Source organism: Lathyrus oleraceus, chromosome 5, assembly GCF_024323335.1.
Source record: "Lathyrus oleraceus cultivar Zhongwan6 chromosome 5, CAAS_Psat_ZW6_1.0, whole genome shotgun sequence".
Classification (NCBI taxonomy): Eukaryota; Viridiplantae; Streptophyta; class Magnoliopsida; order Fabales; family Fabaceae; genus Lathyrus; species Lathyrus oleraceus.
In genome coordinates, this window is record NC_066583.1 from 344,036,683 (window position 1) to 344,108,771 (window position 72,089).

Below are 72,089 nucleotides of genomic sequence, written 5' to 3' on the forward strand. Positions count from 1 at the left end.
TCGATGACTTATTGATAACAAGTAGTTGTAAGAAGGAGATCGAAGACTTCAAAGGTGATCTCAACAAGGAATTCAAAATGTCAGATCTGGGTGACATTTCATATTTCCTTGGTATCGAATTCTACAAGAGTGGTAGAGGTTTTATGATGCATCAAAGAAGGTATGCATGTGAAATACTCAAGAGATTTGAGATGCAAGATTGCAACCTAACTTCAACTCCAACTGAGTCCAGATTATAATTATCGAAAGATTCAGATTCAGATGATGTCGATCCAACCCAATATATAAGACTTATTGGGTAACTTCGATGCCTTTGTCACACAAGGCCTGACTAGCATATAATGTAGGTATGGTGAGTAGATTCATACAGAAGCCAAAAGCATCACATCTAGCAGCGGTGAAGAGGATACTAAGGTATCTGAAAGGAACTCTCGACTATGGAATTTTGTTTCCTGCAACTGATGAAGGAAAAAAATGCAAATTAGTGGGATACACCGACTCAAGTTAGTGCAGTGATGCTGAGAATCAAAAATCCACAAATGGCTATGTGTTTATGCTAGGTGGTGCACCAGTTGCTTGGAGTTCGAGAAAGGAGACAATAATGGCATTATCATCGTGTGAAGCAGAATAAATAGCTAATTCTCTTTGTGCATATCAAGAAACATGGATGGAGAATCTGTCGAAGAGATAACAACGAAGAGTAATGAAGCAATTACCATGAAGATCGACAACATATCAGCTATCAATCTGGCGAAGAATCCGATAGCACCTGGTCGAATCATGAGATTCCATTATCTTCGAGAGTAGGTAGCAGATGGGAAGATGAATGTGGAACACTGCAGAATTGAGAATCAAATTGCAGACATCATGATGAAAGGGGTGCAGGTCGAAGTATTCAAAAGACTAAGAGTTATGATGAATGTAGATAGCTTAGACACAATGAATTAGGTGGTGTATTGAATTGTAATTCCTTGTGTCGAAGCAGATTACTCGAAAAACAAAGAAGTGTCGAATCACCTAGTGTGTTGAGTTATATTAGTGTGTCAAAGTGTCGAAACATGTTGTTTCACATAGAATTTCAACTTAGGCCTGTTTTTAGTAGTGTTAACTATTTTGGGCTTTTATAGGTTTGGACTTTGGCTTGAGGTGAAAGTTAACCTAAATCTATAAATAGAGGGAGTAACCCTTATTCTTATAATTTTATATTCATAACATTGTATTCACAGTATTTTGCAGTTGTAAAATGAATAAATTTTTTTCCACCGATTATGGGCAAAGAGAAACTCTGCAGAAAATTCTTCTTCTCCTTCATCGTTATTTATTTTATTTCTCCATTGTTCTTCTCTTTTTATTGTTATTGTGTGGGTGATAACAATCTTGTTCATCAAGATTGATTGAAATTCTCCATAAATTGTGGTGGATTTACAACAGAAATGAGCAGTTGCATTGAAGAATCTTGGACTTGGAGAATTGAGTGCATTAGAGAATTAAACAATCAAGAGGTAGAACTAATGGTATATTTGTTGATTAGAAATAATTTTATTTCTAAATGGTGAATGTTTAATATTGTTGACTCCAGTCTTGTTTGTTTTAGTTTTAAAAAAATAGATTTTTTTTATATTTTTAAAAATGATTTTTATAAAAATGATTTTTTAAAACATTAAAAGTTTTTTCAAATTTGTGTTTTAAATCAATTGTAAAACTAATTTTGATATCTTATAATATAAATATATATTATTGAAGATTAAAACATAGTCAAAATCGTAATTTTTTAAAAATAATTTTTATAAAAAATTATTTAAAACAACTTTAAAATGAAATAATTTTTTAAAATTTTAATATTCATTTTTTTTCATAATATATTTAAAATAATATTCTAAAAACAACTATTTGTTGGAATTAAACCAAAAACTTTAAGTAATTCCGAGTTAATCTTGATGAACAAGATTTAATCAATCAATCAAATTCCCTTTTGTTCTCCACTCTTTACTTGAGTGAATCAACCAATCTTGGTTGTAAGATTGTATCACTGCACAATGATGATGCAAATCAGAAAAGAAAATTGAATAAGAAAGAAGATTAGGGTTTGATGGAAATTGGGGAAGAAGATCATTTCTGCAGAGTCTCTTTCTGTCCACAACCTGTGGAAAATCTCGTTAATTTTGCAACTGCAAGTGATTACTAGATTGTTCTGAAAGTATGGGTACTCCCTCTATTTATAATTGAGCTAGATTTCTCCCTAAGCTAAAGCCAAAAAATTATAAAGGCCCAAAATACCTATTTTGGTCTAAGTCGAAATCCTGTGTCAAGTAACTTGCTTCGACACTTCAACATCTAATACAACTTGACAGACACTACATGTTTCGGCACATCCTTGTTTTTGTCAAGCACTACCTTCTTCAACACAAGGAATTATAATTCAACACACCATATAATTCATTGTGTCTAAGCTATCTACATCCATCATAGATCTTAACTTCTTAAACATTTCGACCTGCACTTCTTTCCTCATGATATCTGCAATTTGATTCTCAGTTCTACAATGTTCCAAGTTCAACTTCGCTTCTGCTACCTGCTCTCGAAGATAGTGGAACCTCATTTAGATATGCTTGCTTCATCCATGTGCTATCATATTCTTTGCTAGATTGATAGCGGATATGCTATTGATCTTCATGGTAATTGCTTCATGATTCTTCCATGTAATCTCTTCGACCAAATTCACGATCCAAATTGCTTGATATGAACAAAAAGAAGAATTTATGTACTTTGCTTCACACGATGACAATTTTACTACTAGTTCCTTTCTCGAACTCCAAGTAGTTAGTGCACCACCTAGCATAAACATATAGCCAACTGTGGATTTTCTATCCTTAACATCACTACACCAATATGAGTCAGTGCATCCGAATAACTTGCATTATTTTCCTTCATTAGCTACAGGAAACAAAATGTCGTAGTCGATAGTTCCTTTCAGATACCTTAGTATCCTCTTCATCGCTACTAGGTGTGATACCTTTGGCTTCTACATAAATCTGCTCACCATATCCATATTGTATGCTAGATCAGGCTATGTATAACAAAGGTATAAAATTGATCCAACGAGTATTATGTATTGTGTTGGATTAACATCATCTTCATCTGTTTCTTTCGAGAGTTGCAGTTTGGGCTCAATTGGATTTGAAGTTGGATTGCATTCTTGCATCTCAAATCTCTTGAATATTTCGCCTGCATATCTTCTTTGGTGTATCATGAAACCTCTACCACTCTTGTATAACTCAATGCTAAAGAAATATGAGAGATTTCTCAAGTCTGACATTTCAAACTCCTCACTTAGGTCATGTTTGAAATCTCCGACCTCCTTCTTGCAACTTCTTGTTCTTAACAGGTCATCGACATAGAGACATAGTATAAGAAATTGACTATTGCTTCTTCTTACATATACTTCATGCCAGTTGTGCACTTCACAAATTCCTTCTCCCTTATAAATCTATCTATCTTCTTATTCCAAGCTCTTGGAGCTTGCTTAAGTCCATACAGGGCTTTATGCAGACTGTATACCTTACTTTCTTCGCCATGTTTCACAAATACAACCAGTTGTGCAACATAAACTTCTTCATCTAAGAGACCATTCAGGAGCACACATTTCACATCCATCTAACATGTGTGCCAGTTGTTCATGTTTGCTAGAACAATAACCAACCTGATTGTTTCGATCCTAGCAATAGGTGCAAAAACTTCATTGAAGTCGATTCCTTCCTTCTGAAGAAATCCTTTCGCTACAAGCCTTGCCTCATGTCAAGTTACTTATCCTTTTTTATTCAACTTCACCTTGTATATCCACTTCACATCGATTGCCTTCTTGCCATGAGGCAATTCGACAAGTGACCAGGTGTTGTTGACTTCTACGAACTTCAGTTCCTCATTCATTGCATTCACCCACTTCGAATCCTTTAATGCCTCAACTTTATTGAATGGTTTGACATCTACATAGAAAGCATATTGTACCATCTCACCTTCACCATCAACCATATAATCTGATGTATTCACACATTCTTGCAACCTTGTAGGCATGTGTCTTGTTCTTTAAGGTCTGCTTATGCTTGCTTGACCTCTGGATTCTTCTTGTTGAACTTCTCTTTTGACTTCACTTGTTGGTTCTTCGCATAAGATTCTCACTGATTCCTTTTTTACATTTTCAGTCCAATCTCATTCCTTAAGCTCATCTACGATCACGTCCTTGCTAATCACTACTTGCTTGTTCACTTGGTCGAACAACTTATAACCTCTAGTCAAATGATATCCTATTAGGATCATCTGACTCGACGTATCATCAAGTTTTCTTTTCAATTGATCTGGCACATGTCTATGTGCTATAAATCCAAATACCTTCAGATGACTTAAGCTAGGCTTGACACCAAACCAAAATTCTTCTAGCATAACTCCTTCTAGCTTATTCGTAAGACATCTGTTCAAACTATATGTTGTTGTCAACACAACTTCTCCCCATAATTCTTTAGGTAGATTCTTGCCTTTCAACATACTTCTCACCATGTTCATGATGGCTCTATTCCTCCTTTTTGTCGTTCCATTTTGCTGTGGAGTGTTGGGTGGCACCACCTCATGCATAACCCTTTCTTTCTCACATAGTTTGTCGAAGTCTTTCGATACATACTCTCCACCACCATTAGTCCTCATAAACTTGAGCTTTCAGCCACTTTATCTTTCGACCATAGATTTAAACTTGACAAATACCTTGATTACTTCACTCTTCTTCTTGATCAGGTAAGTCCATAGTTTTCGACTAAAATCATCTATGAATATGACAAAATATTTGTTACCTCTAATCGAATCCATCTGGATAGGACCACACACATCAGAGTATATGACTTTAAGAATTTCCTTCGACTTTCTTCCTGCATCCTTGTTGAAGTTGTTCTTGTTCTGCTTCACCTACACACATTCTTCACACACTTCATTTGGAATGTCAATTTGTGATAACCCTGAAACTATATTTTTTTGTTTCAGATCTCTTATGTCTTTGAAATTAAGACGACCAAGTCTATAGTGCCATATCCATTCATCTCTGCTAGCTGCAGTTGCAAGGCACTTGTGCTCCATCATATTAAGTTCAATCCTGGAGGTTCTATTATGAGACATAGGTGCCTTCAAGATTACCCTTCCACCTGATTCGAGAACTCTCATTATCTTGTCTTCGATTGACACTTTGTAGTTCTTGTTGACCAACTGTCATATGCTGAGCAAATTAGTTTTCATGCCTGGTATGTACAGTACATTGGAAATTAATGACCTTTTTTCCATCTTTCCTCATAAACAGAACATCACCAATACCTTCAGCTGCTAGAGTATTGTCATTTGCAAATTTTACCATGTTCTTCATTGAGGGTTTCATGTTGACAAACCAATCTTTCCTACCGGTTATGTGTGATGAGCATCATGAGTCCAAGTACCATTGGTCCTGAAATTTTTCTTCATCTCTTGTTCTGACCATCAACAACATCTCTTTTTTTCATGCTTTGCAAACTTTGCATAAGTTTCTTGATTCTTCTGTTTTTCAGGACAATCACTTGAGTAGTGATCATACTTTTGAAAATTGAAACATTGAATGTGACTTTTTGTCAGGTTTTCAACCACCACATCTTCCTTTACCTACATCACCACCTCTTTGGTTACTTTGGTATGAGCATCTTCTCTAATTCGACCAACATCTTTCTTGCTGATTTCGACTAGTCGAATTGTTGTAGCCTCCTCTAACTTTGTTGTCGAGCCACTTCCCTTTGCGTTTCTTTTCTCTTGTTGATTGCGCATGCAAAGCCACATAACTCTTCGACTTTCCTATAACTCTTTCAACCATTATTTGTTCATGAGATTCAAGTGTTCCTTGAAGCTCTTCCTTTGTCAATGCTGACAAATCTTTCCACTCTTCTATGGCTACTACCACGTGGTCGAACTCTGGAGTCAATGACATCAAGATCTTTGAAACTACTGATGTTGATGTCAACACTTCTCCACATACCTTGATTTGATTCACCAGTTTTGTAACTCTAGTGAAAAATCAGTTATGCTTCCATTGTCTTCCATCTGAAGCAATTCATACATTCTTTTGTGAGTTTGTAACCTCACCCCTTTCACATTCTCTCCGCCTCTAAATGATTTTTCTAGAATTTCCCATACTTCTTTCGTTGATTCAGCATCACTAACCTTTTCGAAATTGTCAAAATCGACACATTGATGATTTATAAAGAGAGTTTTATAATTTTTCTTCTTCAATTCTTTGTGTGCAGCTTTTTCTTCATCCGTCGTGTTTGTTGCAAGCGGTGTCACTCTCTCCTTCACAAGATCCGAAAGATCTTGATAGTAAAAGACAACATTTATCTGCTTGCACCAATTCTCATAATTTTGATTCTTCATAATTAGAAGACTCGTCGGAAAATGCTCGTTCGGATGATTTATCACCATCGTGTTTTGCTTCCCACTAATCGCTCAGTCAGTGCTCTAGATAGCAGATGTTGGAATTAAACCCAAAACTTTGAGTAATTTCGAGTCAATCTTGATTAACAAGATTCAATCAACCGATCAAATTCCCATTTGTTCTCCACTCTTCACTCGAGTGGATCAACCAACCTTGGTTGCAAGATTGTATTGTTGCAAAATGATGATGAAAATAAGAAAAGAAAATTGAATAAGAAAGAAGATTAGGGTTTGGTGGAGATTGGGGAAGAAGATGATTTCTGCAGAGTGTCTCTCTGCCTACAGCCTGTGAAAAATCTCGTTAATTTTGCAACTATACTAGATTGTTCTGAAAATAGGGTTACTCCCTCTATTTATAATTGAGCTAGCTTGCTCCCCAAGCTAAAGCCTCAAAATTACAAAGGCCTAAAATACATATTTTGGTCTAAGTCGAAAAATTATGTGTCAAACTATTTGTTTCGACACTTCGATATTTAATATAACTCGATGCATAATACATGTTTCGACACATCCTTATTTTTGTCGAGTACTATCTACTTCGACATAAGGAATTGCAATTCAGCACTTTTCAAATCAAATTTTAAACTAAAGTTTTTATAAATTTTTTTTTTTTAAAAATGTAATACTATAAAAACTATTTAAAATAAAAAAACTAAAACAAATGGTCCTAGAGGGAGGATTTAGTTGATTAGAAATAACATTATTCTTAAAGAAGAGACGATAGACTTCAATCAATTGTTGGAAGATATAAATTTATTTTCTTAGTCTTGCTTCATCGGTATGCATGGAAAGTCTGAGAATTTGGTGTTGTCATATGAAAGTTTATACGAAGAATAAAACAATAATATTTTACTTTGTAAATTCAATTCTACGTCAATAAGAAAAACTAAAAACGTTAAATAATACCTGAAACCACCCCTTAAGAATTTAGAGATGAAAGAATGGAAACCAGAAACCTTATTTTTGAGAATTAACCAAATTGATTTTTTTGGGGTTTTGCATGTTTGTTGTTAGACCAAAAATAGAGTACTGAATGAAAGGATGAGCGTGCAATAAAGTAGTGAACCTTATTCATTTAAAGGAATATAAGCCTTTTAACCTCACTAACCTTAAGTAATTGAGAGGTATTTAAAAATAATTAAATTTAAACTATAACAATATAAGAGTTTGAATGAAGAGTTTGTTCGGCGCATGGTATCATAGAGACAAGATATCACAAGAAATTTAATAATGAAAGGATATAATAATGATATGATAAAATTATTATATTGTATTTTTGATGCACCAACGATAAAAAATATGATATTATTATTTTATGTGTTTGATATAAATTTAATAAAAATATAATAATGATAATTATATATATATATATATATATATATATATATATATATATATATATATATATATATATATATATATATATATATATATATATATATATATATATAGTATTTGAATTACAAAATTACATTAAAAAATTATTTATATTTATACATTAATTTTAATATTTTTAAATTTGATAAATAAAAAAGAAATTTAAAATTATAAAATTAAAACAAATCAATTTAGTTAGCTTTTTAGAAAAATCAACTACAATAGGATATTAGCAAATTAAATTTTGTATATAAAATTAATAAGTAAATAAGTAGTTTTATTATAGATTTTAGACAGTTTAGATAATATATATATATATATATATATATATATATATATATATATATATATATATATATATATATATATATATAATATATATATATATATATATATATATATATATATATATATATATATAACGGAAAAATATCATGGTGATAAAACCATTTTTTAAAATAAAAAGTAAAATTCATTCATAATTTTGAAAGTATTTATTTATTTATATAATCTATTTTTAAATTTTAAAAAGTTAAGTTTTTTTGAGTATATTATTTTATAAGTTTAATGTTAAGTTACTTTATTTTTTAAAATATATCGTATTAAAATTGTTATGTTTCTAAATCAGAAATGGTGTTGATCGTCGATGTATAATTCAAGACGTGATGATGTGATCTCTCATACGGCGGTGCGAGATGGACTTGTAAGGTTGACACTCCAACGCGTAAGTAAGTTCAGATCCAAGATGAGTGTAGTGAAAAAGGGGAGATCATAAAGGTGTATATTAAATCTCACGTGTGTTAGCTATATATGTTGGATAATTTCGATTTGGTCAAACAAGGTTGTGCTTTCGTATTGAGCATTCGGTCGGGCCATAATAGTTTTCCCAAAGGCTTACAAGGCGTTTACTAGCCGAAAAAACTTTTGAAGTTGTGGTCGACATTTGGCTATAGTGTCATATCATAATGACAAGTAGGAAGGTCGTGGACCCGTTACAAAAGTAGTGGAAAACAAGTGCATTAAATGTCTTTCTCATCATTAAAATGTCATATTAGTTTTTCAGGCTCGTAGTTTTAGGCTCGTAGGTTAAGGCATGGCGCTTTCCCCTAGGGAATTGGAACGCACATTAGTACGTTTGTATTTTCAAGGTGAAATATGGTCGTTGATTTGTAACTTTCTATTTCTTATTGATCTGGTTTGTTATTCGCTCTCCTCTATATAAAGGTTCCATGACTTTTAGGAGAAATTTCGCATTCCTGAAAGTTAGTTTCTATTTGCAAGAGCAATTTCCTCTTTTCTCAGGAGCATTTCTTTGAGAATTTCCCCCTCCCATAAAAAAGTTTTCCATTCCGCACTTAAACTCTACCTTCTTCGTCAAATTATACTTCTTCCAGGTACCCTTCTTACCCTAAGCTTATTTCATAACTTATAGTATTTATATTACCTTGGCTAATATAAATAACCATCCTGTAAATTTTTCTAGCGATTATAGGAGTAGTTATTCTTTTCCTTTAGCTAAGGTAGAACATCTTCTAGTTCAGATTCCCATTGCCCCGTTAACAATCGTCTGGTTTCAATCGTTATAACTGTGTCTGATAACTCTGAGTCGGATAGGCTTTATAGTGGTTCTTTGGATAAAAAACTTCTTCTGATGAGTCTTCTTTTGACACTCTTCTTTCTGACGAGGACGTGGGACATTATAAGGGAGTTTCAATTTTGGGCCTAGAATCTCTCTGGGAAACCCTCCTTCCAGTTGTTCTTCCATCTTTTTGCCGTGATACATTTCTCTAGGGAATATGTATGGGATCAAGGACTCATCGTGCTATGTCAAAAAGTTCCCTGGTTCGACCTTTTATTTTAGAGATGGGACGATTTCAAGGATTGCTCTGCGCTGGTGAAACCTTATACCTTGGAAGCCCATTCGTCGTTCTATTACGTTTCTTTTGGGCCTTCTTGCTTGTGCACCACCAAGTTTAAAAAATATTGGACTTTGGTCCATTTTAAATATGAACCTCATACGTATCTCGTTCATTTGGACTCTTTCACCCCTGGAAAGGTTATAATGAAAAAATATCTAGATACCTTTTACTAAAACCTCTGCTATCAGGAGGGGTGTGACCCTACTAAGGAGAAGCCTTCATTGCAAAGGAAGTCGTGGGCACATCAGATAGTCTTGAAAGGAAAGAGTTTTTTTTGTTAGGATATAGTCATCCTTTCACAGTGTTTTTTAAATGGATTTTTTCTATATGCAAATAAAACGGGTTCAAGAAAGAACATTTTAAAGAAGGTCTACATAATTACCAAAGATGTCAACATCGCTCCTTCGGCACGAGTCCCTACTTCTCAGCCCATCAGTTTTAGCATCTTTGCTACCGTTGGGGTTGCTCTGGTCTTTGTTGGTCCTGGCCATCCTTCTTCAAGGGTTGTTTCTTCCATTGTCGAGGATCGGGTTTGGTCACCTCCTCCTATCACAAAAAGGGATCAGGATCAAGATTAAAGTCCTCTCCTAGAGGAAGATTTAGTTGAACGAACCCAATTATATGGGGCTGCTAATTCCGAGTCATCCACTTTTCTTCTCAAGTTACTGGTCATTCTTAATTCCCGGATACACTTAACTCCTTATGAGGCCCCTCATGTGATGTTTTAAAAGGATGTCGTCTACCTTTAGAATCTTCCTGAAGCGGAGAAGATGGAGATTTTCTCCTAAGACATTTTTTATACTTACAGCATTGCTTCTCTAGTCTTCCTAGCTGCTGCAGGTCGAGGATATGTTTTTTCCATGGGTAATACTTCCAAAGAGATGGATACTTGAAAGGTGAAGTGCAAAGACATGGGGGAAAATTATCTAAGCTTCAGCAGAAAGTGGCAGTCCTGCAAGAGAAAGCTAGTTGTGTCGAGTCTCTTTAGGAGTAGACGGAAATTAATGGGTCTCCTTCTTCTTTATCTCTCAGGATCACTGAGCTCAAGTCCTCCCTGTAGATGGAGAAGAAGTCTCAAAATGGAGACTGCCACTGCTGAATGAGAGATGAAGTCTCGTGCTGACGAGGCTTTGAGGGCCCTTGAATCGGAGAAGGGATCTCGAGCTAAAGATCGTAAGACTTATGAGGATCAGGTGGTTAGACTGAGGAAAGAGGTCTATGAATCCCTCCAACAAACTCATAAGAGAGTGTATGGAGCCTTTGAACAAGAAACCTAACAGTTAAAGACTCTTCGCTCGTACCTATATATCCCTTGCTCATACACTTGACTCGTTCAAGGTTTTCAAAATGGGGTTTTGGTGGAGGACGTCGATGCAGCGTCTCAAGGTAGAGAAAATTAATTTATTTTCCTTTCTTTTATTGTACTATAAACAAAGTGTTGTGCCCTTATTTCTTTGATACTTGTATGAATAATGATATTTTTTATGTACTAGAACCATAATTAGGTGCAAGCCGATGATGTGGAATTCTGAATTGATGGTGTTGATTTCCAATACGGTGACTCAGAGCCCCCTGCAAGTTTAGCATCCCAACCCCCAAGTCAGTTTATAATTCAAGATTAGTTTAGTGAAAAGTGGAGATTCGAAAGTGTACCTTGCATTTCACGTGAAATAACTTTTATACCTTATACCTTAGCTCTTTGGGCCTTTGCTCAACCTAGAACAGTTTCCCTTAAGGCCTTTTGAGTTTTATTGAGTCAGGGAATCTTTAGCGATCATGGTCATCCTTAGAAGATGTTGTTCTCTTTAAACCGTAAGTGGAAACACTTGGATTTAGTTGAAAAGTAGTGGGGGGATATGTGCATTAAATTCTTTCTCGTTGTCAAAACATTTCAGTCATTTCTCCATGTGCATGGCCTTAGGGGTACAGGTTAAGGCATGATTTCTCTACCTAGGGTGCTTGAGTATTCTACCCATTTACTACTTCTAATTAAATGGTTGAATTTCTACCTTCATATATTTTTCTGCTTTCAATCTGGACCGTTGATTATCGACAGTTTCCTTATAAATTGAAGGTTTTTCCTCTAAGGTCTCTTTTTTCTTTATTTCTACTCCATGCTCATTTCTTCTTTATGGGTTTGGATATCAGTCCTCTTCAGGTATATCATTGTATTTTTCCACGTGTTTTCATGGCCAACCCAAGGGATACGCACCAAAACGATGCTCTTGAGCTTACTAGCGAAGAGTTATCATCGTCTGTGGGATGGTGAATCTTGAATTTGTGGTACTTCTCTATGGTCGGAACTTCCCTACCCTTATCCCATATATGCATAAAGGTGGATCTAGATCGGGGTTAGATTCTTTTATTGATGATGTTGATTTATAAATGAGTGATATCATCATCCGGGTCGTTTCTTTGGCTCGCACTGAGTATAATTGGGGTCTGGTTTAGTATGGCATATCGACGTGAGAAACAGGTTGCTCCATTTAGTCTCTTAGAACAAACCCTTTACATCGAGGCCCTATTGTTGTCGTTCAACCTAATTTTCTTTGTAATTCATACGTGAGATCTATTTGATTGGTAGATTCGATGACAACAATGAACATGATTGATTATTCCTGGGTGGACCCTAAGTACCTAGAGAAGTTTCCCCTACACTCATGAAACTGTTGTAAGTGCACCTCCTTTGAGGTGGGATCATCTTCAGATTAGATGATCTTTGTAATCCCTGATGGAAAATGGGTGTGCTAGAAGTTTGAAGGATGCTTTATTCCTTTCTATGACTGCATATTCCATAAATTTGGTGTCCGACTTCAATTAACTGCTTTTGAGAAAAAAATTACAGGATCATCTTTGTATTCCTCCTTCATAACTTTATCTGATTGCTTGGGACTTTATGAGGGTGTTTTATTACTAGAATGAATACCAGGGAGACATGGGTCTGTAGTGGTGCATTAGTGACCATCGAGCTATGGATATACCCGACGTCATTGAAAAACCAGAGTCGGCACCGCGCTTTTATTATTTCCAAAGGAAAGGGGGAAAGTACGAACAAAACCCAAAGGTAAGAATTTTTCAAATCAAAACTAATAAAATGTCAGAGATTACGGGTAAGGGGGTTGGTTACACAAAGGGAAGGTATTAGCACCCAAAGTGTCCTAGGTACTCCTAGGGAGCCATTTTTTGTGTGCAAGTGTTTTTGTTGAAAATATGTTTGATAAAAATGGAATAGGGGGATGAGAAAAGAATTCATTTATTATATTTTTTGTGTTTGACAAGACCTTCGGTCTTATGCCTACGTACCAATATAAAAATGAGGGATCAAAATCCCGTAGTTCGTGGTAAAAATTTCAAAGAGATTGGTGGATTGATTTTAGCAAAAATTTAAAGATCTTTTATATCAATGGGAGAATACTCAACCAAACATCCACATATAATGAGTGCTTTACAAAATTTAAGAGGGAGGGCTCCAACTTGGATTCAATCAACAAGTATGCCACTAACCCTTAATATATGAAAGACTTATAATCAAAATATCATAGAATGGGAAAATTATATCTCAACCAAAGATAACTCAAATTTAAACACTCTCTTGTGCAAAGGTTTTAAAAGAAAAGGTAACAAAGGCCAAAAGAGTTAGATGACGTTGTTAATCCTTTTTGTCTTTTGAAATTGAAGTCAATACGATTAAATTTATTCACAAGTTTGATTAAGAAAAAGTTTTAAAAATCAGTGGCATAAGGCTAAAGTTTCTACTTATTAAAACAAGTCAAAGTTGAAAACACAAGCGAAGAAAGTTTTAAAAAGGAGGGAGAGATTTTGAAATTTAATAAGAAGGTAAGAGATGGAGGGACTACCCTAGACAGTATTTAAAAGTTAAGAGTTGAAAAGATCTGACCAATGGGAAGCAGTCCATAAGACAAGAATGTCAGGTAGAAACTCATTTCCTTTGGACTATTGAGCAAGCAACAAGCATAAGCAAACATCCAAGCAAATAATAATGAAGACCAAGGCATCAAATAAAGATAACCATAACATCTAAGCAAGAAATCCAATAGCAAGCCGTCTTCAAATGTCTTCAAATGGTACCAGATGACATATTCCTTGTGGCAAACTCATAGAAATAATCATTAGACATCAGCAATAATAGTAGTATAACAATTAAACACAGAGACAAAATAACATATAAACCAAGTGGAAACCCTAAGGCTTGCATCAGATGAAAGGCATTATCAAGGATAACTCAGTCTCAAAATAATGGCATTGGCCAAGTCCTTCAAAGCATAGGGAATGTTGCCTACTCCTAAGTCCAAGAGTTCAGATCAAGTTAAGGGCAGAGGTCCAACAATCCACCAACATATTTTTTAGGGTTTTTGTTGTTTATTAAGTATTTTAAGGTCCGAAGACCAAAAACAAAACGACATCACAAGCACACAATATATACAAGCACAAAGATATGGCTCAAGTCAATAAAGTAAAAATGACTGAAACATAAACATCTTGCATGAGATGTAAATGGCAATAAATGATAAAGAGACTGGAATTTAAATTGCATTAAGTAAATGACTTGAAAGTAAAGAAATATTAATAAGGAGTTAGGCATATGTTAGTAAAGAGTTTAATTGTTTAAGTCATCCTTTAGAGAACACTGAACCATTCATTCATAAGTATGAAGACGTGAACCAAGACATCATCTATGAGAAGGGCTCCAACTTGGATAAATCAACAAGTATGCCACTAGCTCTCACAAATGGAAAAAAGGTCAAGTCTTCACACAATACCATGAAGAATGGGAGACTTACAATCTCACTTACAAGAATGATATGCCTTGTGAGACTGATTTAGCTCTATGTTAAGCAATTGTAATTGGACTTATGTAGAAGTTACAACTATGTGAGGCCGAGCAATAAAGATATTGGTGTTAATGCATGTTAGAGACATGGTATAAAGAACCAAGCTCCTAAAACATGCCACACACAAAAATAAAATGGGATGTACCTATATTAGTCAGACTCATGTTGATTCATATGACACAAGGTTGTTGATGAATCAACTAGCATTTGATATTTGAGAATTCATTGGTCAATGAATGAATTGGGAAAGAATAGGGATGGAGATGAAGAATGAAAGGGAAATAGAAACCCAAATTAAGCATAGGAGGAATTTCATCTGATAAATACTATCCATTCATTTTGAGGGATAAAATATACATTTCATCAACCCCATAAATCTAATAGTATTAATCAAATGGAAGTTCAAATCAACCATGATCAAGGCCAAATAGAAAGTCAAACATCACAAGGTCAACCAAATGGCTCAACAATATTTTTAAACAATTAAACAAATAAAAATCAAACTTAAAATGAATTAAAATGTATTTTTAAATGGAAAAAACCTCAAATCCCTTCAAATTACCAAATAAATGGCCAATGGATTTAGCCTAGGTCAAACAAGGTCAAAGAACCTTAGACAAAAAATTTGAGAATTTTTGGAAAGTCAAAAGTATTTAAAAATATTTAAAAACAAGTCAAAAATCATTTAATTCACAAAAAATATCAAAATTAATCCAAAAAATGATTTTAATTCAAAATATGGAAGAGGAAAATATTTAAAGACTTTTGGTGAAAGTCCCATATTTTTTGGATTAAAAATAAATTTAATATGAATTAAACAAAATAAAGGTATTTAAAATAAAATCAGAAATAATAAAAATAAATGGAAAAACCTGGGCCATCAGATCTCCCTCATTAATTGAGGTGACATATCTGATGGCCACGCGATAGAGTGCCCCAAACACCTGAGTTAAATGCGTAGCAACATGAATCAAACAAAGCAAGGGTCCTGATTAGAACGTGGAATCATGATCAAAGGGCTAGGAGGGTGCCAACACACCACCGGAGCTAGGGCTCCGGTCATATTCTTCGGTGGACCTCACCGGACTGGTCCACCATCAACCTTCATGAAAATAAAAGATGCATACACTAATTTGAAAAGAAAGATACCAAAAATCCAAATCTGCCCTCAGAATTCTTCAATTCTCACTGTATTGAAAGATACATGGAATTGAAAATTGAGGAGTATGGACTGAGGTTCTTCGATTTGACCTCAAAGCAAAACAATCTTGTTGCCTATATTGGTAGGTATTCAGACAGCCAAATATCAAGCAAAATGGTGGAGAACTGAGGGAGAATCAAAGAAGAGAAAAATCTGAAAATTCACCTTCGATTTGCTTCAATTGAGCTTGATCTTTCTTCCAATTTGGCTTAACTTGCTTCTATCCACTTGCATGAGGTGAAATGAATGATCAAAGGGCTTTGATTCTTGGAGTTTCAATCTCAAAACAGAAGTGAAATTGAAACTCAATTTCAATTGAAATCTTCAAGTTTATCGTTTCAATGGAGGTTAGGGAAGAAGCAGGATCAAAGCTGGGACAGAAGGGTCTTCATTATGAGCTCAAGGTCAATGTATATATAGCCTACACACTTGCTTTTCACACACTTCCAATCAAATGCCAAAAATAGCAATGTCATCATGCATGCTTGCATGGGTGTGTACAAGGCCCATGGAATGATGTCAATAGGTCCAAATTCATGTACAAATCAACCTGAAATAGTAACATGGAACCATGCATTAGTGAAATGAAAATTGGTCATGGAACTTTTCAAATGGGGCCATGCATTACACTCATGTACAAGTCACTCAAAAATGCTCCAAATGCGATGATCTTGGACTCTTTGGAAACCTAACATGAATGGGAACAACTTTTTTGTTGAAACTTTTTCCATTTGGAGCTTGGATCATAATGAATTTTGAGGTGGAAGTTAGAGGAATCAAACATAGTTGAAAATTTGTTAAAAGTCAAATGACCATTTTTTCCATCTTGAATAACTTTTGTTATGAGTTTCAAATGAAATTGGTTCCTTCATCTAAGTTGTATCTCTTTCAATCCTCTTCGATTTGGTCAAAAATGTGACACCATTTGAATCTTTCATGAGGGAGTTATGGATTTTATAAGTTGAGGAAAATTGCTTGTTCAATGATGATGGCCCAAAATGACTTATAATGTCTCCTCTTGGTACATGCCCTTGCAAGTAGCATTTAAAATTTATCAAAGAAGAAAAGTTGGAGAAGATATCTTGAATTTAATCATGAAACTTTGATGGCCTTCATATCATAAAAATTGAGCAAGGTATGGTTCTTGGAAGTTGACCTTCTATCTAGGGCACAAACAAAATGACCTATAATCTTTCACCATAAAAAAATGACTTTACAAGAAAATATAGCTCTTGATGCCAACATGAACGTTGTTTGGAATGTCATAAAGAGTAACTTTTCTCTTGTAATCATTTTCATATGACAAAAAAGGTAGGAGATACGGACCCTAGATTTGACCAGTTGACTTTCTCTGGGTAACCGCTTTGAACCAACTTGCAAACTTGAAGTTATTGTGCTCTTTGGGGCTCATGGAGAATCATATATGCTTGAGATGAAGTATAATGAAGTTTACCTTGAAATATTTGACCAATTTTTGAAGAAACTTGATGAGGAAGTCACACAAGATACCCATATGAATTAGGGATTTCAAGGTAAACAAGCTTCAAACTCTTGATGAATTCTTGATCAAAATAACAAATGAAGAACATGAGGATCCATATATGATGCTTAGAACCATAGTGAACCTTTTCTTGATTTATCTCTTGTATTGAGGGTCTCAAACCATATATATGAACTTGGTGAGGCACATGGACACACACACGACCTACAAAAGAAACAAAGCTACACTAGACATATTTTTGGTATTTGGTTAATAAAAAAAGAAAAACAAAGTATGATACAATCAAATATGCTTGGCGATCTCTCCCAATGCAAACCCTATGAATGAGGGGTAAGGAGGATACCAAGGTGTGACACTAAAGCCAATGCAAATGATGAGATAACATGAGGGGTCTTAGGGTCAAAATTGGGGTCTTACAGTTGCCCCTATTTAAGGACATTCAAGCTGAGGATGTGAAGGTTAAAGTCTTCGTATCATCTCAGTAGAATGGACTTAAATAACAACATCAAGAAACAAATTTTGGTCCCTAATAGACCTCATGATGCTTATGATATGAATACAAAAATAATCTTTGTGGGGAATATATTGCCACAAAGGAAAAGAATTCGAAAAGACTGAAAGTCCACAGGAGCATAATGCATTCCATGAGGAAAACTCACCGGGGAGACATAGACTCTAGGGATAAACAGCTATGCATAGGCCATGCTACGACCTTAAAACTGCTGGAAACACAAGGGAATTTTCATGAAAATAAATCAATGAAAATACTCGGCTGCAGGGGACAAGAGTAGATCAGAACGCAGCTGAAATACTCAAAAGGAAATCCGACTTCACAAAGAAATACGAACCCAAACTCAACTGGGGAAGAAAAACTTTAACACAAGAGTAAAAGAGATATACTATCTACCATCACTTACTGGGTAGGAAGATAACACACTTGTACAGAAGGACATTCGTTACTGGTTAGGGTAAACATATCAAGGATGACTCGCTGAGGAAAAAGAGGAGTATTCATTACCGGTTACTGGGTAAGAATAACCTATTGGGGAAAAGAAACCAAATCGGAATTACAACTACCTTTTTGTTAGGTAGAAGACCAAAGAGAGAGTATTCATCACTGGTTAAAGTGAACATATCAAGGATAAACTCAAAGGGAAGAATATCCGTCATCGGTTAAGATGAACATATCAAGGATAGATTGTCAGAAAAAATAGGAATTACAACTACTGGCTACTGTGTAGAAGACCAGAAAGATAGTATCTGTCACCGGTTAAAGTGAACAGATCAAGGATAAACTCAAAAGGAAGAATATATGTCATCGGTTAGGATGAACATATCAAGGATAGACTACTTGGGGAAAGAGGAAGAGTATTTGTCACTGGTTAAGATGAATATATCAAGGATAGACTACCAAAAGAATAGGATTTATAACTACCGGTTACTGGGTAGAAGACCGTAAATAGGAATTACAACTACCTTTTTACTGGGTAGAATACCAAACATAAGAGAAAATCTATCACCGGTTAAGATGAACATATTAAGGATAGACTCTCTGGGGAAAGAATAGGAATTACAACTACCTTGTTACTGGGTAGAAAACCAAAACAGGAAGAATATCTGTCATCGGTTAAGATGAACATATCAAGGATATACTTGCTGGGGAAACACAAAACGAATCCGCTGGAGAAAATTAAAGAAGTAAATTACCTTTTATCGGTTACTGGGTAAATTAACATAGGTAAAGTACTCAACATTAAGAAGGATATTACCAGTTACTGGGTAATAAAATCTTGGAGACCAAGAGATCTATCTAGGTAAAACTAGAATGAAACGGTAAAACAAGACTCAACCTAATGAGGATATAACTCAAAGGGAGTGGTTTCATCCATATAATGACTTGGGGAGGAAACTGAAATAATCAATCATCCACGAGGAAATAACTCAGTGGGGAAGAAGAAAGGATAAACACTTTCTGCTTAAGGGGCTGGCACTCTACAATTGAAGGAGGACAGACACATCAAATCTGCATGGGGAAAAGATATCACCAAAATAGGAGATCAGAAGAAAGGTAAATGCAACAAAATGAGCACAAAGGATACAAACATGAAGATCTGATCATCACAACTAGATACTCGACTAATCTCAACAAGATAGGAACACCAACTGGAGAACCTGCTAGGGATGAAAATAAATCATCGAGGATAAAAATACTAACTGCAAAATAAATTCAAATCTGGTTGGGGAAAGGCATGGAGAACATGCGTCCAACCAAACACTACTGAAAACTCAATGCTCCGAGGAGATGAAAAATATATATATTTGTAGCAATCAAAAGGATTAAAACAAATCCAACTCAAACTCAACTCTCAAAAGAGGAAGAGATACTGCTAGGGGATAAGCAAAGGTTGATACAGATTTTTCTTAAAACTCAAACTCTCTAGGAGAGGAGTAAATAAAGACTGGAAAACTCCGTGGGGGACGAAAGCACTATTGAAAATATCAACCAAAATCTTGAGGATAAAGGAGATCTGCTGAGGATCCACTGCTGAAAACTCAATGCTCTGAGGAGATGAAATATATATATATATATATATATATATATATATATATATATATATATATATTTGTAGCAATCAAAAGGATTAAAACAAATCCAACTCAAACTCAACTCTCAAAAGAGGAAGAGATACTGCTAGGGGATAAACAAAGATTGCTACAGATTTTTCTTAAAACTCAAACTCTCTAGGAGAGGAGTAAATAAAGGCTGGCAAACTCCGTGGGGGACGAAAGCACTGTTGAAAATATCAACCAAAATCTTGAGGATAAAGGAGATCTGCTGAGGATCCACTTCTCAAACTGAAGGATATATATATATATATATATATATATATATATATATATATATATATATATATATATATATATATATATATATATATATATATATATATATATATATATATATATATATATATATATATATCAAAGAAAAAAGCAAAACTGCGGGGGATTTTAGGTTAACACCATATCAAATTGGAGACAACCCTACATGGTACAACATCTATACTGCTAAGAGTCAAAAATTGCTTGAAGGAATAAATCTTCTACCAGAAGATGGAACTCCGTCGGGGACCCAAGTCACAACAAGAGGCAAAACTCTAAGTGGGGAATCAGGCAAGCTACTAGGGGATTCCATCAACAATCAACTCTGTGGGGATTCACTGGGGATTCAACAATCTGCCAAGATAAATCAAAGACCACACGAGGATACATATCAACACACATTCCTCAAAAGGAAAGTTACAATCATCATACTTTTCTTGGATATTGAGAAATAAACCAATTCCAAGGTACAAAAGATAATCAACCGGATCCATAGTCTCACGCAGGGGAGGAACTGCCACGACTAGGCAACAACCAAATAAAGGTGTTAGGGATTTACAAAGCAAATAAAGGTTCCACAGAGATCCAAAGTTCATGCACAATAAAAAATGCAAATGAAGACCATAAATCCTCAGGTGGGGACATACGATGAACTACAAAGAGATCAACACATCAACTCTACTAGAGATGAAAGATGAACTGCTTAGGGAGCAACCCAATTGATGCTACCGGGGATGATGAATTGCTTGGGGAGGTAAAAATCACCAACCAACTGCTTGGGGAAGATAACAATGCTTCACACATCAAGGCTTTACCGTTCTGAGATTGCTATTGACATTCCTTTTTGAAATGGATTGTTCTTAAAGTAAATGATTTATTATTGCAGAAAAATATTTATTCATTAATTTATTTATTTCAAAATTATCATCATAAAAATTCAATTTCATTAAAGTAGAAACACATAACAATAAAAATAATTGGATAAAAGCTCAACTTTATTTAATAGAATGGTAGTCCGCAAGTGGTGGGACTCCATGGATCTTTACAAAGTTTGAAAATGGAAAAGGGCTACATTGAATACAACGACCACTACTCTCCCTACAAACTTTGAAATCCACTACGCTCTTGTCTTCGGTTGATAATGATGAATCAAAACCAAATGATTGTTCAAACCTTTCAAAGATCAGGACCAATCAGATGCAGTTACTTGCCATAATCCCTAATTTTTGCTTAGATTTCCCCAAGGTGGGGTACTCAATCTACCGGGATAAATATTATATTCTATGTCTCTAACTTTTGCCTGGATCTCCCTTTCTGGGTTTCAATCCACCGAGACACTCATTTTTGCCTAAGTCGCCCTTTCAGGTTTTCAACTTAGCGAGTTGTTCTTTTATTTTTTAGGCAAAGTATTTCTTGACTGCATCGGCGTTCACATGACGAGTGAACTCTTCACCATCCATAGTTGTAAGAATCAAAGCACCACCTAAAAAGACTCTCTTAACAACATATGTGCCTTCATAGTTAGGAATCCATTTGCCCATAGCATCAGGTTTGAAAGATAGAATTTTCTTGAGCACGAGGTCACCTTCTTGGAACACACGAGGCTTGACCTTCTTATCAAACGCTTTCTTTATTCTCTGCTGATATAACTGAGCATGACACATGGTAGTCAATCTTTTCTCTTCAATCAAATTCAACTGATCAAATCTGGTCTGACACCATTCAACTTCAGTCAACTTGGATTCCATCAGCACACACAGTGATGGGATCTCAACCTCTATAGGGAGCACAACTTCCATGCCATAAACAAGAGAGAAAAGGTTTTCCCTTGTTGAAGTGCAAACGGATGTACGGTACCCATACAAAGAAAATAGGAGCATCTCATGCCAATCTTTGCACGTCACAACCATCTTCTGAATAATCTTCTTAATGTTCTGGCTCGCAACTTCAATAACCTTATTCATCTTAGGTCTGTAGGGAGAAGAATTATGATGTGAAATCTTGAAGTCTTTGTAAAGAGCTTCCACCATATTGTAATTCAAGTTCGATGTATTATCAGTAATAATCTTACTTGGCACACAATAACGATATATAATCTGATTCTTGATAAACCTTACAACAAATTGCTTGGTCACATTCGCATACAATGCCGCTTCAACCCATTTTGTGAAGTAGTCAATAGCCACTAAAATGAAATGATGTCCATTAGATGCTTTGGGCTCAATCATGCCAATCATATTAATTCCCCACATGGAGAAGGGCCATGGGGAGGAAATAATATTCAACAGTATTGGAGGAACATGAATCTTATCTGCATAAATTTGAAACTTGTGGCATTTCTTCACAAATTTGCAACAATAAGATTTCATTGTCAGCCAATAGTAACCTGCTCTCAACATCTTCTTTGCCATAACATGTCCATTGGAATGAGTACCAAAGGAACCTTCATGGACTTCAGTCATCAACAAGTCTGCTTTGTGTCTATTCATGCATATGAGCAAAACCCTATTTAATTTTCTCTTGTAAATAACATCACCATTTAGGTAAAAGTTGCCAGCTAATCTTCTCAAAGTCTTCTTATCTTTCAAAGATGCCCCAGACAAGTAAATCTGACTTTGGAGGAAAAATTTAATATCAAAATACCATGGCTTCTCATCTTTGATTTCTTCAACATCAAACACATGAGCTGGCCTATCAAGACACATCACAGTCAGGTTGGGAACTTCATTCCAAAACTTCACCACAATCATGGAAGCCAGTGTTGCAAGAGCATTTTCCATCCGGTTTTCATCTCGAGGAATATGATGAAACTCAACTTTTGTAAAGAAAGTTGAAATCCCCCTCGCATAATCTCTATATGGTATTAAACCGGGTTGATTCATATCCCATTCACCTTTGATCTAACTAACCACCAAAGTTGAATCTCCATACACGTTAAGATATTTGATCATAAGATCAATGGCCTCTTCGAGCCCCATAATGAAATCTTCATACTTAGCCATATTATTCGTACGTTTGAAGGTTAATCTAGTTGTAAATGGAAAATGAGTGCCTTAAGGAGTAATAATCACTACCCAATGCCATTACCATATGAATTAACAGCTCTATCATATACCATGCCCCAACGGGAACTAGGTTTTGGACCTTCTTCAAGCAATGGTTCATCACAATACTTCATCTTCAAATATAAGGTCTCATCTTCGGGAAAATCATACCACACTGACTGATAATCTTCAATAGGTTGTGAGCCAAATGGTTAGCCAAGGCACTACCTTTAATAGCTTTCTGAGCTTGGTATTCAATATCATACTCAGACAACAACATCTACCAACGGGAAATCCTCCCAGTTAAGGTAGGTTTCTAAAAAATGTACTTGATTAGATCCATTTTGGATATCAACCAAGTAGTATGATTCAACATATACTGGCGCAGACGCTTAGCAACCCAAGCCAATACGCATCATGTCTTCTCAAGCATAAAATACCGATACTCACAATCGGTGAACTTTTTACTGAGGTAGTAAATTGCATATTCTTTCTTCCCATATTCATCTTGTTGACCAAGAACATAACCCATAGTCTCTTTAAGCAAAATCAAATACATGATCAACTGTTTTCCTTCAACAGGAGGAGACAGAATCGGAGGCTCAAGAAGATACTCTATGATATTGTCAAAATCTTTTTGGAAATCCTCGGTCCAATCACAAGACTAATCTTTTTGGAGGAGCTTGAATATTGGTGCACATATGGCACTCATATGCGATATAAATCTTGAGATATAGTTCAAGCGGCCGAGAAAACCTCTAACTTGCTTCTCATTTTTTGGCACAAGTATCTCTTGTATTGCTTTGACCTTGGCAGGATCAACTTCAATACCTTTCTCGCTGATAATAAAGCCCAACAACTTACTAGAGCGAACACCAAACATACATTTATTGGGATTCAATCGGAGAGTATATTTCCTCAAACGCTGGAATAGCTTCGAAAAATGCTCAACATGCTCTTCTTCATTCCTTGATTTAACAATCATATCATCAACATAAACCTAAATCTATTTATGCATCATATCATGGAAAAGAGTGGTCATGGCTCTCTGGTACGTTGCACCAGCATTCTTTAGATCGAAAGGCATCACTTGATAATAGAATGTTCCCCAAGGTGTAATGAATGTGGTCTTCTCCAAATCTTTGGGTGCCATCTTGATTTGATTATAACTAGAAAATATGTCCATAAACGAAAAGACTTTGAATTTATCTATATTTTCTACCAACATATCAATGCGTGGCAGAGCAAAATCATCTTTCGGACTAGCTTTGTTCAAATCTCTGTAATCAACACACATACGGACTTTTCCGTCTTTCTTAGGAACAGGAACAATATTGGTCATCCATTGAGGATACTCAGAGGTAACAAGAAAACCAACATCAATATACTTATGCTCTTCCTGCTTAATCTTCACTGTCATATCAAGATGAGTTCTTCTCAACTTCTGCTTGACCGGCGGGCATTCTGGCTTCATAGGCAATCTATGCTCCACAATATCAAAATCCAGACTTGGCATATCTTGATAGGACCTGTAAGACCCCAATTTTGTCCCTACGATCCCTCATGGCATCATATCATAGCATTGCATAACCTCAAGGATCATTGGACACCTTGCTTCCTTCCCTGTGGGTGGGATATTTTTGAGAGTGATTCTTGATCACCAATCATTGCTTGCATTTTGTATATCATTGCTTTTCTTTTAATCACTGACCAAATGTACAAAAATATGTCATCTAACATTTGTTTTGCAGTCTAAGTAGCACATGTCAAGGCAATTCAAGTGAATCCTTTGTGCAAGAGATGAGGTTTCCATTGAGATATGGATCATGTGATCATTATTTTGAGCTTATAGGAGCTATAGGTTCATTTTGGAGCAAATTCCCCAAGTGGTTGAGTCTCAAGTTCATCAGAATATTTTCAGGTCATCTAAGGACCAATGCAGTCAACTAAAAGTCAACTGAGGGCTTTCAAGTGTGAGACTTGGATTTCTTCATCCCATTCATGTTCAAACAAGGCCTATTCATCATGTCAAACTTCTACCTTGAAGATTTTGAAGTCAAGTCAAAAGTTTCCCAAAATGGAAAGTGACCTATAATTTCAAGTTTCCAAAAATAGTAAGTTTTTGGTTCACATTCAACTCAACTTTCCAACATCAAATAAGCTTCAAAAGAAATTTTGTCCAACATGAAAGTTGAAGATCTCTCTCTCCCATTTCCAAAAAGTCCAAGATCATGAGCATCTGATGAATGGTTGAGAAGATATGATGAAATGATTGCCAAGTGTGCATGGAACTTCAACAAGCCATAACTTTTGATCCAAAGCTCCAATTTGAGTGCGTCTTTTTGCATATTTCTTCTCTTGACCTATAATTTCCAAATCCATCATCAAATTGCATGAAATTTCATCACATGATCATTTGCTCATTCATGAACATTTTGGAGGGAAAGTTAAAAATTCAAAATTGGTGCATTATATGAGTTAAATACCATTGCCATTATGCTTATGAGATGATTTTGAGTGAGTTTATACCTCCATGCGGTACTGTTCACGTGTGAATTTGCATGTCACCTCACATTTTCCAATTTTTGCCATACACCTCATTTTCACTAATCATAATTAACTCATGCTTAATTCTAATTTGGATGTGATTAGGAGACCATATATAAACCAAATCATAACAGAATTCTGGAGTTTTTGAAGATTCTAGATCCAAAATTTCTCTTCCCTCCAAATTTTTCTCTCAACTGAAACTTGAAATTTTTCCACATTGCACTTGGATTTTATTGCATATTCTTGTTCTCTGATCATCATTGAGTGTAGATCAAGCTCTTGATTGAAGAATTCGAGCCAGAATCAAGCACATGAATCTCAAGAACATGAAGATGGAAGTTGTGATTTGAGCTAGATCTAGGTCGTGCCAAGCCTCAATTATTGCATTAAGCTTCAAGTCATCATCTCAGGATTTGATCTGGACACTTGCAAGGCCTTGGATCCACTGTTTCATTGGACTGCTCTTCAAGAGGTGTGAAATTCGAACCTCTTAATTCTCCTTTTTATGCACATAATGTTGTAGATCTATTCATGCTAAGCATTCTGATATAAATTTCATGAAAAATGGTGAAGAATTGCATGAGATATATGGAATTGAAGTTTTGTATGTGAAATATGTTTGTGTTCGATTCGCATGATCCATGGATTTTTAAACTTAATCGATGCTGGATTTGGAATGTGCATGTCATGAGCTTTCATTTGATGTATAATTTGCCTGTTTCTGCAAAAAAAAATTGAACGCGTGCACTGTAGCTCCGCCGTCTTCACGAAGAAGACGGTGGAAACCACCCCTGGCCACCGTGCGCTCCTCCTTCTGGTTTTTCCTAGGGTTTTACTGAGTCAGCTGCCATGTATGCGTGCCTGTTGGCCTTTTGGTTGGCTCTCGTTTCATTGACCGAGCCCAGTGTACGTGGACCTGATGATGTGGACGTCACTTCATTTAATGAAGTGATGCGTTTTGGATGCTACTCGCTTCGATTCCCAGCTCCATCATTTTGGAAATTATTTGTTCAGCGCCTTATTTTACTTGCACACACGGTTCGATTCCAGCTGAGACCATGTTTCATTGACCGAGCCCAGTGTACGTGGACCTATTATTTTTTGATATGAATTTCATGATTTTATCATTTCTGGATTTTTGATTGTGGACTGTTGATTGATCATGTATGCATAATATGACATGCTTCATTCATTCTATTGTGAAATGCTCAATAAAGATCCAATTGCCATGAAATTTGGTGTGATGATTCCCAACATGTTGCATGATGTTTGAGGTTTGGTATGGTATTTTTCTCATTTTCCATCTCTGTTTTAGACACATAAACTTTTGGTGTGACAATGTGTGTCACACAATTTGATGTCATACTTGTGCATTTTCATTTCCAAGTCAAATGAGCTCTTCTGATTCCAATCTTTTGCATGATGCTTGTATTTGACATGTTGTGTGCACATAAAAATTTCCATGATTGTTTGATTCATTTCTGTTTTAATATGGAATTCTCATTCTTGATGACCAATTGTGTGCTTTGAAATTGCCTTTGCCTTCTCTTGCTCATTAGTTGGTTTTGCCTCATTGGTCCTTTTTAGGACATGTTATTATTTGATTAAAGATGCTTCATGTTGAATATCCATTTCTGTTTTGACTTTTTGCTATGCCTTTGACCCTAGCCTTTGTGCTAGTGGTTTGTACTCATCTTTTGAGCTTTGTATTTCAGGTTCAAGCAATTAGCCACAATGATTGATATGATCTCATTACTTGAGATGCAAGTTACTTTGGTTAACTAACCTTGCTATTTTGTAGGTCATTTGAATGATGAAACAATTTGAGTTGATTGCACTTTGCACCTTGTTTTTTGTACATATTGGAAACCACTATTGGTTTTGTCTGTTTTTCTGTTTGGTTGTCTGAATGTGAATACTGATTGTTTTAGCTTTTCACACAGGTACTTTAGCCGCTTTAGCTCATTATTTGAGCTTTGCTTTGCTTGTGGTTGGCATACCACTTAGGTAATTTCTTTACTTCATGTAGTCTGGAAGACCTGCTATCTTTGGCAGGCACCTGTCTGAAGCCCTCCTTAAGAGGCCATGTTTTTGATTGTTTAATTTTGTGCTAAAGACCTCAATGAGGCATGGTTACATATTAAGACCTCCTAAGTGAAGAGGCATTGGCAGATAGAAGGGATGTGCAATCCATCCCCTGCTATTCAGTTGAGTCTTTCATCTTGCTCGCACTACGTGTTGATGCTTTTGAATAAACACCCAAAATCTTGTTGTGTCAGTCATGTGGAATATGATTCCTTATTCTGGATCCCCACACTTTCAGTGTCTTGAGCTCACCCAGGCCAGGGTTAAGAGCCATGAGGTCTAATCCTCATTTCCCATTTTATCTGCTCACCCTAACTCTCAATGTTAGAGGTTAAGAGCTCCAGTTTACCATTGCATTCAGGCTTGTTTGTCGAGGTTGATATGACCCCTTGACTAAAGCCCACCCTTGTGTGAAGCCTCTTGTTTGTGTATAGTGTGTGATTGTTTGTTCATCTGTGCATTGATGTTTGTGTGTGCCCTTGTGCATTGTTTTCATTTTTGAGCATTACTTGTATATCATTTCCATGATCATTGCTCATACTTTGTGACATTTATTTTGTCCTTTGAGGAGTCAATTGTAAGTCCAGCTATTGGCATTTGTTTCCTTTGCGTTGTTAGGAGTTGGATTTAAGACCATTGATTGGCATTCCATTTCCTTGGAGTCGAGTGTAAGACCAGCTATTGGCATCTTGTTTCCTCTTGCTTATTTTCTCTCTGATACCATGTTTTATTTGCTTTTGCCCTTGTGCTTGACCATTCCAAAGGAACTTACTTGGATCATTTCTATGATCTTGAGAAAGCAACCCTGTTTGTGGCTTTGTTCCTTAACCATCACCTCTGGCATGCTTAACCTTGATCCGTATTTTCATCCTTAACCCAAAAAACCAGAAAACTATTGTGCAAACATTTTGACTTGTTTTCAAACTAGAAACTTAGGCCTTATGCCTTTGATTTTCAAACTTTCTTTTCATAACACTTATTGTGAATTGAATCTCTAATCAACTTTGACATGTTTGTGAATACTTCTAATTGGTTAATTTCACTCACTCAATTGTCTTTTGTGATTTCAATGATCACTTCCTAATCAAATTTTCATGCATTAGCCATAGATCTGAGTTATCTTAGTGGTTGATGTGAATCTCACCTTTTATCCTTAGTGATTGAATTGTAAGACTTCCCTGCTTATTATAGGGTTAACCCCTCACTAGCACGTTGAAGCTGTTCTCACATGGTGGACTTGTTGTTGATTTAGGTTGAGTTTTCTCCCTTTGATAACGAAAGACCTTAAGGCTTTTGTTTAAAATCAATCCACTCACTTTTTGGAAATCTTTTAGCCGAACTACGGCGTTTTGATCCTTATCTTTCATGAAAGGTACGTAGGCAATGGGTTTCATCCATCCAAACACAAAAATGTAAATAAATTTGTACATTCTTTTCTCATCTCTTCAATCATGTTTGCACAATAAAAATTTCATAAACAAATAACATTTTACAACAAGTTGTGAGAAGGGCTCCCTAGGAGTACCTAGGACGTTTTGGGTGCCTAACACCTTCCCATTGCGTAACCAACCCCCTTACCCAGATCTCTGACCTTTTATTAGTTTTCTTTGCGTAAAACTTCTTAGGCTTTTGTTCGCTTTCTAGCCATTCCTTTGGATAAATAGAAGTGCGGTGGCGACTCTATCTTGTATGCTTTGCTTTTGATTTAATCAATAAATCATAAAGTGACGAATACACCGCTACAGAAAAATGGCGACTCTGCTGGGGACAATATCCTTGGTGGGTTTTGCCTACTTTTCACACTTGTTGTATTATTTTGTTTATTTGTTATATGACATATTTTTGTGCAATTTGGGATTACTGTATTGATTATAATGATTGAATTGCTTGATATATCAATTGCTTGTTTGCTTGGTGATCTCTGTGAGATGAGTTCTATACCCGAACTCGAGTGCACATTAGGATAGGAGAATGGCATAGTCTCGTCGACTTGTGTGGAGTTATTCCTTAGCAAGTTGACTTGCGAGTCCATTCACTTGGTGGAGGTCATGTTGGATTAATAATGTCACACAAGTTATTTGTGGTTAGGCATTATTGTTTCAACATGTGCCTTAGAAGCCAAGGACCTTAGTTCACCAAGCCCATCTTGGCCTATTTTTAGGACGTAGTGCGGAAGTCGTTCAAATGTAAGATTTGATGCGATTGTTACGCGATACTACACTCATAAGAGTCTCTCTTGAGAATATTTTTGGAATACGAGTATTTGTTCCTCCGATAATATTCGAAAGATGGGATGATGACTATGGGAACCTCTTGTAGAACATGTTCGGCAGGTTTAAACCCTAGTACACTCCCTTTGGGTGGTTCTTAACCGAGACTCCATGCTCGTGACTCGCAACAAACCCGTGATTCATGGTTGAGTCGTTCAGACATCCTTAATATCAATGGAACTTGGGTGTTTATAAGGTGTAAACCATAATCCACCAAAATGGATGATTGATATTAAGGATGATTGAGCCGGTTCATGTATTGTTAATATCAATGGAACTTGGGTTTTGATAAGGTGTAAACCATAATCCACCAAAATGGATGATTGATATTAAGGATGCTATGAGCTTTCCCATGACCTTTGTCTGGTGTGCTTTGCTTGATCCTTGAGTGTGATTGTTGCATTCATGCATTCATCTGCATTCATGTCATAAAAAAAAGATCATAAAATTTTCAAGGAACTTAAAGGGTTTATTTGCAAAATTTTCAGATATGGAAAGACAAAAAAGGCATACAAAGAAGTACAGCTTCCGACAACCCGATCTGAAAGAGTTAAGGAATCTGACATCTTATGTATTAGATCCCTTGGGTTTCAAAGCTCGTTATGGGAAGCTACTGCCTCTGCTGACTACTCAGGTTGACGAAGGGTTGATGGGTACTTTGGTGCAGTTCTATGATCCTCTGTATCACTGCTTCTCTTTTCCGGACTTTCAGCTGTTGCCTACGCTTGAAAAGTATGCTCATCTTGTGGGTATTCCTATTCTGGACCAGGTGCCGTTCAGTGGCTTGGAGAGTATTCCGACTTCTCGAGAGATTGCAGACTTGTTGCACATAGATGAATCCCTGATTGGTGCTCATATGACTACCAAAGGTGGAATTCAAGGTCTCCCTTCTGAGTTCCTCATCGCTCAAGCTACCGTGTATGGGAAGGCCATGAGTGAGGATGCCTTTGAGGCCATATTTGTTCTTCTCATCTATGGGTTGGTATTGTTCCCCAACATCGACAAATTTGTGGATGTGAACGATATTAGGATCTTTTCTGCTCTTAATCCCGTTCCGACTCTGTTGGGTGATACCTATTTCTCTTTGCACCTGGGGAATGCAAAGGGTGGTGGCGCTATTGTGTGCTGTTTGCCTCTGTTGTATAAGTGGTTTATTTCTCACTTACCGCAGACGGTCGCTTTCAAGGAGAACAAGGGATGTCTACGGTGGTCTACGAGACTCATGTCTCTCACTAATGACGATATCTCTTGGTATGATCGTGTATATGACACAGTTCAGATCATTGACTCTTGTGGTGAATTCTCCAATGTGCCTCTTCTTGGTACATGTGGTGGAATTAGCTACAACCCTGTGTTAGCACGTCGTCAGCTTGGGTTCCCCCTAAAGGATAAAACTAATAACATTCTGTTAGAAGGTGTGTTCTTTCAGGAGGGTAAAGATCCCTAAGGCCTGAAAGCCAGGATGGTCCGCGTTTGGCGCAAGATTCACAGGAAGGGTAGAAGTGAGTTGGGTACGAAGAACTGCATAGCTTTGGAGCCGTATACGACTTGGGTAAGGAAGAGAGAATCTGAGTATCTCATGCCTTATGATCATCTGAGACCTACACCTTTGGTTGTGGCTGGGCCTTCAACCCTCCCTAACCAAGGCGTAGAGGAGTTGAGAGACGAAGACCTTTCACGTGCCTGGATCCGTGAAAGAGAAGAGTTGCTCCAACAGCTTAAGGAGAAGGACGCTCTGATCGAGTTCCTCGAGCATCAGGTGATTGACGATCCTGATGATGCATGGACTTCTCTACTTCCTCAGTCTTCCAAGTTCTAGAAGAGGAAGTATGATCGACTCGCCAAAGAGAAGGCAGATATGGAAGCAGCCTACGAGAGGGAGGTGAAGAGGCTTCGTACATCTCGTCTTCCTGCATCTCGAGCTTCTAGGGATCCATAGGATGTTTATTTTCCTTTTCCCTTGTAAATGATTGACAAATGCTGTACTTCTTTGTCTGGATGATATTTGATGAGATTTTTTCCATTAAATTCAAAATGTTTAATATTTCAAAATTTGCAAATAATACCTAAAAGTTCCTTGAAATATAAAAACAAAGCATATGCACGAGCATTGCATGCATCATTTGCATAAGCAGGTGTTATCCCGGTCTTCTTGTCTATGGCCTAACTCTGTGCACTTCATTTATTTTGAAGAAAAGCTGACTCATCGGTACTACACAAGAGCAAACTCTGAAATACTGATGGATCATCTCGAGCAAGAGAATCGTGAGCTGAAGGATGAAGTCGCCAGACTCACTGCTTTGATGGAGCAATTCTTGGCTGCGCAGAATCAATCGTCTCCGACACCTGCAACTCCTCCCCAGAGGACTGTGATTTCTGAGGTTGTCTCTTCAACAGTGCCAGCTGCCAGTGCCCATTTCGTGCCAACATCCATGCCGCCCGGGTTTCCGTGGGGGATGCCTCCTGGTTTTATGCCTGATATTCCAGCTCCAACATTTGCTTCCATGCCGGCATCTAGCCCGATCCTTGCTATGCCTCCTTCTGTCGTGCATACCATTCCTAGTGTAGACGACACCATCTATCATTCTGAGTCGTTTGAGGGCCCAGATGTTCATGAGAAGATGGACGCGATGAATGACCAGTTTCTTGAACTCTGCAAGGAATTGAAGACCCTTCGAGGAAAGGATTTGTTCGGCAAGTCTGCAGCCGAGCTCTGTTTAGTTCCCGGTGTAAAAATTCCTGTCAAATTCAAGGTCCCAGACTTTGAGAAGTATAAGGGGAACACCTGCCCTCTCAGCCACCTGGTCATGTATGCCAGGAAAATGTCTACTCAAACGGATAATGATCAACTGCTTATTCATTATTTCCAAGACAGTCTGTCCGGTGCTGCACTGCGATGGTATATGAGTTTGGACAGTGCAAACATCCGTTCCTTCAATGATCTTGGCGAAGCCTTCGTCAAGTAGTACAAATATAACGTGGATATGGCTCCCGATCGGGATCAGCTCAGAGCCATGTCCCAGAAGGACAAAGAGACATTTGAAGAGTACGCCCAGAGGTGGCGAGAGCTGGCAGCTCAGATTACTCCTCCGCTGGAAGAGAAGGAAATGACCAAGATCTTTTTGAAGACCTTGAGTTCATTTTATTATGAGCGGATGATCGCTAGTGCTCCTTCGGACTTCACTGAGATGGTGAATATGGGGATGCGATTGGAGGAAGGAGTCCGGGAAGGACGGCTATCCAAGGATGAAGGCTCTTCTAGCAAACGGTATGGGGCGTTTGCGAAGAAGAAAGATGCGGAGGCACATGCTGTGCAATCCCATATCAAATCCAGAAGACCCTCTGCCAAGAGGAAGCCTGTGCGTCATGCCATCAATCAGCACCAAGTGGCTCACATAGCACCTGTCTTTAGAGACAACCAGAAATATCATCATCAGCAACACAATCAACAGCAATCTCAACAGTATCAACAACAACATCGCCCTCAGCAGCAGGCTTACCAGCCTCGCAACAACAGTAATCCAGCTAGTACGAATTATGAGAGGAAGAAGATCACTTTCGATCCGATTCTGGTATCATACGCAGAGCTGTATCCCTCTTTGATAGAGCGGAAATTGATTACTCCCAAGGATCCTCCAGCTATACCTGCTAACCCTTAGTGGTGGTATAAGCCTGATCAGCATTGTGTCTACCACTCTGGTGCTCCGGGCCATAATGTGGAAAACTGCTTTCCGTTGAAGACTAAGGTTCAAGACCTTATGAGATACGGTATTTTGAGCTTTAAGGACGCAGGTCCTAATGTTACAAAGAACCCATTGCCCGAGCATGAGAAGTCAGTTAACATGGTCCAGGGTTGCCCTGGCAAATACAAGGTCAAATATGTTAGCCATATTCGACAGTCATTGGTTGAGTTGCATCGTCTACTGTGTGATTACATTCATCTGGAGCACGACCATGACAAATGCCGTATCTGCTCTGTCAATCGTTTGGGCTGTCGCCAAGTGCGGAAAGATCTGCAAGAATTGCTAGATGATGGGACTATTGAGATTTTTCAGAACAGGAATGTTGATGAAGATGAACCAGAAGTTAATGTGATTTCTTCGGTGTTCAGGATCCCTGAGCCTGTTGTCATCCGATATGATGGTAGCAAGCAGAAGGTTTCTTCTTCGCTGATTATCAAGCCTGCAGGCCCTGTGCCTCATTCGTCTGATAAAGCAATTCCCTTTCATTACAGTGCTGTTGCTGTGGAAGATGGGAAAGAAGTGTCGTTGCCTTCATCCTCTATTGTGAATATAGCTGATGTGAGCGGGTTGACTCGTAGTAGTCGTGTGTTTTCTGCACCCCCAAAGCCTCACGTTGTTGCTGATTCTGTTGAGCGCCCGGGTGGGAATGCAGTGAATCCTCCGAATCCGACACCTGTTGTTAAACCCTCCTCTGTACAAAAGACTCTTACTTCTTCTGTTGGCCCTAGTGGCATTGTGAATGAAGACTGTGATGAGATGCCGAGGCTCATCAAGAAGAGTGAGTACAACGTTGTAGACCAGCTTCTACAAACACCGTCCAAGATCTCCGTGTTATCGTTGCTTATGAATTCAGAACCACATAGGGAGGCTCTGCAGAAAATTCTGGATCTGGCGTATGTTGATCATGATGTCACAATTGAACAGTTTGACAGCATTGTTGCAAACATTACTGCTTGCAACACCTTGAGTTTCTGTGACTCTGATCTCCCTGAGGAGGGAAGAAACCACAACATGGCTTTACATATTTATATGAATTGCAAGAACGATGCCATGTCCAACGTGCTGGTGGACACTGGGTCATCTCTGAATGTATTGCCGAAGACCACTCTCTCTAGATTGTCATATCAATGGCCTCCCATGAGGCAGAGTGATGTTGTTGTGAAAGCTTTTGATGGGTCGCGTAAGACTGTGATTGGGGAAGTTGATCTCCCAATCAAGATTGGCCCAAGTGATTTCCAGATCACCTTTCAGGTTATGGATATTCACCCATCATATAGGTGTCTCCTTGGTAGACCGTGGATTCACGAGGCTGGCGCCGTGACATCCACCCTACACCAGAAGCTGAAATTCGTCAAGAACAAGAAACTGGTTGTGGTAGGGGAAGAAAAGGCTCTCTTGGTTAGCCACTTGTCTTCCTTCTCATACATTGATGCTGAGGATGAAGTTGGAACTCAGTTCCAAGCTTTATCTATAGTCGAGCTTATTGAGAAGAAGACTCCTTCATTTGCTTCCTATCGAGATGCAAAACTGGCCATTGAATGTGGTGCAGTTGCTGGTCTAGGAAAAATGATCGAGCTTGAAGACAACAAGTCCCGGGATGGCATTGGCTATTCTTCTGGGGTCTTCAACGACAAAGGGCTGTTCAAGAGTGGAGGTTTCATCCACGCCGATCAGACTAAAGAGACTGCTGCTATCTTGGAAGAGGATGCAGAGGATTCTGGCAACTTTGTTATCCCTGGTGGGGTCTGCCATAATTGGGTCGCTGTGGATGTTCCTACGGTCATTCATAAGTCAGCGTAATATGTTTGCTTTGTTTAAAAACCCTTCTCCCATGCCAAAAGGAGAAGTGATGACATTGTTGGCATCATATATACAATGATATTTTCATTCAATTGATGCATGTTAAACATTTGTTTTTCCAATTGTTTTCACTTTTTGCTTTTTGCATGAAATTGGTGATCACAAAAAACCCTAAAAAACAAGAATAAAAACAATCTTTTCATCTGCATAATGATTTGCTTGTTTAAATTCTAAAGCTTTTCATTATCCAAAATCATTATGCAGGTTGATTCTAAAACCCATTGAACATAATGATCCAACGCCATCTCCCAATTTTGAATTCCCTGTATTTGAAGCAGAGGAAGATGATGTTAAAGGGATTCCTGATGAAATTACCCGTCTTCTTGAGCACGAGAAGAAGATCATTCATCCGCATCTTGAGAATTTGGAAACAGTCAACTTGGGGTCTGAAGATTGTGTTCGGATAGTGAAGATTGGGGAACTCCTTGAAGAGTCTGTTAAGAAGGGGTTGATCAGTTTGCTACGAGAATATTCCGATATCTTCGCTTGGTTGTACGAAGACATGCCAGGTTTAGATACAAATATTGTGCAACATTTCTTGCGTTTGAAGCCTGAGTGCGTGCCAGTGAAGCAGAAGCTCAGAAGAACTCATCCAGATATGGCAGTGAAGATTAAAGAGGAAGTTCAGAAGCAAATTGATACGGGGTTTCTGGTGACTTCTACATATCCTCTATGGGTGGCCAATATTGTGCCTGTGCCTAAGAAAGATGGAAAAGTCCGAATGTGTGTGGACTACCGAGATTTGAATAAAGCTAGTCCAAAAGATGATTTCCCTCTACCACACATTGATATGTTGGTAGACAATACAGCTAAATTCAAAGTCTTCTCGTTTATGGACGGATTTTCCGGTTATAATCAAATCAAGATGGCACCCGAGGATATGGAGAAGACAACATTCATCACACCTTGGGGAATATTCTGTTATCGAGTGATGCCCTTCGGTTTGAAGAACGCCGGAGCCACGTATCAACGTGCTATGACTACCTTGTTTCATGATATGATGCACAAGGAGATAGAGGTCTATGTTGATGACATGATTGCTAAGTCACGAACGGAAGTTGAACATGTTGAGCACTTGTTGAAGCTTTTTCAGCGTTTGAGGAAGTATAAGCTTCGTCTGAATCCGAACAAGTCTACATTTGGAGTCCGTTCTGGCAAGTTATTGGGCTTTATTGTCAGCGAAAGAGGTATTGAAGTTGATCTTGTAAAGGTCAAAGCAATACAAGAGATGCCTGCGCCCAAGACTGAAAAGCAAGTCCGAGGTTTTCTTGGCCGCTTGAATTATATTTCCAGATTTATATCCCACATGACTGCCACATGTGCGCCGATATTCAAGCTCCTCCAGAAAGATCAGTCTCTTGATTGGACCGAGGATTGCCAAAAAGCTTTCGACAGTATCAAAGAGTATCTGTTTGAACCTCCGATCTTGTCTCCGCCTGCAGAAGGAAGACCTCTGATCATGTATCTGACAGTTCTTGAAGACTCGATGGGTTGTGTACTCGGTCAACAAGACGAATCGGGAAAGAAAGAATCTGCTATCTACTACCTGAGTAAGAAGTTCACTGATTGTGAGTCTCGATATTCTATGCTTGAGAAGACATGCTGTGCTTTGGCTTAGGCTGCTAAGCGTTTACGTCAGTACATGATAAATCATACAACTTGGTTGATATCCAGAATGGATCCTATCAAGTACATCTTCGAGAAACCTGCTTTAACTGGGAGAATTTCCCGTTGGCAGATGTTGTTATCTGAGTATGATATTGAGTATCGAGCTCAGAAAGCTATCAAAGGTAGTATCTTGGCTGACCATTTAGCACATCAGCCGATTGAAGATCATCAGTCTGTTCAGTACGACTTCCAAGACGAGGAAATTCTATATTTGAAGATGAAAGATTGCGATGAGCCTACACTTGATGAAGGTCCAGAACCTGGTTCCAGATGGACGATGGTGTTTGATGGCACTGTAAATCAGTACGGAAATGGAATTGGGGCAGTAATCATTACTCCTCAGGGCACACATATTCCTTTTACAGCAAGGCTAACTTTTAAATGCACGAATAATATGGCTGAGTACGAAGCCTGTATTATGGGATTGGAAGAATGCATTGATCTGAGGATTAAACATCTTGATGTATATGGTGATTCGACCCTCGTTGTCAATCAGATCAAGGGTGAATGGGAGACGAATCAGCGTGGTCTCATTCCGTATAGAGACTATGCGAGGAGAATTTCAACGTTCTTTACAGAAGTTGACTTCCATCATATTCCTCGAGAAGATAATCGGATGGCAGATGCGCTTTCTACGCTTGCTTCCATGATTATGGTGAAGTATTGGAATGAAGTTCCCAATATCGCTGTGATGCGCTTGGACAGACCAGCTCATATATTTGCAGTTGAAGAAGTCAAAGATGATAAGCCTTGGTATTTTGATATCAAGAATTTCCTTCAGAGCCAGATTTACCCGCCTAGGGCATCTGTGAAAGACAGGAAAACTTTGAGGAGATTAGCAGGCAGTTTCTACCTCAATGGTGAAGTGCTTTACAAGAGAAATTTTGACATGGTTCTGCTCAGATGCGTGGATAGACACGAAGCAGATCTGTTGATGACTGAGGTCCATGAGGGTTCATTTGGTACACATTCCAATGGACATGCCATGGCTAGAAAGATGCTAAGAGCAGGCTACTATTGGCTGACAATGGAGTCTGACTGCTGCAAATATGTGAAGAGATGCCACAAGTGTCAGATTTATGCGGACAAGATTCATATTCCTCCGACACTTCTAAATGTGATTTCATCACCATGGCCCTTCTCTATGTGGGGAATCGACATGATTGGCATGATTGAACCGAAAGCGTCCAACGGACACAGGTTTATTCTCGTAGCAATTGATTACTTCACCAAATGGGTTGAAGCCGCATCATATGCGAATGTGACCAGGCAGGTGGTCGTGAAGTTTATCAAAAATCAGCTGATTTGCCGTTATGGTGTGCCAGATAAGATTATTACTGATAATGGATCTAATCTGAATAATAAGATGATGGAAGAGCTGTGCGCTGAGTTCAAGATTGCACACCATAACTCCTCTCCTTACAGACCCAAGATGAATAGGGCCGTTGAAGCTGCTAACAAGAATATCAAGAAGATTATCCAGAAGATGACCGTCACGTACAAAGATTGGCACGAGATGCTGCCATTTGCTTTGCATGGATATCGTACATCTGTCCTCACTTCAACAGGGGCAACCCCTTTCTCTCTTGTTTACGGCATGGAGGTTGTTCTCCCAGTAGAGGTGGAGATCCCATCAATGAGAGTCTTGATGGAAGCCAAGTTGACTGATGCTGAATGGATTCAGAGTCGTTATGACCAACTGAATTTGATTGAAGATAAGCGATTGACTGCCATGTGCCATGGTCAGTTATATCAGCAGAGAATGAAGAAAGCATTCGATAAGAAGGTTAAGCCTCGTGTGTTCCGAGAAGGTGACCTTGTGCTCAAGAAAGTCTTGTCTTTCGCGCCTGATTCCAGGGGCAAGTGTGTAGCACCTCAAATTTGCACCTACCTTTGTACATACCATTTCATATTAGGTCATAGCATATCATAATCCATTGCATAGCATTTGCATTGTCCTCAGTTGCCTCAAGAGCAAGCAAGCAAGAATTAGGTCAAACTGACCAGGAGATCAGTCCATCAATCAAGCAAGTTTGTTTCTCAAGGAATCAAGGCCTTAGGGTTTGACCAACAAGTTCACATGTCTTGGGACATCATTTGGAGTCAAAGTCTCAAGGAATTAGGGTTTGGAATTCATCAGAAGTGCACAGTCAAGTCCAAAACCCTAGAAAGTCAAAGTTGGTCAACTGTGGTTGATTCTTTGGATTTGATGGATGGAATTGGTTTGAAGGAGTTTATTCATGTCCTAATAGGTCTCATATGTCATGGCAATCAATATCATGGAAGAATTTGAAGCAAATCAGAAAATTTCCTGAAATAGAAACTGGACCTGTAATTTCAACTGCCAAAAATGGAAACTTCTTGATCTTAAACTTACATCATGATACAAGCTTCAAATGAATTTTTGCCCAACATGAAAGTTGAAGATCTTGTTCTCCCATTTTCAAAAAGTCCAAGAACACCCAAATCCCATGTGTGGTTGTCAAGATATGATCAAATCATTTTCACCAAATTTTGAACTTCAACTGAGCATATCTCCCAAACCATAAGGCCAAATTTGGTGGGGTTTTTTCCTACAAACCACATTTTTCACCCTCTTCCCAAAAATATAAATTTCATGACCTAAAACCTTGCCAATCAAAATGGCATTTTTGGACCTTTTTCATTTAAAATCAAAGTTTGACCAAACTTTGACTTTTTGAATTAAAACTTTTTTCACCATTTGGCCAATTGAGATTGCTTTTATATCAAATTTGTGACTTGTTCCAAGCCTTAAACCATGTTCATTTCACCATTACATCACTAATATAGACCAAAATGCAAAATTGACAAAAGTGTGCAATTGGTTTCAAAGAGTAAGAACCAAGTGAGCAATTCCCAAGCAGACTAGGAACAGCATTAGCAATTGCCATTTGCAGCCTATTTCAAGGCCCAACTCGTGCACACACACCTCCCTTTGCTCACTTGTTCCACAATTAGCAAAATTGGCAATTGGATTAAATGAACCAAACTTGTTTACCATTCCCTTAAGTGACCTTAAACAGACAATATAAGCAATGTTTTCTGTCACTTCAAACCCTAGTTTTTACACAGCAGCCATCACAAATACACTTTTCCCTCTTTCTTGCATATGGGCCAAAACAGAAACTCTGCACAACCATTCAAAGGAATTCGAATTCACTTGGTTCTTCCATAGTCCAAACAACATTTTGAAGCTTAATCAACCTCCATTCCCCTGCTGTAACATCTCTTTCTCATTCTGTATCTTCAAGCATACAACAATGGCAGCTTGTGGGTGGAACACTTTCATGCTTTGCTGAGCTCACACACTTCACCCTCTATCATTCCAAGGCCAAAAGAGTACCTGTTTCGAGCTAAAGGATCAAATACACCACTGCATCTTCCTCTGCTCTTCAAACTTGGTATTTTTCGAACCCTTCATTTTGCCAAACCATCACATGCTTATTGTAGTTCTTAACATGCTGAAACTAATGCCCTTTGTCCCATATGAATTGGTTGGCTAACTTGCTAGAAATCTGGAAAATAAGTTTCATGCACAATTGCTTTTTTGCTCGAACCTCACTCTACAGTGTGTTATGTTGAAAACTATGTTTGGTTTTACCTTCACCATGCTTAAATGAGTCTATTGGTGTGCTAGTTGTTTATTTTTGAGAACCTTCATGCATGAACAAAAATGGATGTTAAGCTTTCTTTTGCACGATTCAAGAGGGGTGTTTTGAGTTATTGAAAATAGACATTGGATCCTTGTTAGCCTTGCCTTGATGAATGATTCCATGCTTTCAATTTTAAATTCTGGGAATTTTCTAAAAAAAACTCGAAATAATGATGATGAAGTTATGCTGCTGCTTGTTTAAATCCATACCATGCCCAGAATTCTCATGCCCATGTGTGTTTTGGTTGTTGATTAATGTTGCTTAATAATGTTGTTTCATGGCCCTGATTATTGGTTGATGGCTGTGTTCATGTGTTGTTGATTTTAAATGATGAACAATTGATGTTGAATTTGTTTACTGCATAAGCTTTAGAAACCCAGTTTTTTTCCATTTACTGTATGTGTCCCTGTTGCTTTTTTGCCTTGCTGTTTAACTTTTCATTTTTAATTTTTCGGCTGTGCATGTGTTATTAAAAAAGAAAATGGTGAGTGGTTGTGGCCCCACTTTGAAATCCCAGAATTCCATCATGCTGGGCGACAGCATCACCGCAAGCGCAGGCTTTTATGCTGCTTTTTGCATTAATTCCCTGTTTTCCATTTATTGCACCTGCGCTTTTGTCTAAAGGAATTGGCATGGCAGACGTGACAAGTGGGCTAGTGTCACTTCATTCTGTAGCCAAGCCGTTATTGTTTGTTGATTAACACCTTTTCTGCGCATGCTGGCCATTAGAGGAACATATTAATTGTTCCAATGATTGATCGTGCCGGTATGCCACTTGTCCCGCGTGTTGGCTCCCTGGAATGAGGCGCTGGGCCCTGTGCTTGGCGACATTCTATTGGTTGTTTGGACATTAATTCAGCCTTGCCTCTTTCTCAACATTAATTCAATTCTTAAATATGTCATTTGTTCATCCATTTTGTAAAATCTATTTTTTATTCATTTTTATTCCAAAAATTGTGAAATTTTTTCCTCATGATCATGAGTGTGTCCTTTGATTAATTATGAATTTTAATGATTTTTTCATTGGCTGGATTTTTTATGGTAATTATTTTCCCAACATGTGTGCATGAATGATACCCTTGGCCATTTCAATTGTGAAATACTCATGTTATATCCAATGCCTTTGAGATTTTTTGTGGTGAAAATAGACTCCTTGACCTTCATTTCCATATAGACTTTGTGCATTTATCATTTGTGGATTGAGAGTTATGATTTTCTGAAGTTATGTGTTGCATTTGGTGTCATACCATGATCATGTATTTTCACAAATTTTGTTCACACACTTCCCCACATCCAAATGACCCCAAATTTTGCATGAGTCATCTATTATATGTCTAGTTGATGTATGAATTTTCTTGGAATTAATCTTGCTGTTTTCCATTTGATTGTGAATTTTCTTCCATGCTTGGTCATCTGTTGACTTTTTGTGCTATGCCTTGCCAAATCCTTTGTGAAATTCTCAAATCATATTGTATGTCCATGAAATTTCATATGTGATATCTAGACTCTTTGAGCTTTGCATTGGTGTTAATCTCATTCATTTCTCTTCTATTTTCAAATTGATATGATTTTTTGAAGTTGACCTATGCTTGTTGACTTTCACCATGCTTACTTGAATTTGGTATGACTTCATGATTTTAATTGAATGCCTTCCTCTCATCCAAATGCCATGAAATTTTACATGTCTACCATGTTAGATGTTAGGATTGAATGTGATTTATTTGGTGATTTTTGAGATTGCTTAGGTTGACTTTTGATGCAAGTCATTCTGTTGACTTTTTGTGTGCTTCCCTTTGCCATATTTTGACTTCAAATGTTCATGAAATGATGATGATGCATGATATGATTGTGGGCCCAATGGTGATTGCTTTCTAATTGGTTGACTTTGACTTTGAGTTGACTTTTCCTTGCTGCCTTGACTTTTTCTTTCATGATTGACCCTAGGCTAGCCCTAGTGGTCCTTTGGACTTATGTTGAGTTCATCTGTTTCAGGTTGAGCATAGTGCTTCCAAGATCATACCAATTTGATTGATGTTTGTTTGTCTATATTGTGCTAACCTTTGGTTTTGTAGGTGACTCATGTAACTTGAGTCTTGCTTTGCATAGTTGACCTCCTGTGGTTGACTGTTTATCCATTTCCTTTGATTTTGACTGTTGATCTGTTTGCTAATAAGTTTGACTTTTTCAGGTACTTTAGTTGCTTAAGTTCTTTGAACTTGCTTGCTTGCTTTTGCTATTTAGCATTTGCTTTGAGGTATAAACCTTTCTTCTTCATGTAGTCTGGAGACCCGGTCTGTTATTTGACCGGGCAAACTGTCTGAAGTCCTCCTTAAGAGGCAATGCCTGTGTATGTTTACTTTGTCCCTGTACAGAGTCAAAGACCTCCTAAGTGAAGAGGCAATTGGTGGAAGGTAGGGATATGCAATCTATCCCCCACTATTCAGTGTGTCTTCTGTTTTGCTCACACTACTGTGTTGATGCACTTCAGATAAAAACCCAAGATCTTGTGCAATTGCACAGTTGAGTCAGTTTTAAATGTGTAGAAGAGTTCCCACTTTCTGAACCCACACATTCTTGTCAAATGCTCTCCCAGGCCAGGGATAGAAGCAATGAGGCACACCCCTCATCTCCTTTCATCTGCTTCACCTTAGCCTCTCAATGGCAAGGTTAAGAGCAACACTTACCCCATTCCAGTTGGCCCTAGTGCCTAACCTTTGATGTTTGAGCCCCCTTGTTGGTGTGTTTATTCTTATGCTGTATGTGTTTGTGATTGCCTTGTTTGCTTCCTTAGGCTTTAGTTTGTGCTTGCCCTTGTGCAATAGCTTTGTGCTTGACTTGCTTCCTGTGCAAGTCAAGTCTGTGTGGCTTAACCCTTGTGTGAGCCATGTTTAGGGTTGTTTGGCCGAACTACGGCAACTCTGATTCTCACGTTCAGGTGAGATACGTAGGCACGAGACGCGATGTCTTGCCGAGTTTGACTAACGACTAACAGCTAATCCGTGCTTGTTTTCGCCCTCGTTGCGATCCTTTCTCTCGCCCTCGTTGCGATCGAGCCTTTCCCTTTCTCTCGCCCTCGTTGCGATCGAGTCCTTTTTCCCTGCCGGCCGAACTACGGCAACTCTGATTCTCACGTTCAGGTGAGATACGTAGGCACGAGACGCGATGTCTTGCCGAGTTTGACTAACGACTAACAGCTAATCCGTGCTTGTTTTCGCCCTCGTTGCGATCCTTTCTCTCGCCCTCGTTGCGATCGAGCCTTTCCCTTTCTCTCGCCCTTGTTGCGATCGAGTCCTTTTTCCCTGCCGGCAGAACTACGGCAACTCTGATTCTCATGTTCAGATGAGATACGTAGGCACGAGATGCGATGTCTTGTCGAGTTTGACTAACGACTAACAGCTAATCCGTGCTTGTTTTCGCCCTCGTTGCGATCCTTTCTCTCGCCCTCGTTGCGATCGAGCCTTTCCCTTTCTCTTGCCCTAGTTGCAATCGGGTCCTTTTTCCCTGCCGGCCGAACTACGGCAACTCTGATTCTCACGTTCAGGTGAGATACGTAGGCACGAGACGCGATGTCTTGCCGAGTTTGACTAACCACTAACATCTAATTCTCTTCTCTCACCCCTGTTGTGATTGAGATATCCCTCTTCTCTTGCCCTTGTTGCAATCGAGACTTTGCTTTTTCCTGTGTCTGTTCAGGATAGGTTGGCCCGCGTGCCATTTAGCTAGAAACCTTAACTTAGGGTTGATTTTTGCATGACAACATCTAGGCTCGAGTCGTAGTCTCCCTAGAGTTGTGTCTCCCTCTGTTATCTGGTTAGGCTAGAACCTTTGTCCCTGCGTAGGGGAACTACATCGCCCTGATCTTCACACCAGATGAAGTATGTAGGCAGGAGATTGAGCTGATCTCTCCGGGCGCCTTTTCTTTTCTTTTGTGTGTGTTTGTTTGCCATTGCTAGGCTCGAGTCCCTGTACTCCTTAGCATTTGCTGTCTGTTTGTTTGTGTTTGACAGTTATAGGCTGAGTCCCAGACTCCCTATCTATCTGTTGTGTTGTTTAGGTTCGGATGTCAATGTAAGTCCAGTGATTGGCATTTGGGCTCCAGGTTTGCCCCTTTGCGTGTGTTTAGGTTCGGATGCTGACATAAGTCCAGTGATTGGCAGTCAGGCTCCACGTTTGCCTTTGCCTTTGTTTGTTTGTGTGCGTGTCAGCCGAGCTACGAATGCTCTGATTCTTCTCTCGTCCGAGAAGATACGTATGCATAGGATGCGACATCCTAGCGAGCATGTGTCGTTTCCCCAGTCCGAACTACTTCGACTCTGATGTCTATGCCTGATAGACTAAGTAGGCCCAGGATGCGATATCCTGCCGAGTCAGTTTCAGTCTGTTTTCTTGTGTCTCTTTCGGCCAGTGTTTGTGTGTGTTTGAGCAGTGTTATAGCAACCAACTTTCCTTCCTTTTGTGCGTGGATCCCGTAGAGTACTACGGATGCGTAGGGTGCCTAACACCTTCCCTTCGCATAACCGACTCCCGAACCCATCCTCTTTGGTCGCGAGACCATGTTCTTTTCCTAGGTTTACTTCGAGCGTTTCCTTTCCCTCTTTTGGGATAAATAACGCACGGTGGCGGCTCTGTTGTTTCTTTCTTTTCCCGCCGGTTTTTCGCGCGATGCGACAGCTGACGACTCTGCTGGGGACGTAGAGAAGTTGACCTATGCTGGTCCATCTTCCCTGAGCGAGTCTCTCCTAGCGCTCTCTAGGATTAGGGTTTTGGTTGCTTTCTGCTTGTTGTATTTTATTGCATTCATTGTATATATGTACATTTATTGTTTGCATTGATTGTGTGCATTGATGTTTGCATTTCATATTCATTATTCATTACTGGCTGGTTGTCTGTTTTTCTTTGTGGGGATGGGAGTCACTTGAGGTAAAAGGTCCAATACCCAGACCATGAGTGAAAACCTAGGATGATTAGGAATAGAGTGATTCATGGGAAGCGGGTGGTATGGCGCCACTTAGCGGAACATTGATATCACGAGCAGTTCAGACCCTGGTGGGATATTATCGGTGCATACATCGGGTGTGCACAGGATGATATTCTGCGAAAGGTTATTTATGCTGCGTTTCTCTCGACCTTACCCTGGCCTAGACTACACCCGTGAGTGGGGAAGGGTTATTCATTACAGGTACCGTTGGTGACTCAGTTCTGTTGGTGACTCCTGGTACTGATAGTGACTACGAGTTATATTTCTGGACGCCGGAGGTTTGACCCTGGTATTGATCAGAGGGTTCCGTTTATTTCGGATCCCTGGGCTGAATTTGAGGGTACTCGCTCAGATGGTGACTCAGTTCTCCAGATTTGGGTTCAGATGCCAGCTCCTCAGATGACTTTGGGGTTTCAGATGGTTCCTCAGATGCCAGTTCCTGCCAGTCTTGGCTCCATCATTTGCATCATAGCATGTTTATTTTCAAAAAAATAGTAATGCATGAAAAAAAGAAAAAAAGTTAACTCGCATATGCATATCCTTTTCAGGATCATTCATGATAAAATAGCATTCGCATCATATGCATATCATACACATATCATCCTTGCATTACAGACATGCTTGGGGACGTGACTTCTCACTTCGGTTCTTGACTGAGACAGGATTGCTGACCGCCGACCGCATCGTTACTCAACTAGATTGAATCAACAGAGGAGTATAGATCAGGTTCAAGCAGAATTGGCCGAGATGGGGGCAAACATGGCCCAGTTCATGACAACAATGCAAGGGGTCGTTCAGGGGCAAGAGGAGCTGCGTGCCTTAGCCCAGAGACTAGAAGCCGTGATTCCACCAGTCCGCCGTACTCCACCAGTGGATGTACCCGTTTATGAGAATGCTGCTGTCGCTATTCTCGTCGATGATTATGCCGTGGGTGATGAATTGAAGGGGATCAGAATCAGTGAACAGCCTCTTGCTGCAGAGACTGTTAATGTCAGAGCAACCCGCGCTCCGGTTCGCCATCCTGGCTCTTCAAGTTCTTCCGGTTCTAAGAAGCCATCCTCTGGGGCACCCAAAAGGGGAGAAAGTGAAACAAATGCTGGGCACCGTCGGAGGAGTGCAAACAGAGGACAGTATCGTCAGGCTGCTGCTGCGATTATTCCAGCAACTCAACCTCAATAGCAACAGAGAAGACCCGCTCAGCAGTATCAGCGTCAGCAACATTATCCTCAGCAGCAGGCTTATCAGCCTCCTATTGACAATCAAGCTGGTACAGGTAATGAGAGGAAGAAGATCATTTTCGATCCAATCCCCATGTCCTACGCCGAACTGTATCCCACTCTGATAGAGCGGAACTTGATCACTCCTAGAGACCCGCCGCCCATACCCGTCAACCCTCGGTGGTGGTATAGGCCTGAACAGCATTGTGTGTATCACTCGGGTGCTCCTGGTCATGATGTGGACAGTTGTTTCCAGCTGAAGGTGAAGGTTCAAGACCTTGTGAGGTCAGGTATTCTGATCTTGGAGGACTTAGGTCCCAATGCTAACCAAGTTTGAAGATAACAAGTCCCGGGCTGGCGCCGACTTTTTCTTCAGAAGAGTTGTTCAGAAAGCAGAAGCTGCTGATGCAAGAGACACTGACAGTTGTCGTCCCCGATGGGATCTATCACAATTGGGTCACTGTGGGCTTTCCTACAGCTGTTCATAAGTCTCTGTAATAATCACTTTGTTTAAAAACCCTTCTCCCATGCCAAAAGGAGAAGTGATGACATTGTTGGCAACATTTTGTGCAATGATATTTTCATTCAAATAAATTCATGTTAAAACATTGTTTTTCCAATTGTTTTCCCTTTTCGCTTTTTGCATGAAATTGGTGATCACAAAAAACCTTAAAAAACAAGAATAAAAGCAATCTTTTCATCTGCATAACGATTGTCTTGTTTGATTTTCAAAGAGCTTTTCATATCTAAATCATTATGCAGGTTGTTTCTCAAACCCATTGAACATAATGATCGGACGTCATCTCCCAATTTTGAATTCCCTGTATTCGAAGCGGACGAAGATGATGTTGAAGGGATTCCCGACGAGATTTCCCGACTTCTTGAGCAAGAAAAGAAGATCACTCAGCTGCATCTCGAGAATCAGCAGAACAGCCAACTGGGGCATTATCCAAAAAAAGAGAAAAAAAAAGAAAAAAGAAAGAGGAGGGTGCAAAACCAAATCAAAAGAAACCAAAAGCAAATCAAAAAAAAAAAAAAGAAAGAAAAAACAAAAGAGAAAATAGCACCCTCAAAGTCCCAAGTTGACTGATGCTAAATTCGATCAAAAACAAGAGATCAACTGCCATGTGTCATGGTCAGTCATATCAGCAGAGAGTGAAAAAGCATTCAACAAGAAGGTCAAGCCTCGTGTGCTCCGAGGAACCTTGTGCTCAAGAAAGTCTTGTCTTTCGTGCCCAATTCCAGGGGCAAGTGAACTCCAAGCTAAGAACGTCCATACGTTTTCAAGAAAGCCTCTTCAGGCAGTGCTTTGACACTTACTACAATGGATGAAGAAGTTCACTTGTCCTGTGAATTCTGATGCAGTCAAGAAATACTTCGCCTAAAACAAAAAGTCAAAAGCTCGCTAAGTCGAACACCCCAAAGGGCGACTTAGGCAAAAAGGAGCGTCTCGGTGGATTGAAAACCCGAAAGGGCGATCCAGGCAAAAGTTAGAGACATCGAAAAAAAAAAGAGAATTCGCATCCCGCTAGATTGAACACCTCACACTGGGGCAATCTAGGCAAAAATTAGGGATTTGGCAAGTAACTGCATCTTGACAAGACTGTGCTGTACATCTGTCATCCGTCAGGGATTCTCGATCCATCGTCGACTGAAGCTTTGAATACATCGAAAATTCAGAATGGTAGAGGAAAGGTCATTATGTTCAATGTAGCCCTCTCCAATATATATCACCGATTTCAAACTTGTACAGATCTATGGAGTCTCGCCCTTTGCAGACTACCATTCCATCACATCAATTTGAGCTTTTAGCCAATTGTTTGCACTCTTATTTGTTTTAACTCAACAAATGTTTTGCATGTTTTAAATGATAAAGTATCATTGTTTTCAAAAATAAACAAATTTTTCGAAAAAATTGTTCTTAAACAAAGTGAACATTCCCAAAGATGGAAGAATACTTAGGAGATCCACAGTGCTCTCCCGGGGGTGGTATGATTACCAACAGGTAAGACAATTGTTCGTATCTCGAGCATGACTGTATCTTTGACCTGCAGAACCTCGTACGGTCTCTCCTCAGTGAAGTTGCCCGATGCAGTGTCGTTTGAAGTTGTTCATCTTCAGGTTCTCGGCAGTACAGATTCTTCCTCCAAGTCCCTGTTAGCCCTATCGTGGGGCATCCCCAGCAAGTTTGCTGTTTCGGACGTTATTGTGAGGCAGCTCCCCTAGCAGAGTGTTTACTGAAGACTTCAACTTTTGCCTCTCCAGCAGGCCAGTCTTCCTTTCCACCAGCATGGTTGTTTTTCTTTGAAGATTCAGTATTTGGTAGATCAATATCCCAGTACTATGTCATGCCCTCAGATGGATCCCCTAGCGGAGTTGTTGGCATGATGAGCTTTCTCAATGCCTATCTATCCTCATCAGAGATCTGGTTGCTTCTTGGTATCTCTGATTTTCATCACGAGTTGTTGTGGCGCATCCGCCTATATGTTGAACTCTGTTTTCCGGTTGTGACTGACGATCCCTCCGGAAGCCTCTTGTGGCTCTTCCTCCCCTGCAGGATGAGGACTCTGGTTTTCTCTCCGGACGGTTGATTCCCGGACCTGTGTGCTGAGCATGTCTGTTTGTCAACATTCATCATACATTTTAGGTATAATGCATACATGCATAATCATAACATTCAGGTACTCATGTTGCAGTTGTTGCCGTGTATCTGTTGATGTTTGCCTTCTGCTATTTGGTGACACAGATCTCTCCAGTAGATCTTTCCTCAAGCAAATATGGGTGTGTCCGATCTCTCCATGTAGAGCCAACCCTTTAAGCAGAAAGTGTCAATCCTTTCCTTCCAGTTCCCCACTGAGATACATCCTCGTGGATGACGGTTGCTTCTGTTCCCTCCCTACACGGGATGGGTTTTTCCCTATTGAGTTCTTTCCTCATTAGGATGAGTCTTGTTTCAGTCTGCCTTTTTGGATCAATCCTGAATTGGCTTCCTATTGGCTGTCTCTTGTGCTTCCCTGGGGCATAAATGAATAGTCGCTCACTAACCGGCACTCATTCATCTTATCCTCAGCGGAATTTGTTGGCCTCTACCCACTACCCGGTAGTTGTAAGTCCTATCTTTGTGGTTTTCTACCCACTAGCCGGTAGTTGTAAAATCCCACTTTCATCCCCAGGCGGATATTGTTTGTTGGCCTCTACCCACTACCCGGTAGCTGTAAGTCCTATCTTTACGGTCTTCTACCCACTAGCTGGTAGCTGTAAATCCTTTTCTCACTCTATCTCTTAGCAGATCGTTTGTTGGCCTCTACCTACGAACCGGTAGTTGTAAGTCCTATCTTTGTGGTTTTCTACCCACAAGCTGGTAGTTGTAAAATCCCACGTTCTCCCCTTGGTGGAGTTAACCCTTTGTGCTCATCCCGATGATGACTGGTTACTTTTCTGTGGTTTTCTGCCTACAAACCGGTAGATGTAATCCCCTCTTTGCGGTATTGATATTCTTTTCCCCTCTGGATACTTGCCTTGATCAAGCAGTATTGTCCCCATTGGGTCTTCACCTTCTTTTTGGATACTTGCTCCGAGTAAGCAACTTTATCCTCTGTGGATTGGTCATCTTTGCATACCTAGTCCTGGTACCGATGCCTTTCCTTTCGGTCGATTATTCATTTAACAACCTACAACCCGGTTATGGATAATCTTCCATGCGAGGTTATTATCTACGTTCTGACGGCTATAGATAATATATCTCATGCACTCTTTGGTCAATCCTTCGATTGTTATCACCAGCAGAGTAAGATTCGTATTCCTTGTGGAATCGAATGTTCATCCTTTAACAAGTTTGCCTTTGCTCTCTTCAGGATGTTTTCGGTCGTTTATCCATCTAACAACCTACAACCCGGTTATGGATAATCTTCCATACGAGTGTATTATCTACGTTTTGACGGCTATAGATATTATGTCTCGTGCGCTCTTGGGTCGAAGTCGTCCTCCCCAGTCGTGTAAGATTCGTATTTCTTGTGGATGTCAGTATCCCGTCAGCACCCGCGTGTGTTGTTTCTTTGGTGTCGGTAAACACCATCTTTCGGTGATTTCCAGTCATGCGTAAGTGTCTGGTCTTCTTTGGTGTCGGTAAACACCATCCTTCGGTGATTTCCAGTCATGCGTAAGTGTCTGGTCTTCTTTTGATGTCGGTAAACATCCTCTTTCGATGTTCATAACGTCGCCCTCCCTTCCCTAGCGAAGTTTTCCTCCTCTCCGTTGGTGTCGATAAACGTGAGTCTCCCTTTCGTCCTATGACGTCTGGCGAAGTTTTCCTCCTCTCCGTTGGTGTCGATAAACGTGAGTCTCCCTTTCGTCCTATGACGTCTGGCTGAGTTTTCCTCCTCTCCGTTGGTGTCGATAAACGTGAGTCTTCCTGTTCGTCCTATGACGTCTAGTTGTACCTGTCCCCTTGTGGATTTACCTCTCCGTTGACCTTGGTAAACGTTGAGTCTTTCCTAGTTGTCCGTTGGCATCTAGTTGTGATTTCTTTTCCCATTCATCGTCATTGCGATGTTTGGATGTGGCCGTACATTTTGAAAAAAAAAAAAAAACCAGTAATAAGAATCAAACCCCAGTGGACGTTTCCATTGGTGGATTCCAGTCGGTGCAAATTTCTACGGTTCTTTTGTATTCAATCCCTGTTTACCCTGAAAGTCTGACAGCCACTGCTATCATCCGTTCGGGTTCCCAGCTGATTGAATAGGGGCAGCTGTAGCACCTCAAATTTGCACCTACCTTTGTACATACCATTTCATATTAGGTCATAGCATATCATAATCCATTGCATAGCATTTGCATTGTCCTCAGTTGCCTCAAGAGCAAGCAAGCAAGAATTAGGTCAAACTGACCAGGAGATCAGTCCATCAATCAAGCAAGTTTGTTTCTCAAGGAATCAAGGCCTTAGGGTTTGACCAACAAGTTCACATGTCTTGGGACATCATTTGGAGTCAAAGTCTCAAGGAATTAGGGTTTGGAATTCATCAGAAGTGCACAGTCAAGTCCAAAACCCTAGAAAGTCAAAGTTGGTCAACTGTGGTTGATTCTTTGGATTTGATGGATGGAATTGGTTTGAAGGAGTTTATTCATGTCCTAATAGGTCTCATATGTCATGGCAATCAATATCATGGAAGAATTTGAAGCAAATCAGAAAATTTCCTGAAATAGAAACTGGACCTGTAATTTCAACTGCCAAAAATGGAAACTTCTTGATCTTAAACTTACATCATGATACAAGCTTCAAATGAATTTTTGCCCAACATGAAAGTTGAAGATCTTGTTCTCCCATTTTCAAAAAGTCCAAGAACACCCAAATCCCATGTGTGGTTGTCAAGATATGATCAAATCATTTTCACCAAATTTTGAACTTCAACTGAGCATATCTCCCAAACCATAAGGCCAAATTTGGTGGGGTTTTTTCCTACAAACCACATTTTTCACCCTCTTCCCAAAAATATAAATTTCATGACCTAAAACCTTGCCAATCAAAATGGCATTTTTGGACCTTTTTCATTTAAAATCAAAGTTTGACCAAACTTTGACTTTTTGAATTAAAACTTTTTTCACCATTTGGCCAATTGAGATTGCTTTTATATCAAATTTGTGACTTGTTCCAAGCCTTAAACCATGTTCATTTCACCATTACATCACTAATATAGACCAAAATGCAAAATTGACAAAAGTGTGCAATTGGTTTCAAAGAGTAAGAACCAAGTGAGCAATTCCCAAGCAGACTAGGAACAGCATTAGCAATTGCCATTTGCAGCCTATTTCAAGGCCCAACTCGTGCACACACACCTCCCTTTGCTCACTTGTTCCACAATTAGCAAAATTGGCAATTGGATTAAATGAACCAAACTTGTTTACCATTCCCTTAAGTGACCTTAAACAGACAATATAAGCAATGTTTTCTGTCACTTCAAACCCTAGTTTTTACACAGCAGCCATCACAAATACACTTTTCCCTCTTTCTTGCATATGGGCCAAAACAGAAACTCTGCACAACCATTCAAAGGAATTCGAATTCACTTGGTTCTTCCATAGTCCAAACAACATTTTGAAGCTTAATCAACCTCCATTCCCCTGCTGTAACATCTCTTTCTCATTCTGCATCTTCAAGCATACAACAATGGCAGCTTGTGGGTGGAACACTTTCATGCTTTGCTGAGCTCACACACTTCACCCTCTATCATTCCAAGGCCAAAAGAGTACCTGTTTCGAGCTAAAGGATCAAATACACCACTGCATCTTCCTCTGCTCTTCAAACTTGGTATTTTTCGAACCCTTCATTTTGCCAAACCATCACATGCTTATTGTAGTTCTTAACATGCTGAAACTAATGCCCTTTGTCCCATATGAATTGGTTGGCTAACTTGCTAGAAATCTGGAAAATAAGTTTCATGCACAATTGCTTTTTTGCTCGAACCTCACTCTACAGTGTGTTATGTTGAAAACTATGTTTGGTTTTACCTTCACCATGCTTAAATGAGTCTATTGGTGTGCTAGTTGTTTATTTTTGAGAACCTTCATGCATGAACAAAAATGGATGTTAAGCTTTCTTTTGCACGATTCAAGAGGGGTGTTTTGAGTTATTGAAAATAGACATTGGATCCTTGTTAGCCTTGCCTTGATGAATGATTCCATGCTTTCAATTTTAAATTCTGGGAATTTTCTAAAAAAAACTCGAAATAATGATGATGAAGTTATGCTGCTGCTTGTTTAAATCCATACCATGCCCAGAATTCTCATGCCCATGTGTGTTTTGGTTGTTGATTAATGTTGCTTAATAATGTTGTTTCATGGCCCTGATTATTGGTTGATGGCTGTGTTCATGTGTTGTTGATTTTAAATGATGAACAATTGATGTTGAATTTGTTTACTGCATAAGCTTTAGAAACCCAGTTTTTTTCCATTTACTGTATGTGTCCCTGTTGCTTTTTTGCCTTGCTGTTTAACTTTTCATTTTTAATTTTTCGGCTGTGCATGTGTTATTAAAAAAGAAAATGGTGAGTGGTTGTGGCCCCACTTTGAAATCCCAGAATTCCATCATGCTGGGCGACAGCATCACCGCAAGCGCAGGCTTTTATGCTGCTTTTTGCATTAATTCCCTGTTTTCCATTTATTGCACCTGCGCTTTTGTCTAAAGGAATTGGCATGGCAGACGTGACAAGTGGGCTAGTGTCACTTCATTCTGTAGCCAAGCCGTTATTGTTTGTTGATTAACACCTTTTCTGCGCATGCTGGCCATTAGAGGAACATATTAATTGTTCCAATGATTGATCGTGCCGGTATGCCACTTGTCCCGCGTGTTGGCTCCCTGGAATGAGGCGCTGGGCCCTGTGCTTGGCGACATTCTATTGGTTGTTTGGACATTAATTCAGCCTTGCCTCTTTCTCAACATTAATTCAATTCTTAAATATGTCATTTGTTCATCCATTTTGTAAAATCTATTTTTTATTCATTTTTATTCCAAAAATTGTGAAATTTTTTCCTCATGATCATGAGTGTGTCCTTTGATTAATTATGAATTTTAATGATTTTTTCATTGGCTGGATTTTTTATGGTAATTATTTTCCCAACATGTGTGCATGAATGATACCCTTGGCCATTTCAATTGTGAAATACTCATGTTATATCCAATGCCTTTGAGATTTTTTGTGGTGAAAATAGACTCCTTGACCTTCATTTCCATATAGACTTTGTGCATTTATCATTTGTGGATTGAGAGTTATGATTTTCTGAAGTTATGTGTTGCATTTGGTGTCATACCATGATCATGTATTTTCACAAATTTTGTTCACACACTTCCCCACATCCAAATGACCCCAAATTTTGCATGAGTCATCTATTATATGTCTAGTTGATGTATGAATTTTCTTGGAATTAATCTTGCTGTTTTCCATTTGATTGTGAATTTTCTTCCATGCTTGGTCATCTGTTGACGTTTTGTGCTATGCCTTGCCAAATCCTTTGTGAAATTCTCAAATCATATTGTATGTCCATGAAATTTCATATGTGATATCTAGACTCTTTGAGCTTTGCATTGGTGTTAATCTCATTCATTTCTCTTCTGTTTTCAAATTGATATGATTTTTTGAAGTTGACCTATGCTTGTTGACTTTCACCATGCTTACTTGAATTTGGTATGACTTCATGATTTTAATTGAATGCCTTCCTCTCATCCAAATGCCATGAAATTTTACATGTCTACCATGTTAGATGTTAGGATTGAATGTGATTTATTTGGTGATTTTTGAGATTGCTTAGGTTGACTTTTGATGCAAGTCATTCTGTTGACTTTTTGTGTGCTTCCCTTTGCCATATTTTGACTTCAAATGTTCATGAAATGATGATGATGCATGATATGATTGTGGGCCCAATGGTGATTGCTTTCTAATTGGTTGACTTTGACTTTGAGTTGACTTTTCCTTGCTGCCTTGACTTTTTCTTTCATGATTGACCCTAGGCTAGCCCTAGTGGTCCTTTGGACTTATGTTGAGTTCATCTGTTTCAGGTTGAGCATAGTGCTTCCAAGATCATACCAATTTGATTGATGTTTGTTTGTCTATATTGTGCTAACCTTTGGTTTTGTAGGTGACTCATGTAACTTGAGTCTTGCTTTGCATAGTTGACCTCCTGTGGTTGACTGTTTATCCATTTCCTTTGATTTTGACTGTTGATCTGTTTGCTAATAAGTTTGACTTTTTCAGGTACTTTAGTTGCTTAAGTTCTTTGAACTTGCTTGCTTGCTTTTGCTATTTAGCATTTGCTTTGAGGTATAAACCTTTCTTCTTCATGTAGTCTGGAGACCCGGTCTGTTATTTGACCGGGCAAACTGTCTGAAGTCCTCCTTAAGAGGCAATGCCTGTGTATGTTTACTTTGTCCCTGTACAGAGTCAAAGACCTCCTAAGTGAAGAGGCAATTGGTGGAAGGTAGGGATATGCAATCTATCCCCCACTATTCAGTGTGTCTTCTGTTTTGCTCACACTACTGTGTTGATGCACTTCAGATAAAAACCCAAGATCTTGTGCAATTGCACAGTTGAGTCAGTTTTAAATGTGTAGAAGAGTTCCCACTTTCTGAACCCACACATTCTTGTCAAATGCTCTCCCAGGCCAGGGATAGAAGCAATGAGGCACACCCCTCATCTCCTTTCATCTGCTTCACCTTAGCCTCTCAATGGCAAGGTTAAGAGCAACACTTACCCCATTCCAGTTGGCCCTAGTGCCTAACCTTTGATGTTTGAGCCCCCTTGTTGGTGTGTTTATTCTTATGCTGTATGTGTTTGTGATTGCCTTGTTTGCTTCCTTAGGCTTTAGTTTGTGCTTGCCCTTGTGCAATAGCTTTGTGCTTGACTTGCTTCCTGTGCAAGTCAAGTCTGTGTGGCTTAACCCTTGTGTGAGCCATGTTTAGGGTTGTTTGGCCGAACTACGGCAACTCTGATTCTCACGTTCAGGTGAGATACGTAGGCACGAGACGCGATGTCTTGCCGAGTTTGACTAACGACTAACAGCTAATCCGTGCTTGTTTTCGCCCTCGTTGCGATCCTTTCTCTCGCCCTCGTTGCGATCGAGCCTTTCCCTTTCTCTCGCCCTCGTTGCGATCGAGTCCTTTTTCCCTGCCGGCCGAACTACGGCAACTCTGATTCTCACGTTCAGGTGAGATACGTAGGCACGAGACGCGATGTCTTGCCGAGTTTGACTAACGACTAACAGCTAATCCGTGCTTGTTTTCGCCCTCGTTGCGATCCTTTCTCTCGCCCTCGTTGCGATCGAGCCTTTCCCTTTCTCTCGCCCTTGTTGCGATCGAGTCCTTTTTCCCTGCCGGCAGAACTACGGCAACTCTGATTCTCATGTTCAGATGAGATACGTAGGCACGAGATGCGATGTCTTGTCGAGTTTGACTAACGACTAACAGCTAATCCGTGCTTGTTTTCGCCCTCGTTGCGATCCTTTCTCTCGCCCTCGTTGCGATCGAGCCTTTCCCTTTCTCTTGCCCTAGTTGCAATCGGGTCCTTTTTCCCTGCCGGCCGAACTACGGCAACTCTGATTCTCACGTTCAGGTGAGATACGTAGGCACGAGACGCGATGTCTTGCCGAGTTTGACTAACCACTAACATCTAATTCTCTTCTCTCACCCCTGTTGTGATTGAGATATCCCTCTTCTCTTGCCCTTGTTGCAATCGAGACTTTGCTTTTTCCTGTGTCTGTTCAGGATAGGTTGGCCCGCGTGCCATTTAGCTAGAAACCTTAACTTAGGGTTGATTTTTGCATGACAACATCTAGGCTCGAGTCGTAGTCTCCCTAGAGTTGTGTCTCCCTCTGTTATCTGGTTAGGCTAGAACCTTTGTCCCTGCGTAGGGGAACTACATCGCCCTGATCTTCACACCAGATGAAGTATGTAGGCAGGAGATTGAGCTGATCTCTCCGGGCGCCTTTTCTTTTCTTTTGTGTGTGTTTGTTTGCCATTGCTAGGCTCGAGTCCCTGTACTCCTTAGCATTTGCTGTCTGTTTGTTTGTGTTTGACAGTTATAGGCTGAGTCCCAGACTCCCTATCTATCTGTTGTGTTGTTTAGGTTCGGATGTCAATGTAAGTCCAGTGATTGGCATTTGGGCTCCAGGTTTGCCCCTTTGCGTGTGTTTAGGTTCGGATGCTGACATAAGTCCAGTGATTGGCAGTCAGGCTCCACGTTTGCCTTTGCCTTTGTTTGTTTGTGTGCGTGTCAGCCGAGCTACGAATGCTCTGATTCTTCTCTCGTCCGAGAAGATACGTATGCATAGGATGCGACATCCTAGCGAGCATGTGTCGTTTCCCCAGTCCGAACTACTTCGACTCTGATGTCTATGCCTGATAGACTAAGTAGGCCCAGGATGCGATATCCTGCCGAGTCAGTTTCAGTCTGTTTTCTTGTGTCTCTTTCGGCCAGTGTTTGTGTGTGTTTGAGCAGTGTTATAGCAACCAACTTTCCTTCCTTTTGTGCGTGGATCCCGTAGAGTACTACGGATGCGTAGGGTGCCTAACACCTTCCCTTCGCATAACCGACTCCCGAACCCATCCTCTTTGGTCGCGAGACCATGTTCTTTTCCTAGGTTTACTTCGAGCGTTTCCTTTCCCTCTTTTGGGATAAATAACGCACGGTGGCGGCTCTGTTGTTTCTTTCTTTTCCCGCCGGTTTTTCGCGCGATGCGACAAAGTGGACTCCAAACTACGAGGGTCCATATGTTGCCAAGCGAGCCTTTTCAGGCGGAGCTTTGATGCTCACAACTATGGATGGGGAGGATTTCACTCGTCCTGTGAATTCAGATGCAGTCAAGAAATACTTTGCCTAAAAAAATAATAAAACAAAAAAACAGAATGGCTCGCTAAGTTGAAAACCCGAAAGGGCGGCTTAGGCAAAAATGAGCGTCTCGGTGGATTGAAAACCTGAAAGGGCGATCCAGGCAAAAATTAGAGACATGAAAAAAATGAATTTGCATCCCGCTAGATTGAGTACCTCACCCTAGGGAAATCTAGGCAAAAATTAGGGATTTGGTAAGTAACTCCATCCTGACAAGACTTTCTGTTTCACAGTTGTCTTTTCGTCAGAGATTCTCGCTCAGTCATCGTCAACTGAAGTTTCGAATACATCGGATTCAAATTGGTAGAGAAATGGTCATTATGTTCAATGTAGCCCTCTTCCAATATATATCACCGATTTCAAATTTGTACAGATCTATGGAGTCTTGCCATTTGCAGACTACCATTCCATCAAATCAATTTGAGCTTTTATCCAATTATTTGCACTCTTATTTGTTTCAATTCAACAAATGTTTTGCATGTTTTAATTGATAAAATGTCATTGTTTTAAACAAACAAATTTTTCATAAAATTGTTTTTAAACAAAGTGAACATTCACAATGATGAAAGGATACTTAAGAAATTCTCAGTGCTCTCCCAAAGGTGGCATGATTTCCAACAGGGTAAGACATTTGTTCGTACTCCTGGCATGGCTGTATCCTCTTTCTCCAGACTGTTGTTGGGGTTTCTCCCTAAGCAGAGGTTCTATTGAGATTTTTTTCTCCCCTGAGCAGGGTGTTTGTTGGGATTTCTCCCGAACGGATTTTGTTGAGCAGAGCCTTTGTTAGGACTCTCCCCATCAGAGTGCTTGTTGAGGTTTTCACCTCCCTTCCCTTCAGCAGAGCAGTGATTCTTGCCTCCTCAGCAGTTGTGGTATTTTTGAAGGTTCGGTATTTGGTGGTTGATCCCCAGTTCTCCTTCTCTTCCTCGGATAAATCTCCAGTAGATTTGTGGTGGTAGATTTTATCTATGATGATTCATCCCTTGCAGAGATCTTGCTGTTTCCTGATCCCGTCAGAATTGTTTATTCTCCGATGATCCTGGCTTTCTCTCCTGTGGTGTAGTACCGGGCGTTTGTTCCCTGGGCCTGTTTATGTTAGAAATGTCTGTTTGTCAGCATTCATCAAACATAAATCACGCATATTCATGCATAATCATAACATTCAGATGTTCATGTTGCATTTTTGCCATATATCTTTTGTTTGTTGTCTCCTGCTAATTGGTGATATAGATCTCCCCAGTAGATCTCCCCAAGCAGATGTCGGTGTGTTTGATCTCCCCATTAAGAGTCAGCCCCATAAGCAGAAAGTGTTTATCCTTTCCTGCCATTTCCCCACTGAGATACATCCTCGTGGATGACGGTTGTTTCCGTTTCCTCCCAACACATATATTGGGATGGGTTTCCCTATTGAGCTATATCCTCATTAGGATGAGTCTTGATTCAGTTTGCCTTTTTAGTTTGATCCTGAATTGGCCTTTTTTGCAACTGTCTCTTGTGCTTCCCTGTGGTATAAATGAATGTTTGCTCAGTAACCGGAAATCATTCACTTTATCCTCAGCGGAATTTGTGGCTTCTACCCAGTAATCGGTAGTTGTAAGTCCTATCCTTTGTGGTTTTCTACCCAGTATTCGGTAGTTATAAATCCTATTTTCTTGCTCTCCAGCAGAGTTTGTGGTTTTCTACCTAGTAACTGGTAGTTATAAACCCTATTTGTTTTCCCCCGTGCGGAGTAGTGATCCTTTCGCTCCCCACGCAGAGGCTTTGGTCTTCTACCCAGTATCAGGTAGTTATAAATCCTACTTTCACCCCCTAGCAGAGTTAACCTTGTTGTTCATCCTAACCGATGACGGTTACTCGTCTGTGGTTTTCTACCCGGTATTCGGTAGTTGTAAATCCTATGTTGTTATTTTCTCCCTTCGGAGTCTGTGCTTCCCTATGGAATAGATGGATAATTGCTCAATACTCGGCAATCATTTCGCCTTATCCTCAGCTAAGTCTTTGGTTTTCTACCCAGTATTCGGTAGATGTAATCCCCTCTTTGTGGTTATCTTTATCCAGTATTCGATGTTGATATTCCTTCCTTCTTGTGGATAATTGCTCTGAGTAAGCAATTTCATCCCCAGCGGGTCCTTTCACCGTTTGCTAGTGATATGTTCCCCGGATCATTGATTTTCATCAATGTATTCCCGGCGAGTCAGCTTCCATTTACCCTTTTGCCGGTAATGTTTGTTGCTCCCTTTGATCGGTCATCATTATATACCTAGTTTTGGTATCCCGATGCCTTTCTTTTCGGATGATTTATCCTTTATTAACCCAGTAACCGGTTGTGGATAATCTTCCATGCGAGTATATTATCTACGTTCTGACGGTAATAGATAATATATCTCATGCACTCTTCAGTCGAAGCCTGTTGTGTTTCCCCAGTTGAGTAAGATTCGTGTTCCTTGCGGAATCGAATATTCATTTCCTCCCTTTTTGAGCATATCTCCCAGTAACCGTTGATATGTCTCCTGGAATAATTGTTGGATGCTTGCAATTTATCCCCGGTGAGTTATCTTTCGTCTACCCTGTTGTTGTTGGTAACGATTGTTTTTTCTTTTCGGATGATTTATCCTTTGTTAACCCAGTAACCGGTTATGGATAATCTTCCATGCGAGTATATTATCTACGTTCTGACGGTAATAGATAATATATCTCACGCACTCCTTGGTCAAAATATTTTGATTGTTTCTCCAGCGGAGTAAGATTCGTATTCCTTGTGGAATCGAATATCCATCCTTTAACAAGTTTGCGTTTTGCTCTCTTTCAGGATGATGAGTGTTTTGGCAGTAAAAACCAATTCATGTTTTCGGTCGGTCACCTATTATATACCCAGTAACCGGTATCCCTGGTGTTCCTTCCATGCGAGTATACTATCCACGTTCTGACGGTAATGGATAATATATCTCATGCGCTCTTTGGTTGAAGCCTTCGGTCCTTCCCCATCTGTGTAAGATTCGTTTTCCTGTGGCGGAGTCGAATGTCCATCCTTTAACAAGTTTGTGTTTTGGATGATGAGTATTTTGGCAGTAAAAACCAATTCACGCTTTGGTCGGTCACCTATTATATACCCAGTAACCGGTATCCCTGGTGTTCCTTCCTTTTCTGCTCCCTATTATGACCTTGGTCCCCTGTGGAGTCAGATTTTCCTGAGTTGAAATATACCTTTTTAGTTCTTCCTCAGATGTTTTGGTTGATTGATATCTCTCACCCTTATACCGGTCTTAGATATTCATTCTTCCTGAGTTTGTTACCCAGTAACCGGTAACACCTCATTCTTGTTTTTTCCCCAGGTTTGTCTTTTTAGACATCCCCAGTAGAGTCCCTTAGTGGATTGTTCCCCTTCTGTTTCCGGATTTTATCCGAAGTATCCTTTGTGGATAATTCTGCTGTATTGGCGTATTCCCCAATACATGCGTCTTTCAGTCAGTTTCGAGTCTTTCCGATGGATTTATTCCCTTTGGAAACTCTTTTTCCCCAGTCTTGAGTCGTGACCTGCTCACGCATTTTTTCAATCCTTTGTTCCCCCAGTGAGGTCGTTCCCCCCATAGAATGAACTATTCATGAGATTTTTTCCTTTATCCATTTGTTCTTTTCTTCTTTGTGGACATATATCCTCCACAGAGTTTTGTTTTGTTTTTCATACATACATTTGCATCATGAGGTCTCTTAGGGACCAAAATTTGTCTCTTTGTTATTATTTAAGCCCATTCTACCGCGTCGAGACGAAGATTTTAACCTTCACTTCTCCGGCTAGAATGACCTTAAATAGGGGCATCTGTAAGACCCCAATTTTGTCCCTAAGATCCCTCATGGCATCATATCATAGCATTGCATAGCCTCAAGGATCATTGGACACCTTGCTTCCTTCCCTGTGGTGGGACCTTTTTGAGAGTGATTCTTGATCACCAAGCATTGCTTGCATTTTGTATATCATTGCTTTTCTTTTAATCACTGACCAAATGTACCAAAATATGTCATCTAACATTTGTTTTTCAGTCTAAGTAGCACAGGTCAAGGCAATTCAAGTGAATCCTTTGTGCAAGAGATGAGGTTTCCATTGAGATATGGATCATGTGATCATTATTTTGAGCTTATAGGAGCTATAGGTTCATTTTGGAGCAAATTCCCCAAGTGGTTGAGTCTCAAGTTCATCATAATATTTTCAGGTCATCTAAGGACCAACGCAATCAACTAAAAGTCAACTGAGGGCTTTGAAGTGTGAGAATTGGATTTCTTCATCCCATTCATGTTCAAACAAGGCCTATTCATCATGTCAAACTTCTACCTTGAAGGTTTTGAAGTCAAGTCAAAAGTTTCCCAAAATGGAAAGTGACCTATAATTTCAAGTTTCCAAAAATAGTAAGTTTTTGGTTCACATTCAACTCAACTTTCCAACATCAAATAAGCTTCAAAAGAAATTTTGTCCAACATGAAAGTTGAAGATCTCTCTCTCCCATTTCCAAAAAGTCCAAGATCATGAGCATCTGATGAATGGTTGAGAAGATATGATGAAATGATTGCCAAGTGTGCATGGAACTTCAACAAGCCATAGCTTTTGATCCAAAGCTCCAATTTGAGTGCCTCTTTTTGCATATTTCTTCTCTTAACCTATAATTTCCAAATCCATCATCACATTGCATGAAATTTCATCACATTATCATTTGCTCATTCATGAACATTTTGGAGGAAAAGTTAAAAATTCAAAATTGGTGCATTATATGAGTTAAATACCATTGCCATTATGCTTATGAGATGATTTTGAGTGAGTTTATACCTCCATGCGGTACTGTTCATGTGTGAATTTGCATGTCACCTCACATTTTCCAATTTTTGCCATACACCTCATTTTCACTAATCATAATTAACTCATGCTTAATTCTAATTTGGATGTGATTAGGAGACCATATATAAACCAAATCATAACAGAATTCTGGAGTTTTTGAAGATTCTAGATCCAAAATTTCTCTTCCCTCCAAAATTTTCTCTCAACTGAAACTTGAAATTTTTCCACATAGCACTTGGATTTTATTGCATATTCTTGTTCTCTGATCATCATTGAGTGTAGATCAAGCTCTTGATTGAAGAATTCGAGCCAGAATCAAGCACATGAATCTCAAGAACATGAAGATGGAAGTTGTGATTTGAGCTAGATCTAGGTCGTGCCAAGCCTCAATTATTGCATTAAGCTTCAAGTCATCATCTCAGGATTTGATCTGGACACTTGCAAGGCCTTGGATCCACTATTTCATTGGACTGCTCTTCAAGAGGTGTGAAATTCGAACCTCTTAATTCTCCTTTTTATGCACATAATGTTGTAGATCTATTCATGCTAAGCATTATGATATAAATTTCATGAAAAATGGTGAAGAATTGCATGAGATATCTGGAATTGAAGTTTTGTATGTGAAATATGTTTGTGTTCGATTCGCATGATCCATGGATTTTTAAACTTAATCGATGCTGGATTTGGAATGTGCATGTCATGAGCTTTCATTTGATGTATAATTTGCCTGTTTCTGCAAAAAAAAAATTGAACGCGTGCACTGTAGCTTTGCCGTCTTCACGAAGAAGACGGTGGAAACCACCCCTGGCCACCGCGCGCTCCTCCTTCTGGTTTTTCCTAGGGTTTTACTGAGTCAGCTGCCATGTATGCGTGCCTGTTGGCCTTTTGGTTGACTCTCGTTTCATTGACCGAGCCCAGTGTACGTGGACCTGATGATGTGGACGCCACTTCATTTAATGAAGTGATGCATTTTGGATGCTACTCGCTTCGATTCCCAACTCCATCATTTTGGAAATTATTTGTTCAGCGCCTTATTTTACTTGCACACACGGTTCGATTCCAGCTGAGACCATGTTTTCAAATTAATTCACATTTCGTCTTTCCCTCCAATTATTTTCATGTACATGATCCATTTTATTTCAATATTTTTCCAACTTTAAAAAATCACTAAAAATTGAAAATGATTCCAAATAATTCCAAATTTTTTCTCACATGTTCCTTGAAGTGTCTATTATTTTTTGATTTGAATTTCATGATTTTATCATTTCTGGATTTTTGATTGTGGACTGTTGATTGATCATGTATGCACAATATGACATGCTTCATTCATTCTATTGTGAAATGCTCAATAAAGATCCAATTGCCATGAAATTTGGTGTGATGATTCCCAACATGTTGCATGATGTTTGAGGTTTGGTTTGGTATTTTTCTCATTTTCCATCTCTGTTTTAGACACATAAACTTTTAGTGTGACAATGTGTGTCACACAATTTGATGTCATACTTGTGCATTTTCATTTCTAAGTCAAATGAGCTCTTCTGATTCCAATCTTTTGCATGATGCTTGTATTTGACATGTTGTGTGCACATAAAAATTTCCATGATTGTTTGATTCATTTCTGTTTTAATATGGAATTCTCATTCTTGATGACCAATTGTGTGCTTTGAAATTGCCTTTGCCTTCTCTTGCTCATTAGTTGGTTTTGCCTCATGATTTAGACTTGGTCCTTTTTAGGACATGTTCTTATTTGATTAAAGATGCTTCATGTTGAATATCCATTTCTGTTTTGACTTTTTGCTATGCCTTTGACCCTAGCCTTTGTGCTAGTGGTTTGTACTCATCTTTTGAGCTTTGTATTTCAGGTTCAAGCAATTAGCCACAATGATTGATATGATCTCATTACTTGAGATGCAAGTTACTTTGGTTAACTAACCTTGTTGTTTTGTAGGTCATTTGAATGATGAAACAATTTGAGTTGATTGCACTTTACACCTTGTTTTTTGTACATATTGGAAACCACTGTTGGTTTTGTCTGTTTTTCTGTTTGGTTGTCTGAATGTGAATACTGATTGTTTTAGCTTTTCACACAGGTACTTTAGCCGCTTTAGCTCATTATTTGAGCTTTGCTTTGCTTGTGGTTGGCATACCACTTAGGTAATTTCTTTACTTCATGTAGTCTGGAAGACCTGCTATCTTTGGAAGGCACCTGTCTGAAGCCCTCCTTAAGAGGCCATGTTTTTGATTGTTTAATTTTGTGCTAAAGACCTCAATGAGGCATGGTTACATATTAAGACCTCCTAAGTGAAGAGGCATTGGCAGATAGAAGGGATGTGCAATCCATCCCCTGCTATTCAGTTGAGTCTTTCATCTTGCTCGCACTACGTGCTGATGCTTTTGAATAAACACCCAAAATCTTGTTGTGTCAGTCATGTGGAATAGGATTCCTTATTCTGGATCCCCACACTTTCAGTGTCTTGAGCTCACCCAGGCCAGGGTTAAGAGCCATGAGGTCTAATCCTCATTTCCCATTTCATCTGCTCACCCTAACTCTCAATGTTAGAGGTTAAGAGCTCCAGTTTATCATTGCATTCAGGCTTGTTTGTCGAGGTTGATATGACCCCTTGACTAAAGCCCACCCTTGTGTGAAGCCTCTTGTTTGTGTATAGTGTGTGATTGTTTTTTCATCTGTGCATTGATGTTTGTGTGTGCCCTTGTGCATTGTTTTCATTTTTGAGCATTACTTGTATATCATTTCCATGATCATTGCTCATACTTTGTGACATTTATTTTGTCCTTTGAGGAGTCAATTGTAAGTCCAGCTATTGGAATTTGTTTCCTTTGCGTTGTTAGGAGTTGGATTTAAGACCATTGATTGGCATTCCATTTCCTTGGAGTCGAGTGTAAGACCAGCTATTGGCATCTTGTTTCCTCTTGCTTATTTTCTCTCTGATACCATGTTTTATTTGCTTTTGCCCTTGTGCTTGACCATTCCAAAGGAACTTACTTGGATCATTTCTATGATCTTGAGAAATCAACCCTGTTTGTGGCTTTGTTCTTTAACCATCACCTCTGGCATGCTTAACCTTGATCCGTATTTTCATCCTTAACCCAAAAAACCAGAAAACTATTGTGTAAGCATTTTGACTTGTTTTCAAACTAGAAACTTAGGCCTTATGCCTTTGATTTTCAAACTTTCTTTTCATAACACTTATTGTGAATTGAATCTCTAATCAACTTTGACATGTTTGTGAATACTTCTAATTGGTTAATTTCACTCACTCAATTGTTTTTTGTGATTTCAATGATCACTTCCTAATCAAATTTTCATGCATTAGCCATAGATCTGAGTTATCTTAGTGGTTGATGTGAATCTCACCTTTTGTCCTTAGTGATTGAATTGTAAGACTTCCCTGCTTATTATAGGGTTAACCCCTCACTAGCACGTTGAAGCTGTTCTCACATGGTGGACTTGTTGTTGATTTAGGTTGAGTTTTCTCCCTTTGATAACGAAAGACCTTAAGGCTTTTGTTTAAAATCAATCCACTCACTTTTTGGAAATCTTTTAGCCGAACTACGGCGTTTTGATCCTTATCTTTCATGAAAGGTACGTAGGCAATGGGTTTCATCCATCCAAACACAAAAGTGTAAATGAATTTGTACATTTTTTTCTCATCTCTTCAATCATGTTTGCATAATAAAAATTTCATAAACAAATAACATTTTACAACAAGTTGTGAGAAGGGCTCCCTAGGAGTACCTAGGTCGTTTGGGTGCCTAACACCTTCCCATTGCGTAACCCACCCCCTTACCCAGATCTCTGACCTTTTATTAGTTTTCTTTGCGTAAAACATCTTAGGCTTTTGTTCGCTTTCTAGCCATTCCTTTGGATAAATAGAAGTGTGGTGGCGACTCTATCTTGTATGCTTTGCTTTTGATTTAATCAATAAATCATAAAGTGACGAATACACCGCTATAGGACCAAGCAAACACGTGAGAGTATACACGGAGAATATCAATCAACCTCTTCTTAACCTATGGACACAGTTGAGACCCAATCTTGACTTCCTTCACATCATCCTCGGAACCCAAGTTGATTAATTCAATCTGCTTTTCAAACGACTGAATGTTTCTTTCCTCGTGCTCAAGCAAACGGGATAACTCATCAGATACATCTTTATCTTCATTCTCTTCCTTTGCTTCAAACACAGGGAAATCAAAGTTTGGAGAGGGAGTAGGATCATTACGTTCAATGGGTTTGAGAACCAACCTGCATAATAATTTGACATTTTGATTTTAGAGAAATGGAATGCAAACAAATATTATGTAGAAATGGGAAAAATTATTGTTTATTTATGTTTTTTGTGATTACCATTTTCAGAAAAAAGAAAAAATTAAAAACAAACATCATGAATGTGGATGAATAAAATTGTATTTTTATTGATAATAATAAGGAAATTCCCAACAATATTTCACTTCTCACTTAGGCATATGAGAAGGATTTTTCTTTAACAATAAAATAAATTACTTTGAACGACGCACAACAATAAGAATATCAACAGCAACCCAATTGTTGCAGGTCTGTCCGTGCGTCACAAAGTTGGCACAAGTTGCTTCTTCATCACCGTCTTTAATAACTACAGTTGAGTGTTGATCATCCTTGTGAATGAACCCTCCATTGCGGAACACTTGTTGCATATCCTTGACATTGGCGTTGAACGACCCTTGCTGAAATCCCATCACAACTTTGATCTTATTCTTAACAATTTCTACAACATGACCCCCTTGTCGATGCTTCCAGCCTGAATAGCCTCTTGTACATCTTTCAAAGAAGACATGGATGCCCCGGTCTTCAATTCATCAACAATAGTCAAAGCTTGGAACGAAGTTCCAATCTCTTCTTCAGCTTCCACGTAGGTGAAGGATGACAAATGGCTCACTAGAAGCGCTTTCTCCCCACCAACAACGACAAGTTTTCTGTTCTTAACAAATTTTAACTTCTGATGCAGCGTTGAAGTAATGACACCAGCCTCATGGATCCATGGCCTTCCCAACAAACAATTGTAGGTCGGGTGAATGTCCATTACTTGAAAAGTAATTTGAAAATCACTCAGACCTATCTTAACCGGAAGATCCACCTCTCTAATGACAGTTTTTTGGGAACCGTCAAACGCTTTAACCATAACACCATTGTACCTCATTGGTGCCCCTTGATACGACAATCTTGCCAACGTTGACTTAGAAAACACATTCAATGATAAATAAGTATCCACCAATACATTGGACATAGCGTCCTCCTTGCTGTTCATTGAAATATGCAGCACCAAGTTGTGATTTCTACCTTTCTCAGGAAGTTCTTCATCATAAAAGCTCAGATTATTACAAGAAGTAATGTTGGCAACAATATGGTCAAACTGATCCACAGTAACATCGTGTTCTACATAGGCTTGCTCCAATACTTTCTGCAAAGACTCTCTATGCGCCTCAAAGTTCATCAATAATGACAACACAGAAATCTTTGATGGCGTTTGGAGAAATTGCTCCACAATGTTGAACTCACTTTTCTTGATCAGACGTAGAACCTCATCATCATCATTAATCTTCAACCCGTTGGATTCACCAGACTGACAAGTTGGAGCATTAATCGGATCCACTGCAGGAACATCTGCTTTCTTACCCACTGAAACATCTTTCACAATTCTCAGAGACACAGGGCCAAAAACACGATCGCTACGGGTCACTTTCACTACATTCGCAATGCTTACCACTGAATTTGCAGCGGGAAGAGGAACCTCTTTCCCATTCTCAATCATGGTAGCATTGTACTTATATGGCACAACTTTATCGGATGAATAGGGGACTGGTCCCGCTAACCGTATAACCAATGGCGATACTAATTTGTTAACATTATTGTTGTTGTTGCTGCTATCAAACTGAATAACTACCCGTTCGGGGGTCTTAAACACCGGTACTATAACATTCACACCATTTCCCCAATCTTGGGACTGGTTGACTTAAATAAGACCTTCATTCATCAATCTCTGAATATCCCTCTTGACTACCACACATCCTCGAGGGTTGACGCTACAAATAACACAACCGTCATGGTTATGTTCACAATCACTTACCAAGCATGTATCTTTATGAATTTCCACCAACTATCCTTGGATGTGACATACTTCATAAACTCTGAATTCACCGGGACAACCATCCACCATATTTACAGAGGCATTGCCATGAGCAGACAACGAATTTGCTTTGACATTAGGCGTTTGGTCCTCAAAGGACACCATACCTCTCTTAATCAACTTCTGAACCTCGTACTTAAAAGGATAGCAGTTTTCAATATCGTGGCCAGGAGCTCCCTGATGAAAATCACGGTGCAAGTCAGGTTTGAACCACCATGGCAAATGTTCAGGAGTATGTGGAGAATTTCTTGGTTGAATAAGATTCTTGATAACAAAAGAAGGATACAATTCTTCATACGTCATAGGAGTAAGGTCAAAAGAGACCTTCTTCCTCTCAAAGTTCTGATGATGATTGTTGTTGTTGTAATTGGTGCGTTATTGCGGTTGTTGCTGAACAGGAACTGATTGATTTGCTGAATGTAGCGGGGTATTCATTACCATTAGAGATATTGACTAAATCTAAGGTAAATCATACAAGTCGAGTTGCCACCGCACTTCTATTTATCCAAAGGAATGGTTAGAAAGCGAACAAAAACCTAAAAGTTTTATTGAATCAAAAACTAGTAAAAATGTCAGAGATTTGGGTAAGGGGGTTGGTTATGCAATGGGAAGGTTTTAAGCACCCAAAATATCATAGGTACTCCTAGGGAGCCCTTTTCACATTTGTTGTAAGGTTGGTATTTTGTGAAAATTTATTTGTGCAAACATGATTGAAGAGATGAGAATAGAATATACTAATTATTTACATTTTGTGTTTGAATGGATAAACCCATTGCCTACGTACCATCTTAAAAAAGATTAGGATCAAAACCTCGTAGTTCGGGGTAAAAATCTCAACAAAAGTTGGTGAGTTGATTGGTCCAAAAGCCTTAAGGTCTTTTGTTATCCAAGGGAGAAAACTCAACCTAAAACCACAAATCCACCATGTGAGGATAGCTTCAACATGCTAGTGAGGGGTTAACCCTATAATAAGCATGGAAGACTCATTTTCCATCACTAAGGATGTAGGTGAGTATTACATCTACCTCAAGGATAACTCAAACCTAATAGCTAAAGGTTATGAAAAATTTTGCTTAAGAAAGTGGCCATTGAAACCACAAAAGTATTTGAATGGGTTATATTTACCAATGAAAAGTATTTACAAAATATGATCAAAGTGGATTAAAAGATTCAATTCAAAATAAGTATTATGAAAAGAAAGTTTGAAAATCAAAAGCATAAGGCTTAGGTTTCTAATGTTGAAAACAAAGATTAAATGTTTGCACAAAAAGTTTTGGCTTGGGTTAGAGTGGAGGGAAGAAGAAGAATGGCTAAAGTCCTAAGCATACAAGAGGTAAGGGACAAGAAGAAAAACCATACATGGAGTTCCTCTCTTGAGATCATATTGATGATCCAAGTAGCTCCCATCCTTTGGAATAAGAAATCACAATAATGGTAAACTCAAGCAATCAACAATCAAATGAACTCTTGGAAAGCTCCTCAATGTATCTTGGATCCCTCTCTTTTTAGAAGCTCATGGTAATGGTTCCTCAATTTGGATCAAGTTAGAATCCCTAGCACAAGAACACACACATCAAAAGGTTCTATTAACAATCAAAGAATGGACAAGAGGGAGTTCAGAATATGGTCCTTTCAATGTTCATCTTCAAGCTTTAAGCATTCTAAAGGCACGAGGCCTAGTTGCTATTTGACATTTTTAGCACTCTAAAGGCATGAGGCCTAGTTTCTCTTCAAACTCCATTAGCTTGGGTAAGGTCCTAATATCTAAGTCCATTTTGTCCAATTCTTTGCATTTGGTTCACAATAAACAAAACAAAACACAAACACAAATGATATATACACAATTATATGCTTAAGTGAGCAAAAGGCAAATGGCATTAACATAAACATGTGCTCAAGTGAGCAAAGGAAAAAACAAATGGATAATATGTACAAGAAGAATAAATTGCATAAATTTAAAGTGCAAAGAAGTAAATGTTAATGATTAGTGGTTAGTAGTTAGTGTGCCATAAGGCAAATTTAGCGCTATGTTAAGCAATCATAATTAGACTTATGTAGAAGTCACAACTATCTGAGGCCGGTCAATAATAATGTAGGCAAAAACACAAGTTAGCAGTCTTGATTAGTGAACCAAGTTCCAACAATTTGCCATGCCAAAAAGAAAAAGGAGAATTAATCTTGTATTGGTTTAAGCCTTTTGCATGATTTAGGAAGCAATCTATCCTTAATGCAAAGCCATTCACTTGATCAATTGATCAAGATGAATTAGATTTGAATCAAGGAAGAAAAAACCTTCCTAATCAATGCTAACTTATCAACCTTCAACTCATTGATCAAAAAGAAAAAAAGAAGAAGAAGAAAGAGATGAAGAATGGATAATGAAAATGAAAATGAA